Raw genomic sequence first — 72089 nt, forward strand, 5'->3', positions numbered from 1 at the left:
ATCTCTCTACACCTCTAATATTTAGTCTACATTTTCATCAACATTTGTAATAACTAAAAATTCAGTGTTGGAACATAGTCCTACTCACAGTTACAGTGTGTTGTGTGTTTCATTCAATTTTTAGTCACAGTTTATTATTATCCAATATCCAACGCTGTCCAAACTGCTCCAAACCCCAAGTTCATTGTTTACCCTGGAAGCCAAGAGTGAAGTAGGTGAAGTGTGTGAGAAGGACACACACACACTCTCTCTCACACACACACACACACACACACACACACACACACACACACACACACAGACATACACACACACACACAGACATACACACACACACACACACACACACACACACACACACACACACACAGACATACACACACACTCACACACACACACACACACACACACACACACACACACACACACACACACACACACACACACACACACACACACACACACACACACACACACACACATAGTGCGTGGCACTATCTTTGTGGGGACCCGTCATTGACATAATGCATTCCCTAGCCCCTGACCCTAACCCTAACCATCACAACTAAATGCCTAACCTTAACCCTTACCCTCACCCTAACCATAACCTAATTCTAACCCTAATCCTAAAACCAAGTCTTAACCCTCAAACAGACCTTTAACCTTGTGGGGTCCAGCATTTTGGCCCCACAAAGCTGTCGGGACCCCACAAGTATACTGTATTCCCGGTTTGTGGATCCCACGAATATAGTTAAACAAGAACACACATACACACACACACACACACACACACACACACACACACACACACACACACACACACACACACACACACACACACACACACACACACACACACACACACACACACACTCACTCACTCACTCACTCACTCACTCACTCACTCTTTGTTGGTGATAATTCTTGATGATATTTTTCTCTCTTTTATATAAATCTATAATAATAATAATAATGTAATGAAGTGTGTTATCAGATAGCATCAATGGTATATGAGTTTGACTGTTGAAGGAATCACTCAAACTATTTCAAATGGCTGGTTTTCAACAACAACAACGTTTTATAATGTATTGAAATATTTGGCTTGTGAAGCACTTTGTGGTAAGTGCTATATAGATACACTTTACTTACTTAAGAGCTCAATGCTGTGTGTCTGTGTGTGTGTGTGTGTGTGTGTGTGTGTGTGTGTGTGTGTGTGTGTGTGTGTGTGTGTTACTGAGAAGGTGTGACTTTCCACAGAACAAAACACTTCTGATGTTGGGAACATGCGTGTACAGCAGCAAAATTCCCAGTTAGTGACCGGAGAGAACATGGTGTGTGTGTGTATGTGTCTGTGTGTGTGTGTGTGTGTGTGTGTGTGTGTGTGTGTGTGTGTGTGTGTGTGTGTGTGTGTGTGTGTGTGTGTGTGTGTGTGTGTTTAGTAGGAAAGTAATTAAAATAAAATTCTTCAGAATATGACTCCTCTCAGGTGATTGCACAATGCCAGACCTGCTGGAAGAGAAACATCAGGTACAAGGATGGGGAGTGTAAGAGCCAATTAGTGCCCAGGAAAGAGAGAGAGACAGGTACACAGAGCTAAACACCACAGTCAGTAGGAGACAGACAGGTAGAGAGAGAGACAGGTACACTGAGCGGTGTGTGTCTGTGTGTGTGTCTTTGTACGTATATGTGTGTTTGTGTGTGTGTGTGTGTGTGTGTGTGTGTGTGTGTGTGTGTGTGTGTGTGTGTGTGTGTGTGTGTGTGTAAACTTGCATGTCTTCCCTTTGCTGATCACTCTGTGTCTCACTCATTCCTCAAGAACTCTGCACTCAGTGAGGACATTCTCACATTCACAGTGAAAGCCAGATTATAAGTCCTCCCTACCAGACTCAACCTCTCTATCTGGTTTCCCACATTTCCTGCATCACACCTCAGAACAGATCGCTGAAACACTGTCACACATCCTAAATGGCTGCCATGCCTACAAAGGAATGTACATAGCACGTCATGACAGAATAGAAGACCCTCATAGTGGAAGACATATCAAACCATTTCCCTCTCTCAGTAAGAATGTACAAACATTGTCAGGTAAAATCATCCATGTTCCAGCCCTGCAGTAGTACCTCTAGTACTCTCTTACACCAGATGTTGTTATTATCAATGAGGAGTCCAGTGAGGTGGACATTTTGGAGGTAGGCTGCAGCTTTGATTCCAGCATGGAGGAGTCTTTCTCCACCAAGGTAGTTAAATACCAACCACTCCTAAACACCATCTCAGAGCTGGGCTATAGGTGCACGCTACTAGTTTTCATATTTGGCAGCCTAGGAAACACACACAGGTTGGTAGTAAGAGGGCTGCAACAACTTGGGATGGCCAAAAAAGGGGGCGCGGCACGGCTGCTGACCCTGTGCTTCTCTGTTCGTTTGTTTGCTGTTGTGAATTTTCGACGATTAATCGTGTTGTCAACTTATGTTCTGTTTACGTCTTTGAGTCAAGCAACATGGAAATGGATTACCTGCGGGCAGTGGTGATTTTATTCACTTTATATGCTGTCATAAGAGAAAACTTTGCCCTAGTCGGGAATAATGAGGGAAGTGAACACCAGATGCGAACGACGCCAGTGATTACATACTCGAGGGATTTTCTTCTTGCCCTACGGAATAAAGCTGTGCCTGTGGACTTAAATCATGTATCATCAACCCCACATGGAAAAGCCCAAGGTAGGAAAAGTAAGAAAAGAGGCTCGAGGGGGGGGTGTTCGTAACAGGTTGAGACGGCGAGGAAACAGACACCCGCTTCCCATCATAACTCTGTCAAACGTCAGATCTGTAAATAATAAACTGGATGAGATTACAACACGCCTTCGATTTGAGGAGGACTTTAGAAGGAGCAACTTGCTCTGCTTCACAGAGACATGGCTCCATGAGGACAGCACATGCATTGACATGGAGGGATTTACAGTTATAAGAGCGGATCGTGATAAGGTGTCGTCTCAAAAATCCATCGGGGGAGGACTCTGCATGTTTATTGACAGCGCTTGGGCCTCACAATTCAAAGTGCTCAAGAGAGTGTGCACTAGAGACTATGAGCTGCTGTCTGTATCTATCAGGCCGTTTTACCTTCCGCGAGAGTTTGGGCAAATCACCATTACTCTTGTCTATGTCCCAGGGCCAAATAATAAAGAAGCTGCGGAAATAATAACTGACAGCTTCGATGCTGCACTCTCCCGATCGGCTGACCAGCCGGTTTTTATCTTGGGGGATTTCAATACATGCCAGCTATCACCTTATCTACCCACTGTGCAGCAGTACGTCACCACGCCCACTCGCTCCACTCGTATACTGGACCAATGCTTCGGTAACATCCCAGACGCATATAAGTCAGTAAGGTCTGATCATAATGTCTGGGAAGGTCCGATCATAATGTCATTCATCTCCTTCCAACATATAGACAGAAAGTCAGGAGAGAAAAACCACTCCTGAAAACTGTACGTCAATGGACTGAGGATGGGGTGGAGGAGCTTAGAGATTGTTTTGACTCTACGGAGTGGCGTATGTTTTTTGATGCATGCTCTGATCATCATGAATTGAGAAATCCACAATAATTCCGGTGCCCAAGGTCTCGAAGGCTGTAGCCCTTGGAGACTTTAGACCCGTGGCACTCACTCCACTCTTAGCTAAGTGTATGGAGAGGGTGGTCAGCACCCATTTAATGTTTTTTGTTGAGAATCAACTTGACCCCCTTCAATTTGCCTATAGGCCACATAGGGGCACAGAGGATGCAATTCTTGCTCTTGTAAATCAAATAGCTAAACATTTGCAAAAACCAAAATCACTTGCTCGGGTTCTTTTTATTGATTTTACTTCTGCTTTTAATACTATGCAAATTGATATTCTTTTAGAACAACTTTATAGGATGAATGTGAATGGCGGGCTCATTCACTGGATTAGAAGTTTCTTAACTGACCGCCCTCAGAGAGTGTTAATGAATGGGGTTTACTCAGATGAGCTTATTATAAATACTGGAGCACCACAAGGCTGTGTGTTGTCACCTTTGTTGTTCTCTATTTATATAAATGAAATGACTGTGCATAGCACCAATGTTAGTTTACCTAAATATGCTGATGACATGGCCTTGGTAGGACTTCTCACAGAAAATAATGCAGCACATGAGGAAGCTTACTTTAGCCAAGTCACTTTACTGCAGGACTGGTGTCAGACTGTTAAATTGGAAATTAACGTGAGTAAAACAAAAGAACTTATAACACAAACGAAACTGAGAGGGGCCAGTAACTTTAACCCTGTTGTACTTAACAGCCGGCCTGTGGAAGTAGTCGAAAATTTCAAGTATTTGGGTACAATCATTGATCGCACTTTAAGTTTTAATGTTAACTCAGAGAGTATTTTTAAGAGAGCTAACCAACGGTTGTTTTTAATTAGAAAATTGAGGAGTTTCGGGGTCAGTCAATACATTCTTGAGATGGCATATAGGGGCCTAGTAGAAAGTATTTTACAGTTTAATATAACTGCCTGGTACGGTAACCTGAATGTGAAAGATAAAAACAAGCTTTCTAAAATTGTTAATACTGCAGGGAAGGTGATTGGCAAGTCACAAAGGCAGCTTGGGGATGTATTTGATAATGCGGTACTCAGGAAGGCCAGACAGATATCAGCAGACACTCTACACCCACTAAACTTAGAGTTTGAGCTGCTTCCATCTGGCCGTAGAGTCAGGGTCCCAAGGGCGAGTCGGAACATTTATAAGAGATCTTTTATTCCCAATGCCATACATGAACTCAACTTAAAATTTGAAATGTGTTAGTTGTAGATCGAAACCTACCTTAACCTAATCGTCTGCATTGTTTTCCATTTCTGTTGTTGCATGTTGATGGTATTAGTGTTGTACTGTTAACTGTGTGTATTTTAATGTAATTTTAAATTGGTGTCATTGATGTATATCTGTCGGAGAAGTCAAAGGGTAAAAAAATAAAAATCATAAATAAAATCATAAAAAACGCCTACTGTTTACATGAGTTTTGTGGTGTAGTAGTAGTTCTAATTTATGACTGTTGGCTTACAATTTACTTTTTCCCTGTTCATTTGATATGTGGACAACATAACAAATGGATGGAGGGTGGTAAATCTGCTGAAATAAGTTCAACTCTCTTTCAAAATATCAGGTATTTCATGGAAATTACATAATCTAATATGGGCGCCACCATATGATGTCATAATATGCAAATTAGATGGGAAAATGTACTCCCTAGATAAACTTTAGGTCATTCTCAATAGTTTTCTCATTTACACTTTGTCTCTATCTCAAACCACTTTCAAGCCAGAGCCTTCTGAAATGTAGGTGTCAAAATCTAGTATGTTTAACAATAAAACCTGGCGCCTAAAGGGTTAAGGTGAAAAGTTGATCTGTCATCTGTTTATTCATGTTTCACTTCTACAGAATCACAACACTTAATGGGAATGGGTGTGTGTGTGTGTGTGTGTTTGTGTGTGTGTGTCTCTGTGCGTGTGTCACAACACTTCATGGGAATGTGTGTGTGTGTGTGTGGTGTGCAGTGTTGGGAATAACGATTGAGTAACAATTACAGTAATGTATTCCTTTTTGCTGTAATGCAGTAATATAACGCATTACTAATTCAATTTTGGTAATATTATACTCGTTACAATCTCAGTAATGCGAGTTACAACGCATTTTAACACAACATTTAGTTGTGTATTGTTTTTCTAAGAATTCACCAACACATTTCTTAACAGGAAAACAAAAAGAGTTATTTCCTGTTGCTGTATTCGATGGTTGAGATGACTGCAGAGACTGATACATTTGCGAGATGGACATTATTTTCAGGAGTTATTACGCTGCGTTGAAGTGAGCTGTCCTGTTTCTGTTCCCGTGGTCAGAACCAGAACCAGAGACGGTACGGACAACATCTGTGTCCCAACAGGTGACGGTACGTCAGCGCAGACAGCAGTGTGTCTGAGCTGCTGACAGATATAAACATGTGGGGAATTAATGTTGAGGCTTGCTACATGTAAATATCATTGCATTTTATCAGCCGTGGAGAGTAACTCTGCCTGTAGTGGAATGGCTTCGAATGACGACCAAAAGCGCTCGTCTTTTACTGTGACCATTTACTGTTCAATATGTTGCAGTTTTACAAACAAGAAAGTGAGTAACTTTAAGCTTGACGGACATGTTGCATCTCAGTAAGCTAGCAAGAGTACACAACAGACAACTTCTGTGTAGCCTACTTCAAAATAAAAGCACTTCCTGTGACGGTTCGCAGTAAAACTAAATTACTGTTAAATAAGGTTGTGCAGGCTACCTTTTCACATATCAGCTGTAAATCACGTACTGTAAATAATGTAAATAGTGAGTTTTAATCACACTATAATTGACCATTTCCTTTAGACTGTTTTAAACTAAACAACATGAATTTCTTATTCAAGTGCTTTAAACAAACATTATACAACAATGTCGTACTTCAATACAATGTAAGGTACTTTTAATTGAGTATTTTCATTTTCTCCTACTTGCCTATTGTACGTTTTACTTATCTATTTTTTTTTAGCTTTAGTTACTTTGCATATTCATATTAATTATACAAAATATTATGAATAATCTATGATGTATTAAAGTGGATAAAGAAGAGACTTTATTGATCCGGTGGTGAAATTCACAAGCTAGCTGCCAAATCAAACTTCTGCTGTTATTTTGGTGAAAGTAACTCAAAAGTAATGCAAAAGTAGTGTAACGCATTACAATTCAGAGACAGTAATATTGTAATTAGGGATGAGCGAGTATTATCTGTATCTGTATCTGTATCTGTTAACCATTATGAATTATCTGTATCTAATTCAATTTCAATTCAATTCAATTTTATTTATAGTATCAAATCATAACAAGAGTTATCTCGAGACACTTTACAGATAGAGTAGGTGTAGACCACACTCTATAATTTACAAAGCCCCAACAATTCCAATAGTTCCCCCAAGAGCAAGCATTAGCAGTGGCTATTGCGACAGTGGCGAGGAAAAACTCCCTTTTAGGAAGAAACCTCGGCAGACCCCGACTCTTGGTGGGCGGTGTCTGACGGTTGGGGTTATGACGGTACGGGATGTAGCGTGGCACAGCAGAGCATGGGTGGACGCGGTGGACGCGGCAGGACGTAGCCGGACATAGCAGGGAATCGCAGAGCGTAGCAGGGTGTAGCAGGTCCATAGCCACAGCTGCACCCAAGACCCAGGTCTTGGTGTCACCCTAATCCGAGGCGATGTTCTGGGCGAAGAAGAAACATAAGGACTCCGGGGAGTAAACTCCCCAGAGCTAGGTGAGTAACAAGCACTTCTGAGACATGATGTGCATAAAAGGAAACAAAAGAAAAGAGCGTGTCATAAGAAGGAACTTCCTCGGCAGTCTAGAATTATAATAGCATAACTAGGAGAGGCACTATATTATTGATTATACGATAGGTAAATCTGATGATTTACCTATATGTATCTGTATCTGTACTCGGACTGGGCGGGGCCTAACCCGGAAGTGGACAGGATTTAACCCGGAAGTGGGTCAGGTTGTCTTGAAATGGGCGGGGCTTTAACCGGTATGTTATTTTAAGCATGCAATTGATATGGGTTGATCAGAAATTGTTATATTTATTGCTGATTAGAAAACTATTTACATGACAGCATCAGCATTGAGCTTCAGATCACAATAACAAACAAACTATATACAGAACAAGAACAATGAATACAACACATGAGGTTGACATTATGAAGTAAAATGTAATGAACAAGAGTTTTCATACTCAACATAACTTTCTTTTTTTAACTTTTAATTTTTTTATGATCAGTGTGATTTTTTTTTTTTTTGGTTCTTTTTTATTTTTTTTATTTCCACACCAGGTATGTGTGTGTGTGTGTGTATGTGTGTGTGTGTGTGTGTGTGTGTGTGTGTGTGTGTGTGAGTGTGTGTGAGTGAGTAAGAGAGAGAGAGAGAGAGAGAGCGAGAGAGAGAGAAAGAGAGACACAGAATGCAGACACAGTCAACTACCCAATGAAGATTTTTATTCAATCGGAGCACAGATATTGACTCGTATTACTCGTGTAATACTCGTACTCGCCAAAAGTGCTTCATCCGTACCGGATACTCGTTTCAGCCGAGTATCCGGCTCAACTCTAATTGTAATATAACTAATTACTCTCAAATGACAGTAACTAGTAATCTATAATGTATTACATTTTGGAAGTAACTTGCCCAACACTGGTGGTGTGTGTGTGTGTGTGTGTGTGTGTGTGTGTGTGTGTGTTTAGTAGGAAAGTAATTAAAATAAAATTCTTCAGAATATGACTCCTCTCAGGTGATTGCACAATGGCCGACCTGCTGGAAGAGAAACATCAGGTACAAGGATAGAATAGAATACACATTATTGTCCCCGAGGGGAAATTTGTCTTGGACATAGTGCTACAATCTGTTGCTTCACAACATAAACATGTAACATCCAAGAGACCATTAGGATAATTTGCAACATGAATTATGTATGTATGTATTTTTGAAATGTGAAAACGAGTGGAGAAACTAATCTCTGAAAATTAAAGATTGTTTGTTTGCATTAGGCTATTTACATGAATACATGTAGCAAATCTCTTGGATGTTCATGACAAATGTAAAAAATAAGCAACTGGTTAGCCTTGGCATACACAGCATATTCCTAAGTCCCGTTGATTTTAATAGACTTTTCACTTGAATGGTTTCAGGAAAGTCAATTACATGAACTTGGCTTTGCAAAGTCGTATTGAACCTATTACGTATTATTCTATGTTAACTTTGAGGGTGTACTTTTAACCTTTTTAACAATTTTCCTGTCAAGTTTACATCTGTCCCATTCAGCGAACTATTCCTCATGCCAATGCAGTTTTATCAGTGCTGAACTCTTTATTATGAACTGAACTAAAATTAACTGTTTTGATGATTTCTCGTCATGAGATCCCGTTATAAATTGAATGATTCAATAGTTCTTACTGTTCCACCTGTCATTTAGGCATTGTTTTTACCCCTTCAGAACTTTGTCAGCTGACCTATTTTACAGGGTAAAATAAATTCTTGACAGTATTGATGTATTATTCTATTTGTTCCTGTATGTGTAGATGATGTACCTTAAGGTAGCAGACAACAACCGATCTGATACCCACCTGGCATTCTTCAATGAAGCTGTGAATGAGCATGGGTTTCCTCTGAGGTAGTGATGTTATTTAATTGTAATTGCGTACATTTGAGGCTTCCCTCAAACGGCTCCATCAGATAAAAAAAACACTCAAACTTATTATTGCAGATCTAGTAGTGCTTTGCAGTTGGTTCAAAGTAGCATAGTCTGAACACATGCTTGGACCTACAAGTGGACATAATCAGCATCACAAACCCCTCCAGGTCACTAAATTGCATCTGAAACTTGTATAAGCTCATTAGCACATCTATGTACAATTGTTAAAGATGACATTACAGAATTCTCAATGGTCTTACTCTGTCACATGACATGGGCTACTTTTAAATTGTTGTCTCTAACATGAATCAACTACAGTATGTTGTAACCTCACACATGACAGTATTTTTCTTTCTTAAATCAGTTATCAGAAAAGCTACAACAATTGGCAATTGTTCCATTATCTAACTTGTACAATGGAAATAGAAAAAGTTGAGAATCGAAAACATAAATCAGCTGACCTTCAAAGTTGAGTGTTTTTAACTATTTTGAAATGTTTGCTCCATTGGACAATTTAAGGAAAGCTACACTAAATAATAAACATAATTCATAACATTCATTCAAAATTCTCCCCTTTAAAACTACTGGTTTAAGAAATAAAAATGACAGTTACAATTTTCATTTGTATTTGTTAATATAAAGAGTAACAAACCAAAGCCCTTTAGTGAAAACTCAGAGTAAGTTAAGCCCGAGATGAGGGAAACTCTGGCTTTTCAGTTTCAGAGACCGAGATCGGATAAACCCTAGGAGTTTCTCTCTGACTCCTCTCCTCCTGCAGAGCCTGAAGCAGTTGTCTGACATTTCCTAATACAGGATTGAGCGCCTCTGGCGTGATTTGTTCATGAGCGTTACAGGAATGTATATCCTGCACTCTCTTGAGGACGAACAGCAATGTCCTACACATATTCTGCTGCCAAGCCTAGATGTCTTCAGTGATGCGTGGGACAACCATCCCATCAGGACTGAGCAGAACCTGACACCAAATCAGTTGTGGCAGGTGGGCCAGGCCCTTAACCCCGTTGCAGATCCTGATTCTGAGGTAAATAATGCATTAGTAATGTTGATCCTAAATCAATTAAAAAGCCAAATGCCAAAAAATGAAGGTTGTTCTGACTCTTGACCCTTATTAATTGAAGTCCCTTTCTTGGGATTCAAAAAGCCATGGCTTGGTGCGAGCAAGAATAGGATTGTTTGTGTGCACCTCTAGTGAAGTGACAAGAATCTGAGCATAGCCAGGGCCCTGTTTCAGAAAGCAGGCTTAACAAACTGAGCTTATCCCTGAGCTCTGAGTTCATTTCGTGTTTAATGAAATTATGTAAAACACATTCAGACTATCAGCAGATAATAATGGAAAAACTCACTTTTAAACTACATGTCTTTGTTTCAGCTGCACCACAGTCATCCTCACTCAGAAATATTCACATCATAGCCTATCCAACATAACTACCATATAGATGTTCCAATCAGTGCAACTACCATATGAAAGATTTGTTCATTGATTGGTTTTATACAGATTAGTTTAGTGATTAGGCTACTACAGTAGGCCTAATGTAGCTCACAGTAAGTGTTTCAGTGCAACTGTTGCCAACCTGACAGCTGCCTTAATGTCCACATAGTCACAGTGTTATAAAGGACAGTGTAGCCTATAAGATTCTCTCCGTCATCGATGACAGATTAATCATAAAGCGGTCATGTTCAAGATCATGTTTGGGTAAAAAAAAAAAAAAAAACCTATCTAACCGGGATTTCAATGTTTCTAAAGACGTAAATGCGTTCAGATATGTGCTTTGATAGCGACATTATGAATGAGGAAAACTCAGCGTTTGTTCACAGCGTAAGTTGCGAGGGTTACTGATCTAGAGTTTATCTGATATCGCTCTCTGAAACTGAAAACCCAGAGTTTCCCCTCAACTCAGGCTGAACATACTCAGAGTTTTCACTAAACCTGCTTTCTGAAACAGGGCCCAGGTCTTTTCTTGGTCTTGAATATGTAATTACCTTCACATTTTAACACAATCAATGATTCATTTATTTACATAAAATAGAATCCATTTTTCTATATTGTCTGAAATGATTACTTGTTTTGTAATAAGTAGTGATATGGGCACAGTGCACAAGTGTAAATTTGTTCAATATCATTTAATATGCATCATTTTTATACACACATGTCTTTGTCAGGGAATACCCATTGCAGAGATTCAATGGGAGGAGAGTGGCTACACAAATGAGCAGGGGCAGACTGGGACAAAAATTCAGCCCTGGCACTGTAGCCACACCAGCTCACATCACCACGCCCATGCAGCCCCACCCACGGACACGTGCATTCACTTATTACATTTGTGTACAGATGGTGAAATAATAATAGGCAGTACCTTATGTAACATATGTTTAAACATGTAGTGTAAGTAACTGGCAAACAATGCTTACTACTTTTTAAAGAGCACACGTTTATAACAAATTTACACATACTGCCTGATTATGCCATTTGTATACTGTCATTCTCTACAATATGTTGTTCTTTGTTGTCGCTGTCTGTTCGATTGTTTGTGTTTCTCTCGTGTTTCTGCATATTGTCTGTCTGGTTCTCCATCTTTTCATCTCTTTTAACTCTCTAATTCTGTCATGGTTTTGGTTTTGAGTTTCTGTTCTTGTTTCTGTTTTGTTGTGTATTTGTTCTGTTTTCTGTTGTAGCCCATGTTTCCTCTCTTGTCTTGTCTTATTGTAGTTCCTGTCTTGTTTTCCCGTGTGTGCCTGTATGTTCTGTTTCCTGTTTTATTTTGATAGTCTGGTTTTCTGTCTTGTCTTGTCTACCTTACTTCCTGTGTTTCCCTCCCTGGTGATTACCCTTATGTGTTTCACCTGTTTGCCTAGCCTAGTGTCACCTGTCCCTTGTTAGTCCTCGTTACCTGGTTTATTTAGTCTCTGTGTTTTCTTTGTCTGTTGTCGGATCATTGTTTTTCTGTTGCTGTGTGTTCGTCTCTGATTTCCAGTTTTGCTATCCCGTTCTGCGTTCCTGGAATTTGTTTTTGCCTGTTGTTTTCTGGATTTTTGGTATGTACTTTATTTAATTTAATAAACCTTCTAAACTGCACTTGGGTCCAAACCTTTCCTGACAAACCGTGACAAATTCTGCAATTTAAATATGTTTTTATGGCTGTGATTATACTTCAGGGTTGTTCCTTGCTCAGAATTGGACTTTGGGGGAACACAAAGTTTTGAGAGTAAAAGACTTCAATTCCTGCATTCTGATACATTTTTAGGCACCAATTTATGGTAAAAATGTCTATATTTATGGCAAGGAAATCACAAAATTCTGGTGGCAGGTAACAATTCAAAATACAAAATATAATGGAATATTATTATATTCAGTAGTCCAGTAAGAGGGCTTTCACATCTGGGACATGGGCCGGATACGACAACGCTTGACCCCAAGGTCCAGTTATTTAAAATAGCATGAACAGGGCTTTATGGTCACTTTTTCCCCCCAAGGAGCACGTTTTGCTCCCAAGTTGAAAAATGTAGGATTGACTTACAGAGGCTACTGCTTTTACTGCTAAATTGTACAATAACACAATCATGTTATGGATACAAAACGTTGTGAAGTGTAATGTTTTCTACATTATGTTGATCAAAAATTATCAGTGACGTTGAATATAGCCTACAGTGTAACGTACCACCACAGTTCATTTATACATGTGAACCGCGGATTAATTGCAGAGTTTAACCTACATAGTGTAAAACGTGACACTACGTGAATGGGGCACAGCAGAAAGACGGAGCAGAACGACGCTGCTTGTTCAGGGTTTTCATGTGTACTCCTATAGGCCTACACTTCACATCAGGCGTTAAAACCAGCTGTACCAAAACACCGAATTAGACTACTATTTAACGTGACAACGAGACGTTTTAACCGGTAATGAAACTGTCTCAATTTAAGACTGATGCCGTCAGATGGCCGCGCGGACAGACAGCAGTTGGAGCTCCGGCGAAGCTCTGCGCCCGTCAGCAGCGGCTTCTCGCTGCTGCAGCCGGTCCCCCAGAGCAGCATGATCACCAGGAGGGTCCGGTACAGCCTGAACCCTGCAAACGGAGATCCCGTTTGAAGGTGACGTGCTTGATTTTGACTGAACGTCCCAGGACGGCCGCTGCCGACTGGCCAAATGCCTAATTATTATTATTATTATTATTATTATTATTATTATTAGAACCATAGTGAAATCGTGCAAGCGATAAAAACCCGTCCTATTTATTTTATCTGGAAATGATGATCTGGAAATGATAGCATTGTGAGACAACATGGATCCATTGCAGCAATCGGACTGTTTCGGGGCGGATATATACCTCAACACTGTCCAATACGTTGAGAACTTAATTGAGGCAAGATAAAAGAGCATGTGGCTCTCTTGCCACTTTCCAGTGGCTTCCTGTGACTTGGACCAAAAATTTAACAGAAACTACTTTAGAACATTTCAAATGATATTTTGATTGTGCCTTATGCTGGGAGCCCAGGATCCTCCATACTAATTAATACTACAAATGAATACAGTAAGTTAGGATGAATTTTATAAATAAGAAGTTTGTGTCTGGGCATTTTATTTTGAAAAGGAAAAAAATCCACCCCTAGTTTCCTCTCTACAGTGGCCATTGGATGTTTTGGAAAAGCAAGCCTCGTCCTTAGCTAGGGTGACTGAAAGCTAAGTCACATTTGGTGCTGCATCCTGGGAAAGAATGTGGTCCACAAAGACTTTGTCCTCCATAGACCGTGTGGACCATCGCAGAGGATTTCCAGGACTTAACAGCTGCAGCTCAGTCAGCAGAAAATTCCATAGGAAAAGCCTTTTCAGACAAATGATTATTGGAATTAGAGTTTAATAGATACCTTTCAGCAACAACATTAAAACCAACCTGCCATATATTATTTCGGTCCCCCTTGTGCTGCCAAAACAGCCCTGACACAGGCATGGATTCAGGACCTTTGAGGTGGAACTGGAATGTGGTCCTTTGGGTCTTGTTTGTTGCTGGGTTATTTTCAACATTCATGGAGTGTTGACTTAATAGTATGAAATGTATTTTTTTACTTGTGCTTTGCATGCTATTTGTAAATAAGACATTTTAATAAAGAACTGATTTATTGCTTTAAAGAAATTCCTGTATTTTTTAAACCTTGTCCCTGTAACGGTGGTGAAAACATTTTTGGAATTGGCCCAATATTGAGTGAGAAGGCCATTTCAAATGGCTACATAAACCAGGGCAATTGTGCTACATAAAGAATAGCACCATAAAAATGCTTGTTTAACACCTTTAATGTTCCCATTCTGGGAAGTCTTGTGTAAATTTATCAAATGTAGCAGTACAGTTGTATTTACAACACATCACTGTAAAGGGGTAACAAATTTAGACAAATCGGCTTTACAAAACCAACATTGTTAGGTGTACACACTGTCATTTAGAACATTACTGTAAAAGGGCAACAGTAATATTGGAGAAGCTGGTATCTACCTAAACATCTGAATGTATTAAACATGTACTAGCTGTATAAACTGTTCAATAATTACAACTAAATGTCTATGGAAGTCTGAGCTTAATGAACTAGAGAGGCCAAGAAAGCTGCCACAGCTCTCAAAGAGATGATCTTTATATGATCCAAGCTCATTGCATTGCAGAGGACATCACAAAAGTACACTAGCAGCTAGATTAAGAATATGAAAATCACTAAAGAACTAGTGCAAATTAAAAAAACACAGGCTAAAGACAACCACCAAACCAACTCCAAAGTATTTATTGACAGGTGAAGGTGGTGCCTGACAATCAAGTAGAATAATCAAACTTTATAACGTTAATGGTGCATAAATTAGCAGGAATTGCTCTTTTAAGTGATTCCATTTCAAAAGAGGGGCTGAGTGCAAGAAGTTGATGACATTTGCACCTACACAAGTCCAAAGCCAGAACTTACGGAACTGAGGGCCATTATCAAGTCCTGGTGAAAAATCTTGTAGGTCTGGTAGTGGCTGGGGAGTTTCAACTTGAAGAAGCAGGTGAGAGCCACTGGATAAGTTGAGCTTACAACCTCAACATTGAGTTTTGTTGTTGGCAGTTCCCACCCCACCCAAAACTTCATCAGGTCACGCAGAACATCTGATGACGCTATGGAAGAGAAAATTGTACTTGTGACCCCTCAAAACTTTACATTGGAGTAGATCTTTCAAAAAACATGAAGTAACGATTCTCTCATAAGATTCTAATCTGTTCAACAAATCCAGTTATGGCACTCTTAGATACTCAAGTAAAGATAACACATCAGCAATGCTTGCTGTTTAGACAGGCTTTAAAACAGATGACAAATAATAATGTGCTACACTTGAAAATATCACAGTGCTGAACTTAAACAGTACAAACTTTACAAAAGTAAAATCCCTGTAGTCTCTTTTCCTCTCCTAGTTTAGAACGTCAAAAGGATGACTTTAAATGCTGCTGTAAATACTGTGGAATGTAAACAAAGTATGACGTTTAATTTACCAATTGTATGTGCATTTGTGTTTCATTTCATCTCAGTGTGAGCTGGGCTTTACTGTTTCTGTCAAACATTCACATGTATGTCTTCTCCTTTCCCTGTGCTGTTGTAAAGCACCCAGCAGAGGACAGAAAGGAGGAGGGAGAGAAACATGACCATTTGACAAGAAAACAGTAAACCAGCTCACACTGAGATGAAATGAAACACAAATGCACATAAAACGTGGTCAATATGAAGAACCACTTTATTATTGTAGCAACTGGGATTGTTATGAGGAAACAATTATGTGTGAATTAAGATGAGAATGAAAAATAAGGAAATAAAGACCATTTACAGTATTACCTTCCTCTATGAATTTTCTCAAAAATCCAGTGACAAGACTGATTTTCTCCAATGGAACAGTGTCGTCCTCATCCTCGTCGCTGTCAAAGTCGGGTTGTGGCCAGGTAATGCTCTGGGCCACTGTCTACAAGGGATCAAATATAAACATATTTCATTTCAGGATTGAAACGTTTATTAAATGTTGCAAAGTGATCTCAAAATTGTAGTGATCTTTTTATGAATGAACAATCTATTTCTGTCACATAAGTAACACAACTTTAACATATGACTAAAATAAACCATTCATTTTAGATGTACACACCCCTGTGACACCAAACAACACTACACACAGTCTTTGCAAAAATAAAATCATAACCCCCCCCCAAACAGGGAGTCTTGAAGTCGTTGTGGCGTTCACAATACCTGACTGATCGGTGACAGGGGGTCACACACTACACGAGCTGACAGCAGCTGTGTCACCCGACGCAGGTCTCCAAACCACATTTTGTCAAGAAAACACATGTGAAATGTGAAACGGGAAATGATGCAAACCTACGCACAAAACAGCTGTTGTTTGTTATTATAAAGATAGCAATTATAAAGACAAATAATCTGGGTGAAAGAATGGATTAGCACACGCAGGTAGCAGGGATTGTCTAAGCTACAGAGAGCTGGAGGTGAGTAAAAAGTGTTTTGCAGTGAAAAAGTAGCTGCCTACTCAGCCAGCTGCCTGCTCTCATTGGCTGGATGTGGATGTGGATGTCGAGTCGGCCAACTTCTCCAGATATTTCTCATGCTAGATATCTGGCTGGCGTCGGCGATGTGTCGGGGCGCCGATTTGATGAGTCGTTGAGTAGTTCACACATAAAGACTGGCGACCGCCGATCAATCACTGATTTACTCCCGATCACAGCCTGACGGTCGCCGAGCGGCAAATCGGGCTAAAAATCATGTAGTGTGAACTAGGCTTTACCTGTGGGTTAAGCTCCTCACTTGACTCCCTTGGGAAAATTAAGGGGTGGACATCTGGCCTATCTGAAAGAAGTGGCCAGATTCCTGTTTGTTTAAGGCCTTTCCGTATTTGTTTAATTGGCTGTTTAACACGGTGAAGTACCTGCAGACAGAATTGACAGGACAGAAGGTAACATTTACACAGAGGCACTATTTTATAGGAAAGAGACCGTAGGCACAGATGTAACAGGAGTTACACGGCCAACCTCCAATATAAATACTAACAAGGTAATTTATAAAATAATTACTGCATGTGAAAGCAGTTCCTGGAACAGCCAGACACGATTGGTGGAGGTTGGAAATGGAAGATCCCAGGACAGGCAAAGATCAGTCACTTTGGTGTTTTCTTCTGCAGTAAGTTCAGCATTCTTCAGCTAAAGCAGGTACACATTCACAAAAGGTAAAAGAATTTAATAATTACATGAAAACGTGAACGTCACCGGAAGTTAACGCAGTGTGAGCGTGTGGAGGGGAGACAAGACAGACGGAGGAAAACAGTGTTATTTCAAGATAAATGTTGTACTATTTGCTTAGTTTTTTGTTTCTTTCTTAGCCCCCTGGTAGCCTTTAGTCTCTAGAAAGAGCCAGCATCTACGCAAATCTACGTACCCTTGCGTGGAGAACCGCACTTTTTCTACGAGTAGTAGCTAGCAAAACATTAGCTTCAACGCCAGCCCTATGACTACCTCCACACCTGGCGAGTCCCCACCTCCCCACAGGATTTCCTCGTTGCTTGAAAATGCAAACAAAGACATTGCTGACCTTAGGGAAGAAGTTCGTCGGCTCTCCGAGGACTTAAAAACCAAAGATGCCTTGTTAATCTCCTACCTGGACGTTGCTCAAAATCAGTCGCTCCAAATCACAACTCTATCGGCGGCACTCCAGGATACTGTAGTTTGGGACCCATCCGCCTGTCCACACCCATCTTCTAGTTCGACACCGACCACCAGGCCATCCTGGACCGAAGTGATTTGTGGCCGAAAGAGAGCCTCGGGTAGGGCTCCATCGCCTCCTGCCCTCAGCCTCTCCAGTCGCTTTGATGCCCTGTCGAAGCTGAATGTTCCCCCGGTAACCTGCGGTCGTCAACGGGGAGTACCGCTGCCTCGCGGCGAAAACTTCTGAGGGATGCGGTAGTCAGACGGTCCGGTGGCCTCCCTTGCCTGAACCAGCCAAATGACAACGTTCCTCAAAAACAATCTTCCCCACCGAATGGTAAGCAATATTCCTCTTCTTTTCCTTGTCCATCTGAAACCGATTTTGGCTGTTCTGTTCCTGCCACCGGCCATTCACGCCCCCCCACTCCTCGTCCGCTCTTCCCCCCAACCACAATAATTATTGGTGACTCCATCACCCGGGATATACGGTTTTTTAATGCTGTCACACACTGCTTTCCTGGAGCCAAAGTTGCAGACATCCTGGCTAAAGCTGTGGACCTGATACCTTCACTCCCAACCTCTATTAACCGCATCGTGGTCCATTGTGGACATAACGACATGTCCTATCAGCAGAGTGAGCGCACAAAGAAAGACTTTGGCACCCTCATTGAAGCTTTAAAAAGCACTGGGAAGTCGATTTTTATTTCGGGCCCACTTCCATCTCGAGGCCGCGGAGTATGCCTTTTTAGTAGACTACTCACCCTCAACACCTGGCTCCAGCATGCATGCAACATCCACAAGATAGGTTTTATTGACAATTTTAATCTGTTTTGGGAACGTGGCTCCCTGTTCAGCAGGGACGGGATTCATCCCAGTAGACACGGCAGCCAGATGCTATGCGAGAATTTGCGACACGCCGTGCAGACCCTAACCTGGGTGCAGACCCAGACCTTAGATTGACTGTTTGCACCCTGTAAACACACGCACAAGCGCACCTCCCAGTCACACTCTCCCATAAGCTCTCACTGCTTTACAAATAACTCTGCTAACCCACCGACCAGTTATATCATTCCAGCAAGAATCAATAATATCAGTAATCAAAGGTACAGCGCTACACGCTCTTCTGTGCACCAACGAGGTGCTATACTTAACAACCTAATTAATATTAAAACAACCACTACAACGATAGAACAGAATAGGAGAATCAAACGTGGACTGTTAAATATTAGATCTATGTCTTCTAAAGCACTATTGGTAAACGATTTGATATCAGATAATCAAATTGATTTATTCTGTCTTAGTGAAACCTGGCTGGGCCATGAAGAGTATGTCAGTCTAAATGAAGCCACTCCTCCCAGTCATAACAATACTCAAATTCCCAGAGGCTCAGGCCGAGGAGGGGGAGTTGCAGCCATATTTGACTCAAGCCTGTTAATTACTCCTAAACCTAAACTAAATTATAACTCTTTTGAAAGTCTCGTTCTTAATCTTCAGCATCCAACATGGAAAACAGTACAGCCAATTATATTTGTTGTTGTCTACCGAGCACCAGGTCCATATTCTGAATTTCTATCAGAATTCTCAGACTTTTTATCATGTTTAGTCCTAAAATCAGACAAAGTACTTATTGTAGGTGATTTTAATATCCATGTGGACGTTGACAGTAATAGCCTTAGTACTGCTTTCAACTCACTACTAGATTCAATTGGTTTCAGTCAGAGTGTGCACGAGGCCACGCACTGTTTTAACCACACCCTCGACCTTGTGCTGGCATATGGCATCAAAATTGAAGATTTAATAGTATTTCCACAGAATTCTTTATTATCAGACCACTTTTTAATAACTTTCAAATTCCTACTACCAGACTATACGAAATTAAATAAAAGCTTCTACACTAGATGCCTATCTGACAATACTATAGCTAAATTTAAGGAAGAAATTCCAACAGCATTTAACTCAATGTCATGCCTTAATATAAGAGGACCTTTATGTTAATTTTAGTCCCTCCCAAATTGATAATTTCGTAGACGGTGCTACGGCCTGCCTACGGACTACTTTAGACTCTGTTGCTCCTCTCAAAAAGCAGACGATGAAGCAAAGGAAACTAGCACCTTGGTATAACTCCCAAACTCGCAAATTAAAACAAATTTCACGAAAACTTGAAATTAAATGGCGTTCCACCAAATTGGAACAGTCTGAAAACCTATAGGAAGACCCTAAGAAAGGCCAGATCAAACTATTACTCATCATTAATAGAAGAAAATAAGAACAACCCAAGGTTTCTTTTCAGCACTGTAGCCAGGCTGACAGATAGCCACAGCTCTATTGAGCCATCTATTCCTATAGCTCTGAGTAGTGACGACTTCATGAGTTTCTTTAACGATAAAATTATAACAATTAGGGATGGAATTCATCACTCTTTGCCCTCAACTTCTAACGGCTCATCTTTGAATGCAGGAGTGCTAGAAAGAACGTCAGGACCTGACATATACTTAGACTGCTTTTATCCTATAAACCCTCAACAATTAATGCTAAAGGTCTCCTCAACTAAGCCATCTACCTGTCTCTTAGACCCCATCCCAACGAGGCTACTTAAAGAAGTGTTACCCGTGGCTAACACTTCATTACTACATATGATCAACATGTCTTTATTAACAGGTTATGTACCGCAGTCATTTAAAGTAGCTGTGATAAAACCTCTTCTGAAAAAACCCACCCTCGATCCTGAGGTCCTAGCCAACTATAGACCTATATCTAACCTTCCCTTTCTCTCCAAGATCCTTGAGAAAGTAGTCGCTAATCAGTTATGTCACTTTCTACATAGGAATAGTCTATTTGAGGACTTCCAGTCAGGATTTAGAAAGCATCATAGCACAGAGACGGCACTGGTGAAAATCACTAACAACCTTCTAATGGCTGCTGACAAAGGACTTGTCTCCATACTTGTCTTATTAGATCTTAGTGCTGCTTTCGATACTATTGACCATACCATCCTCTTACAGAGACTGGAACATTTAGTCGGCATTAAAGGAATCGCACTAAGCTGGTTTAAGTCCTACTTCTCTGATCGCAATTTGTCAATATCAACGGTAAATCCTCCAATTACGATAGAGTTAGCCATGGCGTTCCTCAAGGCTCAGTGCTTGGACCAATTCTTTTCTCCTTGTATATGCTTCCTCTAGGCAATATTATTAGGAAACACTCAATTAATTTTCACTGCTATGCAGATGATACCCAATTATATCTGTCAATTAAGCCAGACGAAAGCGGTCAGTTAGCTAAACTTCATATGTGCATTAAAGATATAAAATCCTGGATGACCTACAATTTTCTGATGTTAAACTCAAACAAAACTGAAGTGATTGTGTTGGGCTCCAAACACCTCCGAACTTCATTATCTAAAGATATAGCTACCCTGGATGGCACTGCCCTGGCCTCCAGCACTACTGTCAGAAATCTAGGAGTTATTTTTGATCAGGATCTAACCTTCAATGCCCACCTAAAACAAACCTCAAGAACAGCCTTTTTTCATCTTCGTAACATTGCCAAAATTAGAAATATCCTGTCGCAAAACGATGCTGAAAAACTAGTCCATGCATTCGTTACTTCTAGGCTGGACTACTGTAATTCCTTACTATTAGGATGCTCAAATAAGTTCCTTAGGACTCTCCAGCTGATCCAGCAGAATGCTGCAGCACGTGTTCTGACAAGAACTAAGAAAAGAGATCATATTTCTCCTGTATTAGCTTCTCTGCATTGGCTTCCTGTAAAATCCAGGATTGAATTTAAAATCCTTCTCCTGACTTACAAAGCTCTAAACGGTCAAGCACCTACATATCTTGGAGAGCCCTTAGTACCTTATTGTCCCACTAGAGCACTACGCTCCCAGAATTCAGAGTTTCTCGTGGTTCCTAGAGTCTCTAAAAGTAGAAAGGGAGCCAGAGCCTTCAGCTATCAAGCTCCTCTCCTGTGGAACCAGCTCCCAGTCTGGGTTCGGGGGGCAGACACCGTCACCATATTTAAGAATAAACTGAAAACACTCCTCTTTGATAAAGCTTATAATTAGGGAGTGAATAGAGTAGAGTAGAGGGAGGCAGGCTGTTACAGCCCGGTCCGGTTGGGGAGAGTTCTAGCCCGACAAGGCACCTCTCTTTAACCTGTCTCTCTTAGTTATGCTATTATAGTTCTAGACTACGGGGGAAGTTCCTTCCTTCCTGTGACACAATGAGCTGCTCTCTCCTCTCTCTTTCCATTTGTTTCCATTTGTGTGCATCCGTGCAACCAGAAATGCTTGTTACTAACCTATCTCTGGGGAGTTTACTCCCCGGAGTCCTTGTATTTCTTTTCCTGCCCAGAATATTCCCTTGGATTCGGGTGGCACCACCGTCTTGGTTGGAGCTGTCAGTGGGGTCCAACGCTCTGCAATGCCCTCCAGTGTCCGGTGATACCCTACAGTGTTCAGCTGCGCCCTGCCAAGCGTCTGCATCTTGCTACGCCCAACCACACTGTGCTGTGCCATGCTACATCCTTACAATGCCCTCAGTGCCCTGTTATGACATGAACTACTACAACTACCACTTGTAGTCACTGTTCCACTATCCCTGTGACTTTTACTGCCACTGTTCATCACTCCCCCAACCGGCACCGTCATCACTACCAAGAGCCTGGGTCTGTCCCAGGTTTCTTCCTAAAAAAGGGAGTTTTTCCTCGCCACTGTCACATTAGCCATTAACAATGATTGCTCTTGGGGGAATTACTGGAATTGTTGGGTTTTCGTAAATCATAGAGTGTGGTCTAGACCTACTCTATCTGTAAAGTGTCTCGAGATAACTCTTGTTATGATTTGATACTATAAATAAATTGAAATTGAAATTGAAATTGAAAAGTTGTCACCAGGCAATCCACAAAAAGGCAAAAGGTACAATAAAAATAACTAACATTTGGAGTAAATAACAGACACCAAAAGCTTTGGAAATCACAATTACAAAATGTCTCGGCACAGACACGTGTGTGACATGAACAAAAATGTAGTAATTTGTACAAATGTGCAAGGTGTAACCAAGTTACTCACCAAACCAATTGTTTCACGATGGTCGATATCAGGACAGTCCTCCAGTGTCAGAGCTGATGCTGCAGTGTCGATGCTCTCACCAGTCAATAGGGTCACCACAGGCAAACTGAGTCCAGAGAAGCTGAACCCACCATGCAGGAAAGAATGACCGATCATACCACCTGCCATCTCAAATAGGTTGCTTTCCTGCAGAGGGAACCCAATGTTCTTTTTCCCCCTCAAAAAGGGTTGTAGGAGCAGCAGAGCCTTAATAAAAAAAAAAAAAAAAAGGTCCAGAAACATTGAGCATTATGTTTAAAAACATGCTAGATCACAGTTAGACCCAAATCTGTCTTTGGAGGTTCATTTAGATTAAGTTAGAACATATCATTTATTTAAAGCAGAGTTTACATGTCAATACTATTCCCTCATTTGATGACATTAGTGTCCAATGAATAGGCTACAAAAAGTACTGCAATTAAAAAAGTTTTAACATGAAAACATAGATGACACACACACTCATATATACAAACCTAAATTTATTCTGAAGCCAGTTTTCAATTTCTGCATGGCCATTGACAAAACATGCCTGTTGACACCATCACCCACTGCTGCAGCTCCTTGGGGGAAAATAATATTTGAGATGAAAAGGACAATCGACCAGATTATGTCAAGTAAACAGAGCATGGCTATTGTGCTAAAATTTTGAGTTTCTACAACAATAAATACAGGGGGGTTAAGGGACATTGTAGTATATGACCATTCTATAACTTTCTATAAACTTTGCTTAAAGGTTTGTTATAAGGGAGTCCTATGAACTTTACTCTACACTTACTGAGAACATCTGGAAATTGTTAACATGAGTAGGGGTCCCCCCAAGACAGAAGAGACCTTTTTTGGAGTTGTGCCAGATAACAGGCATCGATTGGCCAGTTCATATACTCACACATACACCCTCCCACTTTAGGTCATACAATGCATAGGATATATATGTTGCTCACACAAAGGAAAGTCGGAGCGACAGAATTTGAAGATTGGGTTGGTCGTCTCTCCAGATATCCATGGGTCTGTAAATTGATGCTGAATCTTTGCTTGTAATAAACCTTTTTATAATCAAGATCAGTGTCGGCGGATTCCTCTTCATACAGCATCACAGCATTACTATTTAAGACACCACAATTTTGGCGACGAGGATGGGATCGGTTGCATCTCCCAGGTCATCGTTTCATCATGGGCACTCAGGGACTGACTCCCGCTTCATTGGTCGACTATGAGGTGAGCTTTCTCACTATTTGGGCGCTGGTCAGTTCATGTGTGGCTCTGTGTGTGCGATGAGGGATTGCACCGTGTCGAATCTGTGTGTATTTTGTGTAGTGATTGCTGTGTGATGAGGATCTGTTTTAAATTATTTGTGTTAAAATCAAGCAGATAAAAATCATAAAAACAAAACACCTGAGAAAATATATAAATAAATATATATATATATATATAAAAAAAACAAGTGTGTGCAGCGTGCCTGTTGTTTAGTTTCCGGTCTAGCTAGACGCCGTTAAAATGGGTTTGCATTAACACCGTTAACGCGTTTAACTGACAGCACTACTAGTAACGTAGAAAAACTACAACACCACACCGGACTAGCTAGACTGGAAACTCAACAACAGGCACGCCGCACACACTTGTTTTGGGCTTGCGAGCCGGCCAAAAAGTAGTAGGCTAACGTTACGTTTTGAGTGGATAGTGAACGCGAGACGCCAAAATGGATGCCAATAAGATTCTGAATGGAAACTTTTACTTTTAAAAAATGGTTCCATTGACAAGACCAAAGTGATCTGTGTGTTTTGTCGTCGTGATCTGAGCTATCATCGCAGCACGTCCAGTCTGAAATACCACTTGATGACCAAGCACACAGATGATGTGAATTCTCCGCCCCCTTGTCAAAGCCAGGCGACAAAAGCACAAAGCAAGCCGATCCACTTTTCCATGTTGATAAGAGCATTAAAATGAGAAAAAATAAATAAATAAATAAATGGACAAAAATAAATCAAGGGACATTTAGAATAGATAAAAATGTGCGATTAATTGCGAGTTAACTATGACATTAATGCGATTAAAATATTTTAATCGTTAGCAGCACACACACACACACAGAGTTGTGTTCAAAATAATAGCAGTCCAACATCACTAACCTCATAAATCAAATGTTTTGGTAGAAGTGATATTTCTACATGGCAAATAATTTACTAGTAAGTGTAGTAAGTAATTGAAAGGGGCATGTTCAAAATAATAGCAGTGTTGTGTTCAGTTAGTGAGGTGATTGATTCTGTGAAGAAACAGGTGTCAATTATGGCCCATATTTAAGGTAGTAAGGAAGCAAATGTTGTGCATGCTGGTTATAGTGCATTTCACACTGAAATACTCAAGCAAAATGGGTCGTTCCAGACATTGCTCTGAGGAACAGCGGACTTTGATTAAAAAGTTGACTGGAGAGGGGAATCATATAAAGAAGTGCAGAAAATTATAGGCTGCTCAGCCAAAATGATTTCAAATGCCTTGAAATGGCATCCAAAGCCTGAACGAGTTGGGAAATAACGGTCTACTACCATTCGAATGGATTGAAGAATAGCCAAAATGGCAAAGGCTCAACCAATGATCAGCTCCAGGAAAATCAAAGAAGACTTAAAGTTGCCTGTGAGTACTGTTACAATCAGAAGAAGGCTATGTGAAGCAAAGCTATCAGCTAGAAGCCCCCGCAAAGTCTCATTGCTGAAAAAAAGACTAGGACTGTACTGAATAGGTTGAAATTTGTGAAAATGTTTCTCATACTGTGGTGTTGGGCCTATTTATCACATACCAGGGATCATGGATCAGTTTCTGCAGTGTTCCCAATGCATTGATATTATGGAATTAAAAGCTATTCTAAGGATTTTGAGCATTATTCACTTTTTTTAAACACACTGCTATTATTCTGAACATACATACATACATACATACATGTTATATGTTTTATTATGTTCTAAGAGCTGTATACTACTTTCCCTGTATGGATGTGATTTCTATCTTTGTTGTTAAACTCTAAACATGAACAAACACAAACAATGAATGTCATAGAACTTTCTTTTATCATCTGCTTTGATAGTCATAACGGAAAAAGAACATAAATAAACTACTTTAAAAGTCGATTTTCGATTTTTTTCTAAAGTACTTGATATAGGATCGGTGCATAAACTCCAGTACTTGCCAATACTGCTACCAGCATTTTAGGCGGTATCGGAGGCTTTTCCGATACTGGTATCGGTACATTTCTAATTTCAAAGTGATCATTACAGTTTTAAAATCAATACCAAAAATGACGGGCAGCCAGTGTAAGTTGGCTTGCATGGGTTAGAATTAGTGTTAATATTTCGTCAACATGAAAAAGTGTTTTTAGATAAGAAAAGCTCACATATTGGAATTTAACTGTTATACCTTTATTGTTTGTTTTTTAATTTTCACATATTTCTGTAGGTTTTAATTATTTTAATACACTTTAATTATACAAGTGTTATTTTGTATGTCTCATTTTCCATAAGGTGGTGGTGGGAGGACGGGTGCATATTCATTCATGTGAGAATATACACCCAGAGCATCTGTGTACTTCACTATATGCATTTGTTTTTTTGCTCACATATTCTTTAATATTTTTGTCTATATGTTTAGCCTTGAATCAAACATTTAGCCGTTTGTAATTACTATTTCGTACTTCTGTTTATTAGATGTATTGTTTCTTTACCTTCCATCGGTTGCCGCAGCTGTTACACAACACAAAGGTGGTCATAGGCTCATCAGCGCTGCGGATCTGCACCTAGAACACACACAGGGCAGCGTTTTCATTACAACTGTGTCCAAACTCAGTTCTGTGTGTGTGTTTGTGTGTTCATACCTGTGTGTATGAGCAGCTCTTTCCGTGACACTTGTTGCAGATGAACATATCCGTCTCAGTTCCACCGACCTTCGACAGCTGATGCTCTCTGATCGACTCTTTAGTCAGAGTCTCTCTCATCTGCTTCAACTCTGCGCTCGCCATCTCCTACACACACACACACGCGCGCGCGCACGCACACATGCACTGTTTTAGTTAGGGCTGCAACTAACGTGTTTTTTTTCATAGTCTGTTAATCTGTCCATTATTTTCTAAAATGTCAGAAAATGGTGAAAAATGTTGATCAGCCAAAAATGACATCAAATGTCTCAAAGATATTCAGTTTACTGTCACAGAGGAGTGAAGAACCTAGAAAATATTCCCATTTAAGGAGCTGGAATCAGATCATTTTTACTCTTTTCATAAAAAAAAATGACTCAAACCGAATAATCCATTATCAAAATAGTTGGTGATTAATTTAATAGTTGACAACTAGTTGATTAATCGATTATTCTTTGCAGCTCTAGTATAAGCCATCATTGATGCAGTACCTTCCCTTGCCCTTCACACTAAACTAGCTTTAACGCTAAGGCGTACTTGAAAAGGTGAGCCAGGGCACGGATTACTTGGACTCTGGTCTGCTACCTACTAAGTGTGATTTCGGAGCGATCACACTAGTCAAACAAACCGGACTTTGGGGTAAAATGTGCTCGGGCACGGTTTAACTGGGCCAAGTGTGAGTATACCCTTAGTCTAACCCAAACCCTAATGCTCAAACAGCCCTGTGAGAGGCGAGGAGGAGACTAAATGTCTGACCTCGGCGGTCATCGAGGCGATGCGTTGGGCCGAGATGCTTCCACATAGGACGTTACGCCGCAGGTCGGGATTCTTCTGATCCTTAAGGTTGGAGATTCGGCTTCGTAGACGAGTTTTATATTTAATATCTGTTGACTTAAACTCCTGGAAGATCTGTGGGCACGAAGAGCAGTCAAGGACTAAAACAGCACAGTATGTATCAAAAAAATATATATATATACACTGTATAATATAAAATATATATAGAACACTGATAACTGGCTTAATGAAATCCGGGAATTGAGAGAATTAAAATGTTCAACTGTGTGACCATTTTGGAGGATGCAGTTTGTGGTGCTGTTGAACTGTATTGCATTACACAGTAAGGTTCGACTTAATTTCGGTCGATTTCGATTTAAAATCTTTGCAACGTAAGAAAGCTTTTTTGCACATCTCTTTTGTTGGGCAGGTGCATAGGATATGATCAAAAGTAGCAGATCAAAAGCTTTTTTTTTTTACCTGATGAAGGTCTGAGACCAAAACGTTGTATTTTTCTAAATAAATTATTGCTTGGTCAGTGTGCGGGACTCTTCTCTAAGATTTAAAATCTTTAAAATCGAAATCGACCGAAATTAAGTTACAATCTTGAATTTCAAATTTAAAAATGGAATCGTCGATACTGCCACGCCCCCATGTCATGTCCGGTCGGCTTGCCAAACGAAAAAAAAACACGTGTTGAAGTGCTGCGAGTCAGTCAACCTCCAATAACTTCAGATGCTACAACCAGTCGAAAGATAGCATGGCAACTGCAGATGCAGGAGAGCCATCGACAGAACTTGAGCCCCCTCCTCTTTCACTGAAGTCGCTGTGGTGGAAGTATTTTGGATTTCCAGTGAGTTATGTTGACAACGTTCGCATTGTTGACAAAAAAAAAAAACACAGTTTGCAAGCTCTGCTCTGTGTGTGTACCATATTCTGTGTGTTTACCATTGCACATTAGCCTAGCAGCTAGCAGAGATTCCTTCTGTTTATAGCTTAATCCCAACAAAACCGCACGGTTGAATTTCAGCCTGCATGAACGTTTTGTAGCCTAAACAGAGCAGCTTACAGTATATTGGTTATATTAGAGAGAGCAACAAGTTAGGGGACTGCCGAGTCTTCCGCTCTGCTCTCTGACTACTCAGCCGCTGTGAGGCGAAGCGTCTGCCCTCGGCATTGTCGGCAAACTTTTTTTTTTAACTTTGATAAATTGTTAAGTTTCCAATTGACAGAAGATAGGTTATTGTTACATTATGTTGTTAATAAATGTCTTAAATTTGACAATGTAGTGTGGTACATTGCAAACAAAGGTCAGATATATTGCATAAAAGTCTAGTCTAAAAATAAATAATGTAAAAATCGAGAATTGAATCGTGACACCCCTATTACACAGAGAGATGTTTCAGTTCCTTAGCCTGTCCTCACTGATGTAAATGGGGGGGGACAAAATGTTGAGGAGAGTGAGTCACACAGCTCAAGTGTTTCTCTCACAAAGTGAAACATACCCTCTCAGTACACTCAGATAAAGATGTGAAACGCTGTTCTCTTTGTAGATGACATGAAAGGATATCCTCTTCAATTTGTGCCGCAAGGTGCTCACAGTCCGCTCCAATGGTCTTGTGGTCATCTGGAAAACACACACACACACACACACACACACACTTTTTCTCTTGTCATTTTAAATTGGTGCATGGTACTGCTCCACCCACTTTTTTGGTACCTTTTCTTTTCTCTTGTCGTTTTCCGCTGCGGATTGTACCCTCTCAGTGTAGGCGGGATTCTTAGCTGATCTCCATAGCAACACCGCGGAAACTGCCATGACATCATTAGTGCTGCCGCGATTAAGTCGACTTAGTCGACCATTAAAATAAGTCAACGGCAATTTTTTTAGTCGACGTCATCATTTTACTATTGACCACCTATTTATTTTTGGTCTCCTGTCTCAAACGGCTCGCTGTAATTCACCTCCACACCAGGCTGTGTGCACCCTGCTGGTTAATCTGCTCTCCTCTTTCTTCCCCCTCCACCCCGCCTTCACTGCTTTGATTTGAAAAATGGCGGAGGCTGGTAAAAGAGTGGTCTGTAACTTCGCCGTACGAGTTGAGCAGAGGCTGCACAGTTTGACCAGCGGGCAGCGGCGCGGCCGCGGCACACCAGGCCGCCGGATGGTGTTGCTAAGAACTTGCAATGTATAACTATTATCAGACTGGCCCTCGCGGCCTCGAAACACTACCGGCCCACCGGGAAAAGTCCCGACTCCGCCTCTGAACGTAAGTATATGATTATTAATGAAACAGCGAGCAAGTCTGTACTGTTTACAATGACTGTCTTTGGATATTAAACAGGCTACTTAGACTTTGGCAGTAATGTTTTAAACCCCGCCATGCACGCAAGTGTAAACGCGAGCAGCTACACACTGCCTGCGTGGTGTGAGCGTGTGTTTCTGTTGTGTGTCAGCTGCGCGGCTGCTGCGTGGATTTTTCTATGTCTTTACACACCAGAAACGTGTCTGACGTGGCGCTGCTGCTGCTAGCCTTGTCTGTACACATGTATGTTTTGTGATTTACTACACTCAAGCAGTAGTATACTTCATGTTAAACATAAATATATTTACTGATTTGATTACAGCAAAGACAACGTCGGCAGTATTGACGGCAAAATAGGCTACAGAATATTTTGTTCTGTATTGACAGGTGCAATATTTGAAAATCAATAATTATTTAGTATTTTTTTAAATTACATTTATATCTGCATTTATGTAATTTGTTTTATTTGGTAACATTTAAGTTATTTATATTGTTTATGGCACAAGTGACATTTTATGTTTTGGCCCTTCAGTTGAGTTCAGAATAAAATGGACGAATAACAAACACTTGATTTTTTTTTTTTATTTGATTTTTTTTTTAATTCGTCGTTAAGATTAGTCGACTAATCGAAAAATTAGTCGAAAGATTAATCGTTAGAAAATTAGCCGTTAGTGGCAGCACTAGACATCATCAACGCCACACTAGTTGATCTTTTCATTGGCAGCGGCGACCAAACAGATTAATGTCTGCACTTGTTCAATTGAACGAGCGTAGTGTACAGCGTAGTTTTGCAGTTTGTGCAGGATGTCCCATGTCGCGCTAGTGACCAATTCGTGGTCTGTCGTTATACTGTCCAAAACTTTTGCAAATGGAAAACCAAAACAGAGTGACTTGAGTCGAGCATGCAGCGGGAAATGCGGCATAAAAGCATCACACGGAATTGTTCAGCAAATGGAACCACTTTTTAAATGAGACAAGTTCTATACTTAGGTGCCATGCTGCCACCGGAGTAAATTCTATTTCCTGAAGAAGGCCGCAGAATACCCTTGAAAGCGCTGCAAAAAAGGTTAGTAAGTGAACCTTGACTTTAAAAAAAACGTGACAAATACTGCCCAAGTTAAAGGAACATGCCGACTTATTGGGACTTTGTCTTATTCCCCGTTTCCCCCAGAGTTAGATAAGTCCATACATACCCTTCTCATCTCCATGTGTGTCGTAACTCTGTTTGGCGCACCCACCGCTAGCCTAGTTTAGCACAGATCCTGGAGGTAACCGGTTCCAACTAGCCTACTGCTAGAAGACGACGTTATTGAGAACTTATTGAGAAATACGTTAGTATAATAATTTACATGTTGTGATTTGTATAGTCACAGTGTGTACAAATAACAAGGTCACATAAGACACAGCCATCTTCTAACCGTATACATACTGGGAACTATTCTCAGAAGGCAAGGCACTGCTACTTGGGCAGAGTGATTAGCGCAACACCTGAAAAGCACCGTTGTTACTCTCTGCTCCTCACCACGGGGCTTCTCAGGTGCTGCGAGCAAATCACTCCGCCTAAGTAGCAGAAGTTGCAGTGCTTCGCCTTCTGAGAATATAGTTCCCAGTATGTATACAGTTAGGAGATGGCTGTGTCTCATGTGACCTTGTTATTTGCACACGCTGTGACTATACAAATTACAACATGTAAATAGGAAAATGTTGGCGTTATTTTGGTGCGCCAGACAGAGTTACGACACGCACGGAGATAAGAAGGGTATGTACGGACTTATCTAACTCTGGGGGATACGGTGAATAAGCTAAAGTCCCAATAAGTCGGCGTGTTCCTTTAAGTTTCAAAGTTAATTCTTGACCTTGGAAAGAACCAACCAACTTTCAAGGTCTATTTAGTAACTGCTATGCAACTTTCTATCAAGTCACATGATATTCATCGGCTCATGAAATCATGGAAATGTAGATTTAAATCAAATCTTTATTTTGTGCTCACGAAGGCCATGTGATATGACTTAAATCTCCAGAACAGCTACTAAATGGACGTTGAGATGAGATGATGCACAGTGAATTACTTAACATTTGTAGGGGGCATTTTTGGATTGTGAAAACACTAAAAAGTATTTCCTCACCATCAGTCTGCAGCGCTGCAACCAGAAGCTCTCGACACTTGTTCCGCACGTTGTCGGTGGTGACGGGGGCCGGGGGGAAGGAGGTGACCCGCGGGGGAAGGGTCGGAGTAGTGGGGGAGGTGGGTGTGGTGGGTGTGGGGGGCGACTCCCCGGACTTCTTGCTGCTGAGTAAGAGGAGAAATGATGGAGAGAGAAGTGTGGTTGGGTGTGGAGTGAGAGAAACAGGACATGACTCAAGTTAAAGGAAAGTTCACTTTAAATCCGACAGAGACAATGAAATGGAAAATATACTTTCACTTTTGTGACTCTGACGTCTCCTCATCCAACCGTAGGTGTAACCAAAAGTGACATCACTGTGCGACAGACCTTTTCTCAGTGCTGCCGGAGTCCTTGGAGGTGGACGATGACCTCACAGGAGAGCCTTCCTTCTTCTTCTCCTTCTCCTCAGACTTCCCCTCTGCACCGTCTGCAGGACGACACGCAAAACAAATTGAGGACACACCTGTGGCATACCTGCACCAAAGCCCACACACATGCACCAACGCTCTGCTTTGTATTCTGTATACACCGTATTGACCCGAATATAAGACAAGTTTGTTTTTTTTGTTGTTTGTTTTTTTTATATATGAATATATCTGGAAAAAGTGAGGTCTTCCTATATTCAGGTTCTAGACTTTTAAAGACCAATGTACATCCACAACAACAGGTGGCAACAAATAGCAGTAGCCTGAATGTGCGCTTCATGAGAGGAGCAGTCAAGCCAAACTCCAAGAGAAAGATGCAGAAACACGGTGAGCGTCCCCAACAAAGCGGCTCCAAAGTAGCAAGTTAGCAAACAAATGAACTAGACATGTTATTTCTTGTTTGTTTTTGTTTACTTCAGACCACACACACACAAAAACAAATATATTCCTAATCACCTACACATAGATGACTATAGACACATATAGCCATTGGTACATACCAAACCGTGTACCCTATTGTGCTTTGCTTTGCTGTGCTAATCCTTCAACACCTCAAGTAAAGTTCTGGATTGAATTGCATCGACTCCTTTGTGTTCTGATCGACACCCCAGTGAGACACCCATCTTAAATACGTACATCATTCCTAATACAGTCATACCATATCTACCAACCCAACACCCATTTAACAAGAAGTGTGGATGGTAACTTTAAGACGATGGTGATAATTGCAGCGATGTTGTCAAACAACCGCCTGAGAGAAAGCGAAGGAAAGCATTCCGTGGTCCCCAAACTGGCCGCTTCCGTAAGATTGACCGGCGGATGTGTAAATATGTGATTGAAAAACCAAAATGAGGGACTCATTTCAAATAAAAACATTTTTTTTTTGTTAAAACAAGATTTGGTCGTTATAAAGTATTTTTCCAAAAGAAGAATTTTGAAAAGGGAGGGGTCGTCCTATTATCGAGGTTGTCTTATATTCGGTCAATTCAGTAATTACCTTTCTCATCCATAGGCCAAAGAATGCTTGACTGCAGGTTCACCTGTATCATGATATCATGTTACTGTATTTAGCATGCCATCATGTCACTGTGTGGGGGGAGTGGTGGAGGGTGTAGCCATTGACAAAACTGATCAACAATATTGTTGAGGAGTCCATTGTTTACATCATTGATCAAGAAAAATGCCAAACGTTCTCTGGTTCCAGCTTCTAAAATGTGAGGATTTGCTACTTTTTAATGTGTGATATCACCGTAAATTGAATCTCTTTGGGATTTGGGCGGTTGGTCTCGCAATTCAAGACATTTGAGAATGTCTTCTTGGACTCTCGGGAACTTGTGATAGACATCATCACTATTTTACCATTTTATAGAACAAACAATTAACATTAATAAAAATAATAATTCAACCCCTAATTCACACACGTGTACGTCTGTACTTGTCATTGACATAATGACCACCAAAATCCTAACCTTGTCCTCACTCTTGTGGGCTAAAACTCTGGGTCCTCACAAAGATAGAAGTACCAGAGCACACATCACACACCCTCCCTTACCCAGCAGTTTCTTCCAGGACTTGATGAGAGCTTTGGCCAGAGTCTGAACTTCTTCCTCTGAACTGTGTTTCCTCACCGCGTTCACCGACATCCCAACTCTGGTGGACTACAGAGATAGATAGATAAGATTAGATAGATAGATAAGATTAGACAGACAGACAAGATTAGACAGACAGACAAGATTAGACAAACAGAGAGAGAGAGAGAGAGAGAGAGAGAGAGAGAGAGAGAGAGAGAGAGAGAGAGAGAGAGAGAGAAGCCCAGTTTTTTTTTTTAAGAAATCAGTAAATACATCCTTAGTGTTTGTTTTGACGAATTTGGTCAAAGTTGTAATTACCAAAAAAGAAAAAATGAAAGTTATTCTTCTGCCGCGATACTACCCCCCACAGTAGTGTTCTCCAGTAGCGTTCATTTTAGGTTCCAACTGAGGGGGGGCCCCCCTATAGCTGTTATAGCCCCTTCTGTGATTTGAGTACTCTCTACACTAATCCATGACTCTGTCTGGACTCCACAGGTTAGCTACTCTGAGTTCTGAGAATACAGGACAATTGCTGTGAAAGAGAGACAGCTGATGCTAATTCTTTCCTGAATGCTGGATGAACACAGCACTGAGCATGTGCGAGCTGCCGGTGACTCAGCAGGTGCTGAAATAAAAATGAAGCTAAAGTAATTGAGTCAACGAAGTCCTTGAGAATATCCTGCACAGACTCATACTTCTCCAGTAGAAATCATTACTAACGTGACTTACTTTCTCAGAGTAAGATACAAACTCAATAGCTCAATGGGTCCTCCCATGTGTAAAGGGACAGATGTCTTAATGGTAACCAGAATTATGTGGGCTTGCTCAAAAAGGTTGTATGAACATCTGTAGGCTATAGAGAGGTATATACGTTCTCGTCGCGTTTTTTTTCTGTCCCCCGCCACGTGCCATGCCACACCGGGAGCGTCTCAGAAGCGTACTGTCCGACTCACTGAAAGGCTCTCTACAAGTACACAATCATGTGTTTATTAGCTAGTATCAACATTCCACTCTAATCACTCTTGCAGTTAAACTCCATGAATTCTCTTTTCTGCCGTTGTCCTTCTAAAAAGGATCTGTGGTGTTGTACAACGTTAATATCTTGTGTTTTTCCACCTCCAAGACAAATCTCTCGTCGTCCATCGTGCTGTAGAGAAGACATATACGATATTGTAAGAGGTCTTTTGGTAAATTGTTCTCGCACGCTTCTGGGACGCTCTGCATGATGGAGTAACAAGCAGTGTCTCCAATGGCCCCAATTTCTGGCAGAGGCAGCACTGGAACGCAGCACAGATGCGCCTGGTGGAATTTGGCCGAAGCACGATTCAACAAATATGTCCAAAATGGTTTCATCCTCCTTTGAAACATGGACAATTATTCACAATAGCTGCAGAATCATTTTAGTTTGGATTTTCTTTCACAAAAAATGTGGTGAATTCAAAATTCAGTTTGACTTTAACCAGTTATCTTTCCGTAGACTGCACAAGCTCTGTAGGGGAAAGTTAGGCATCTACCCTGTTAAAAAACCAGGTGTCGTAATGTAGACAATTCAGAGACTCTAAGTGCTGTTGCACAGAAGAGTGCATGCAGCTGCATGCCTTGTGCAATACATTCTGTTTTCACAGACATGTAGACACAAGGATACACAAACATGGAAGGTAGAAAATGAAACCGGAACAAAGCTGATCCTGTAGACAGATGTATAACTCGATGTGAACTAGTATCTGGTGTATTAAACAATTTCGATGTTTATATTGTTACAGTCCTACCTAAAGAGTAACTTAATACCAGTCTGACAAGATGATGTTTCACTGTATGCGCTGTTGCACCTGTAACCCCACACAGCAGGGATGTCACACTGTATGGATACAGCCTGGAGTACACTTCTACATCACCGCAGCCAGAGGAGGAATTAACCCATTACACCTGTTAGAGAGGAGACACACCAAGCCGATAATCGGCCGTTGGACCGTCTGGCGAGGTCGGTGACTCGAGTCTGTTCGGTGTGTCCCATGCCGTCATCCGGAGGAGCTGTCGGCCTTCATTTCGGCCGACCCGACATGTTCAGTCGGGAGACAGGGCAGCCGGGACTCACCCGTAAATGGCGAGAGGATGAGCCTCTAAAAATCTGACGAAAATCTTTTAAACGGACCTTTGTCAATCTGAAACGAAGACAGATTCAGCAACTGCATGGCCTATTTCTCGCTTAAAATTTTCAGAAACACGTTTTGGTGAATTATTTTAGTACAATATGAGATCGTATTCTGAACACGCCGCCATGACAGTCTGGCTGTGAATTTCTGGAGGAAAAAGAACCACGTGACGCGTTCGTCTAATCAGCTGCCGGTTTTCATTTTCATGACTGATCAGTCCGACTGGCTTTTCTGCCGACGGTCGGCCGTCTTTTTGGTGTGTCACCACCTTTAAGTTGCTATTTTTTAACAATTCTGGAAAATTCTTTAGCATTTAAGAAAGCCTGTTTAAACCAATGTCTAAGGAACCTGCACTTTACATTGGAATCTTGACATGCCAGGCGTGGTGGATGTCCAAGCCTCACTTTAACAGACTGTGTAGTGCAGTGATAACTAATCTTGTGTCTGACTGTAGGAGCACTTAGCGGTGGCGGTAACATGGCGGAGCGGTGGAGGTAATTACCTGCAGGGTCTCCAGAGACATCTTGATGTTCTTTAGTTCCCTCAAAAGGTCGAGAGCTCCATCCTGTAGACAGAACAATAAATGGAAACTATCACATCGAGGTTGACTCCCCACATTTAGGATGGAGGAGGAGGAATCTGGCAATAATAGTAATGTGCGTCTGTTGAACAGGAATGACAATGCATCTGTCTCCGCCAAATTTGTGTCCATTAAATGGAGTTTTCAAAGTGACAGATTTGCTTCAGTGGGCATCAGTCATTTAACCAATAAAGTCAAGGTGGCTTTTTGCATTTCACATGAAGATTTATGGTTTCTTCCCAAGACGGCCACCTACAGCTGAGCAGCTGTCACCCAGATGCCCTGAGACAATTGTTCAATGTATACTTAAGGTTACCACGACAATGATGGAACCACAAGAATGAATTTTAGTGAGTGGAGCTTTCTCTGGGTGGAGTTCTTGCTCACTGTTAAGACTGGACATTCTCATTAATATATCACTTAGTGAGGACAAAGAAGTGTCCATACCACAGACTGTAAAAAAAAAAAAAAAAAAGAGTGGAAGTGCCTTAACCCTGCATTCTAACTAATTTCCAGCAGGGGGCGACTCCACTGGCTCCAAAAACAAGTCTGTTTCTATAGAGGTCTATGAGAAAATGAGCCTAATTCTCACTTGATTTATTACCTCAGTCATCTTCACATATTCTCCACAGAGATATTTGAACTTCACGTACTACCTGGTGACCTCTAGTCACTTGTAATAATTACAGAGGTCTGTGATCTTAATCCCGTGCGGATCGGACCTGTCTGTAATTTGTCGAGTAAAAATACCCCCGCAAATGACCTGCCATATTTTGCCGAACAACGAGGTCCTGTGATAATATAATTCCCGTGCAAATCAACATGTCTGTGATTTGGCGGGGTCGTCTATAATTTTTTTCCAGGTTTATGTTTCCTGTGCGCCTTTTTATCCCTCTCGCGAAGACGGATATGGGGGCCAAAGGGGGCTGCGGCGTTCCAGACACAATTTTTAGCCCGTAAGTTACGACTTCCAAGTCACGACACGACTTGGTAGCGTTCCAGGCAAAGTCACGACAAGCTAGCGGCTACCTAACATTGACGTTAGCTAGCGCTAGCTGATACTAGCAATTTCTAGTCGGCGACATAGTTTGGCCTTCATTTTAATAAACATAACCTGTAGTAGTACACAATCGTATGTGTATTATTTTGATTACAATTACTTTACGTTGCCTATTTATGTCTATTTATTTCTATTTCTCACCGTTAATCACCAGCGTCTGTACAGCATCAACAGGGGTCGCCATTGTTGTTTATGTGTGTGTGACGTTAAAAACTGTAACTGGGAGTACAACGATCTGGTACGAGTTCACGGGTGGTAAGTTAGGGTTTGAATGCCGTTCCAGGGCACTTTCATGGGTAGAAGGTTGTGAAAACATGAGTTACAGGTTGCCTGGAACACGCCATAAGACCTGCATGATTTTGTGACATCCCAACTACATGTACAGTGGCACTCATAAGTTTATGAACCCATGCTAAAGTTGACTAAAAAGAGGAATAAAAAAACAATCTTTTGGAAATTGATCTTAATGCCTTAATTTAAAAAAAAAAAAGGAAAAATCCAACCTTAAAATAATTAAAATAGCCCCACATCATCACATACCCTTCATCATACCTAGAGATTGGCATGGGGTACTTTCCATAAAATCATCTCTCAATGCAAATCAAACCAGCTATTAGGTTAACTGAAATAAAACCATGCCAATCTCTAGGTGTGGTGAAGGGTATGTGATGATGTGGGGCTATTTTAATTCCAAAAGGCCAAGAGAACTTTATCAGGATGCATAGTATCCTGGATCCATGAAATAACTGGCCTTTAAAAATACAAATCTGCCTGCCTCTATGGGAATTTAACATAGGGGTGTACTTACTTATGCCCCCTGTATTTTAAGAACATTTATTTATGGTACATTATTCATTCACAAAGAAAATGTGTGTCCTTTAAGATTGGATTTTTCCTCTTTTTTTTTTAATTAAGGCATTAACATCAATTTCCAAAAGATGATTTTTTATTCCTCTTTTTAGTCGACTTTAGCATGGGTTCATAAACTTATGAGTGCCACTGTAGTTTGGAGCCAAACACGGTTCAACATGCAACTAACACAAGCGTGATGAAGACACTTGAAGCCTCCTGTACTGAGAATGTATTCATCAGGGAGACATCTTTTGTCCAATGGCTAAAATTATAATTATAATTCAAAGCAGACGTTTGATGTCGTCAAACATGCCTAGAAGTGACCTTTAAATTATTTAAGTTTTTTAATGTTACCATCTAACAACCTTGCTGGTAATTATTTAATTCAACATAGATGAAGGCTAAATTTATCCGCTTATGAACGGAACTGCCCCAAGCTTTTCTAGTGTTATAAGATACATTTTTAAAATAAAAAAAATCTGTATATGTTCTCTTTTGATTTATTACTCAATCTGCTTTCTCCAGTATAATAAATAGTACAGACTCTAAAGAACCTTCCTGGGCACATGTTGAAGTATCATGCTCCACTGACCAGATGCTAGTATATGTGAAAACTACACTTACAAGTAAATAAAATAAAATAAAATAGCCTATAGAGGTATGACATTCTTTTTAGCTGACTCTGTTTTAGTAGTAGTCAGTGGTGGAATGTTAGTAAGTACATTTACTCCAGTACTGTACTTAAATACAAATATTGAAGTACTAGTACTTCACTTGAGTCTTTTCTTTTCATGCCACTTTCTACTCCGCTACATTTCAGAGAGAAATATTGTACTTTTTACTCCACTACATTCATCTGACAGCTTTAGTTACTAGTTACTTTACAAATTAAAATGTCTGCACACAAAACACATGTAGTTTATAAAACACAATGTTTTATTATAAATTAAACCACCTATCAATCTAAGGGCCTACAAGTCCAGCTGGAATGATTAGACCATTAAACACACAACTGTTTGGATCCTTTCCAGTTTAGAAAATGGGAGAATTTTTCAGCGTACTTTTACCTTTAATACTTTAAGTACATTTTCCTGATGATTCTCACATACCTTTAAGTAACATTTCCAATGCAGGACTTTTACTTGTAATAGTGTATTTTTACAGTGTGGTATTAGTACTTGTACTTAAGTAAAGGATCTGAATACTTCTTCCACTGCTGCTAGTAGTTAATAGGCTACACTCTGCAGTGAGTTGACAAGATAATTGATTCAAGGTGTGTGGGATTTAATTGGCTGCTTTTTGACCAATAGCTGCAGTGATTTATTGCCAAACTTGTCTCTCACACACAGACACCAGCAAAACCAGAAGCAGCCGCCTGGTTATGTGTGACATTATGAGCATAATGTAGAAATGCTCGTCCACAGAGCCCAGTTGAAACCCACCGTGCGTGTTTCCAGAATGTTCCCTCTCTCAGCAGTTAAAGGTAGAGCCCATCACCTGATCGCGTGCTTTGTGCGGATGCAGCAACTGAGCGTGTTTTTGCACTCACCGTGTTCTTCTTGTGCACCATTTTATCCAGCTTTTTCGCGATGCGCTCCACTTCCTGGTTTTTAGCCATGTTCGAGCGGATTTCTCTCCGTCAGTTGTCCGCCTGTGCTGCGGTGGAAACCCCCATGGATGGAAGAAAACCTCTCGCGCCCGGTCTCTTCTCTTTCTGCTTCTCTTTACGCAGACCGTCTGCCCTGTCTCCGTCTCTCCCAGCTGCTGCCTGCCTCTCGTTTGTTGTTGTGTCACTGTGGGACGCTGGGAGTTGTAGTTTTTCTTTTTACAAATTCGGCCAAAACTTTTTTAACCCTTGTCTTGTCTTCCCCGTCGACCATGAACTTGTCCTTTTGGGTCTTTTTTTAAACGTCTTTGTCACTTTTTTCAAAAGAAATTTAATTCATGCTCAACAAACCTAATTTAAATGGCATACCTAATTTTTTGAGTTTGCAAGAAGTATATGTCAAAGTTTAGTCATGATGCTGTTTACCATCTAAACCGATTTTTGAAATGCTATGGAATTGAATAAAACTCAAAAATCAATGGAAGTAGTCATTCATCAAAACAGAGTTTGGGGGTCCTCCGCCAAAAAAAGTTTTCAATTTGAATCCCATTTCCTGCATTTCTACATACATTTAGGGACTACAGTGATACATCCGGGAAATAATTAAGTTGATCATAATGATAAATTCTCCAAGAAAGATAGTAAACTTACATTCTTTATTGTTTAAAATAGGGGCCAATCACTGGGACCAATTTGAATGTGTGTGTTGAAAAGTGGAAATTAGGCCCTAGCATTCATTAATAATGAATTATTAAAAGAGGGCTGGGCAATAAATCACTGAGTGTTAGATTAGACTCATATACATCACAATACTGCACCACGTACAACTTGCACAAACATTGGTTATACTTACATCTTTATAAATACTATTTAAGTAGGTTGTACAGTTTTATTCGCCACTTGGATATACGTTTGTACATTCTTTGCTTTGTATTTGTTTTCTTTATTTTTGATTAGTAGTTATTGTATTCTGTTCTATTTATTTGTTCTCGTATATTCTCTGTGTGCTGTGTGTCTAATATTTTGCTGCTGTAGCCAATTTAGGATCAATAAAGTCTATCTAATCTAATATCTGTATGTCAGCCACCTGTGGGTGAGGGTGCTGCAGCAGCATCTCTCCTTTCCTTCCCACCGCTGTGTCTGTCTGCTGTAGACTCTCCTCAGGACCAACGTTTTAACTTTTCTAAACTTATTTTGGGAGGTTGGGGGGTCGTGCATTTGAACATGTAGAAACAGCTCAATCAAATCATAATAAAATCTGTCTCCAAATATTTATCATACTGGGGGTGTTTCCTCCTGTGACTTCTTCAGCTTCACCATGTACACATATTGCATTTGTGCTCTCAGAAATTTTTTTTTTCCAAGGTGAAAGTTTGTGTGAAGACATTTTGACTGGTTGAAACATTATCACAAAGTATTGAAACAATATCACAATACGTTATGCTCTTAAAGGTTTTGCGTACACTGATTTGATTAGCCTTAATGAGTACTAAGCGTTCACATTTAAATATCTACGGCTCTGAATGAAAACAGATATACATGAAGCAATTGGGAACAAACAGTGAGAAGTATTTCGATAGAAAAGTATTTCAATTGAAAAGCATTTTATGTATTAAACACTGCGCAAAAGAGGGTGCGATTGCTTATGTTTAGATGGCGAAACATCTTTACCAAAGCAAACATGAGCAAGCGAATCAGATGAAAAGTGTTACTCTGCTAAATTCACTGGATTTGAACATGGTCATTGACATTGTTTAATTTTTAACTGCATATTCTTAGAGTTGGAATGACAAATGAACGTTTTACTGTATTTGGGCCCTATCTTGCACCTGGTGCAGCGCAGTGCACTAGTTTAAGACCGACGCAGTTGTCAATTTCCTGTCCAGCGCCCGCGTCATTTAAATAGCAAATGCACCCGCGCCCATCTGTGCGCTCATGGGCGTGCTGGTCTTACCGGGAGGCAAAATTACGAATCCCACTATGGCCACGCCAAGACCCGCCCTACGAAGCAGATCGATTGGTTGGGGTTAGGCATTTGACCTCGAGTGGTTAAGGTTAGGGTTAGGGGATTGGTCAGGGGATAGGACCTGTACATGTAAGCATGGACGCCTGGCCAATAGTAGTGTGTGAATGCTATTGAAGGGCGGGTCTTGGCGTGGCCATAGTGGGATTCGTAATATCGCTACCGGGAGGTGCGTTCAGGTGAATTCTTGGCGTATTGCTAGTATCTTGAGGCAGCGGAAAGTAAACGCGCAATTGACCAACAAAAACCTGGTCTAAAGTCAATAACGCAGCACTTCATTGTTATTTTAACGCCTGCTTTACCTCTTGGAGTATTGGTGGCATAGTGTTTGCGCCATATATGATCTGCTCGCGCACTTTCACGAGCAGATCAGTTTCTTCTCCTGAAAATCTCTCCTTCCTGCTTAGAAAATCCACCATCATAATAGCAATATGCCAAGGTACAAATGCGCCTGGCTTTTAAAGGGAATGGGAGATGACACTCTGATTGGTTTATTGCATGTTAAGACACTAAGTACAACCCTTTTGAACCTGCGCCTGGCGCACGGACCCTTTTTTTCCACCGTTAAACTAGCAAAAGTGGATTCGTACACGCCCTAAACGCACCTGCGCCAGGCGCTTCACACCGTGGGCTTAAAATAGGGCCCCTTAGTCTATCCACATCTCACACTGAACTTGAACATGCTAATAACTCGGCCTTATGACGGCGACATAGAGATACGTCCATGTGATTCCAGAGGAAAGAAATGTTGTTTCTGATAAAGGCGAAATACACACTTTATTGGTAAATGAACACAAGCCAGATGATCAGAAACAACTGAAAACTATTTACTAACGGCCTTTACTGCAGTTCAGTGACCAGCCTGCATGCACTTACTGTGTCCATCCTCTAGATGTCAGTGTTGTAAAGTTATTTTGTACTTGGTGTCTGTCCAGCAGGAATGTTAATAATGGCATACAGTGAATCAGTGGTGGAAGAAGTATTCAGGTCCTTTGCTTAAGTAAAAGTACTAATACCACACTGTAAAAATACTCTGTTACAAATAAAAGTCCTGTATTGGACTTGTAGGCCATTATATTGTTGACTAGTTTCATTTATAATAAAAACATCAGATTTTATAAACTAAATGTGTTTTGTGTGCAAAAATCTTAATATGTACAGTAACTAGTAACTAAAGCTGTCAGATGAATATAGAGGAGTAAAACGTACAATATTTATCTCTGAAATGTAGAGGAGAAGTAGAAAGTGGCATGAAAAGAAAAGACTCAAGTAAAGCACAAGTACCTCAAATTCGTACTTAAGTACAGGACTTGAGAAAATGTACTTAGTTACATTCCACCGCTGCAATGAATTGATACTGTGTGTGTGCTTCTGTAAAAGACTGAATTCTGTAAAATACACCGTTTATTTGAAAACTATTTGACTAATTGGTGTCTCCACGTTGATTTAATTGCAGTTTAGGTCAGTTAATGAAAAGAAGGCCTGACTCTGTCACTGAATATTTACAATGGACCAAAGTGTAATATACTCCTCTATATTAGATTTATTTTGTCTCTCCGCCACTTTTTTTTTTTTTAGAATTTTACACAAATATAAACACTACTTTTATTTATTGAGCACTTACCAACCAAGTTTTAAAAAGTGCTTAAAAAATTTTAAATCAACAAATGCTAAAGCCTAATATAAAATCTGATCAATTGTATTAGATTTTTAAATAACATACGTAGATAAAAAAAAAAATCAGCTATAGCGATGTAAACAAAATCAAGAATCAGTTATAGTAGCCTATAATAAACTCAAGTCAAATCAGGATAAGCTCTTCAAAAAATATATATGTTTAAGAGATTAAAAGTTGATGTGGACTCTTTTCTTAAGTTTCATTCAGCATGTGTCCCTGTGTTAGGAGATTTAATAAGGTGTATACATAGTTCCATGACCCCCATGACCCACAACTAGTGTCTTGTGAGTTTGAGTAATGACTACAAGACTCTGAACAGACTTTAAAAAGACTGACACCATCTCACATCTAACGTCAAAGACGCAAGGGGATCTTGCAGGGTCACGCATTGCAAGACTACAACTAGATTTATTTTTTTAGAAAATGTAACTAAACTAGCTAGCTACCGCTAGCGGGTAACTTAAGGGAAAGTTTGCTGATTTTTTCTTCTGCCGTACATGCAGATGAATGTCTCCAGTACCCGGAGGTCTGTGTTTATCCGCCGGTAAAACTCCCGTTGGATGACATGCTTCAGAAGGGTTGAAAATCAGAAACTTTGCCACTTTAGCGTTTAGCTTAGCGCGGCACCATAGCAACCATAAACAATACCGGCTCTAGCCGTTTGCTGCTTCCTGTTTGGTGCTGGAGGGAGCATGCCCATTGGTTGTTGACAATGTTCACGTGATTTAACTTCACTACCAAGACTTAAAACTTAGGATGATATCAAACACGTTTGATTTTGTCTGAACGTCCAGATGGGAAAAAGACTGACTGGGACTGAGTTTTATGACCACCTTACACTAAACGATTGAGACGACGGGAGAGCGCCCCGACTCTAGCAAGACTCTCAGGATTTCATTCAGATATTGGACATTAGTCAGCGACAGTGGAATCGCGTGAAAAGTCCTTTGGTGTAAGGTCGGCATAGGGCAAATGCCAGTTTTATTCTTTCACTTTCAAGAGCATAGAAGCATTTCATGAAAAGACATTCAATAAATATAATAATGCTACATATCCAAGGGAGGGAAAGTCTCCTTACTCTTCTGACAATGTTCATGCTATTCCAACATTAGGTTCATCTGGCACTTTGCTAACAAATGGAACCTCTAATACAGTGGTTCCCAAGCTGAGGTTGGGTTGGATAAGTAAGAAAAGAAAAAAAAAAGTATTTTTCTTGCTTTTTTTTCCGTATGAAATACTGGATATTTTCACCTCTTTGGGGCCTCTAAAATACTTCACATGAAACAGTCTGAGAAGAACAAATCTCTATTTCATTGACTTCATGTACACTTTAAAGGGGGGGACACACCAAAAGTCAGTTTCCACGTCTTGGGGAGTATAATGCCAACCCATTCTCACTTCCAACTCGTCAAATATTGACGCTTGGTCAGTGGTTCTCAGCGTCAGATAGCAATGCAAAAATCCCCCTTTTAGCATCTGTATGGAACGCACCGATGTTGTCTTCCCATTGACCATGAATTTATTGTCTTTCTGGGTCAAAATTGAATTTTTGGCGCTTTTTCCGAAGTTTTTGGAGCTTTTTTCGATGCCTTTGTAGCTTTTAAAAAAAATTATGATGGTCAATAAACCTAATTTATATATTATACCTAATTTTTGAGTTAAAACAAAGCAGAAATTGTGAATTATTTTTTTAATAGTTAAGATCAGAGGATGTTGACTAGATAATCGCAGACTGGTATGTCAAAGTTTAGTCAGAATACTTTTTCGAAACCATTAAAAAAAAAAATTCAAATGCTATAAAATTGAACAGCCAAATGCAATGAAAGTAATCATTCATGTTACCTGTGGAGAATGTTGTATGGGTTCCATACAACGTACATCCATGCATCCTCGTTATTTTGGCGCAATTTGGCAAGAGAGACAATGGCAGCAAGTAGTAATCTGGATTAAAAAGGTTGGTTGGGGTGGTGGATGGGTCAAACAACCCAGGACTTTCACCCAGGAGACCGAGGTTCGTGTCCTGTTCTTGTCCCGCGTGTCACTGAAATGTACATTTTGTAACTCCACCTACCATCTTTTCCTAAACCTAACTGTCCTGTTCTACCCCAAAGTGACGCCAAGAGTCCCGACCAAGCATGTCTAAATATGTCGCTAAAGGAGGCTTTTTGTGTCAGTAACAAGCACCAAAGGCCCCTAACCAAGGGTCGCTTTTTAACGTGATAGGAGTGAGAATTTGTTGATACTGCACATGTTAAAAACGGAGTTGACCGACGGTTGGGTCTGACGACAAGTTTAAAATGTGAGTACATCTGGAGGTGTGGAGTTAGAAAGATGTTAGTCTTTATGCACAATGTTTCACTTCTGGGATTGCTCCGGTGCCGCCAGAAATTCCGCCGGATGTCCTTCTTTTCAGCCGGGTTTCCGTCACCTTCCTCTTTCTTTGTGTTTATGTTCTAAACTAAGGTGGATTTCTGAGGACTATGGTTAACTGCTCCTCAGATCTCTGCAGGGTAAATCCAGACAGCTAGCTAGACTATCTGTCCAGAGTTTTCCGTTGCACGACTAAAACAACTTTTGAACGTACACGTTCCACGAAAACAAATTCCTTCCTGAGGCTATTTTGCAGCGGCACCGTTGCTCCGTCTGGCGCTTAGCGCTGCCCAAGATGATTGTGATTGGTTTAAGCATGGGTCTCAAACTTGCGGCCCGGGGGCCAATTGAGGCCAGCGGGATGATATTTTGTGGCTCCTACTTGACATCAAAGTTTAGTGTTAGTGGGGCCCTCATGTTGATCTGAAACGCACATTTTTGTCGTTGCTTTTGTCACTTATGGGCTACCATAGCTAGTCTCCTGACATCAGCGTTTGTTGTCAACAGTTGTCAAACTAGCCACCCTTGAAGTACCTGGGGAAGTATCAACGTTAGTCACTTGGTTGAAACGTGTTCCGTGGTGACGGAAAATATATGCCATCACCCAGTTCCAGTCATGTCTCTCTCAAAACGTGCCGTGAAGAGAAAGGTTTGCGACAAGCAGAGGCAATTTCAGGGAAAGTGGGAGACGGAATATTTTTTTGTTGAGCACAGGGGCATCCTTATATGTCTCATATGCACAGAGAAAGTTGTGGTGTACAAGGAATATAACATCAGACGTCATTACTCAACTAGACATGCTGAGGAGTATACACAATACCAGAGAGATGAGAGAAAGAACCGGGTCGCCAATCTTAAAAAATGTCTATTGAGGCAACAAGATTTATTCAAGAAAGCAAACAAAGAGAATGAAGCAGCAGTCGACGCTAGCTACGTGGTGAGTGAGATGATTGCTAAGACCGGAAAGCCGTTCAAGGAAGGCGAGTTCATCAAAAAGTGCATGTTACTAGTAGGGCTGTCAATCGATTAAAAAAATGTAATCTAATTAATTATGTACTCTGTGATTAATTAATCTAAATTAATCGCATACATAATTTTTGCCCGGTGCCTTAACGGTGCCTGAACTGATACTTTTTAAGAAAGTTAAGAAAAAAAAAAAAAAAAAAAGGGTACTAAACAACAGTCGGCGACATTAAATTAAATCAAAATTAAATGATTTAATAATAATGTAATAACTATAATAATAACTTATTTCACTAGTAAATTGCTGTTGAACGACAAAAACAACCACCAGATGGGAAAAGGGCATTTAACAATAACTTTGAATGCACCATGAGGCTGTAGGTTACCAGTTTCAGTGAACGCACCGTCTGTGTTTTTCTGACAACGGCAGCTGCAGACTGTTACATCCCAGTGAAATACAGTCACACTTTACACCGTTTAGCGTTAGCTGTCAGCATTTTAACCGTGTTTAATCCAGCTACTAGCTAGCGGTAGGCTAACGTTAGCTGCTGTCGAGTATAGTGTTAACTAGAGTCACGTGCAGCAATGTTTCTGTTGCCTGTAACATCCGTTTTCAGAGCATCCGAGAGAAGCGCAGCCATATCAGTGGCACCGAAATGAGGCGCCGAAATCTGCGTTGCTATTTGGTCTGGTAGATACCGGTCGTTAAGGCACAGGTGCCGTATTAGCACCGGATTTTGGTACCTAACCCTATTCAGAAAGAAAATTTGTATAAGTAAATCAATTCCAATCAATGATCCAGGCAGCACATTCTTGTCTCCCTCCTTCATTTTACAGTCGAATGGTGGCTAGAACGGCTCCGGGTCAAACTTCAATATGGAATGGATTAATCGGCGTTATTTGTTTTAACGTGTTATTTTTTCTCAGATTAATTAATCGAAATTAACGCTTTTATTTTGACAGCCCTAGTTACTAGCTGCAAGTAAAGTCTGTCTGGAAAATAAGGGTCATTTTAGCATCATCAGCCTTTCAGCTAACACAGTGGCAGAGCGCATTTCTGATCTGTCAGAAAACATATATGATCAACTGCGTGAGATAGCAAAACGTTTTTGTGCATATTCAGTCTCTCTTGACAATTGTTGACGACAATTTTGAAGTGATCGAGGAGTTGCTCGCTGTGATTCCAATGCATGGTCAGACCACCTCTCAGGAGATATTCTGCCAGCTGTGTGGTGCTATTGAGGATGCCGGTTTGCTATGGAAGAGGTTTGCTTGAATAACTGACGGAGCACCATCAATGACAGGAAGGAAAAATGGACTGGTGGCACTTGTTCAAAGAAAACTTGAAGAGTAGAATGTGGAGGAGGCCATTGCTCTGCACTGCATTATCCATCAGCAGGCCCTTTGCGGCAAATGCCTGAGGTTTGACAATGTGATGTCTGTTGTTGTGAAATGCATCAAACATATCAGATCTAGGGGCTTAAAGCACCGGCAGTTCCACGCCTTTTTGGAGGAAATAGAGTCAGAATATGAGGATGTGCTCTACTTCACCGAGGTACGTTGGCTCAGTAGGGGAAATGTCTTGAAGAGATTTTTTGAGTTGAGAGCAGAAGTGAAAGCCTTCATGGAGAAGGATGGGATGTTCAGAAAGGAATGTTCAAATTCAGAGGAACAGTTCATATTCAGAAGAAATATTCATGTTGAAGAAGTGTTAATAAAGAAGATTGGATCAGTTGTGCTCCTTTTTTTGGAATACTTGAAACACTTTTTTTGTGTAATACTTGATGCGGCCCAACCTGACCCAGACTCTACCTCCAGCGGCCCCCAGGTAAGTTGAGTTTGAGACCCCTGGTTTAAAGAAATGCCAATAAACCAGAGAATGTTTTTCTCCCATCCCAGAATGCTGTGTGGATTAGCCAGACCTTCCTCCGCAGCGCTGTGGAGGAAGGTCTGGCAAAGCAAGACTAGAAAGATGTGAGTTTAACACATCTGTAGCTCCTCATCTCTGATTGAGGCTAGCACCTCGAAGCCAAAAAACAACACACCCCGATCTCCAATCAAATTGTCGCCAGTCAAATTGCATTGTGGGTAATAGGCGTTGAGTTGTAGGGAAGAATGTATCGAATAAAAAAGACAGCATTTCTGGTTCTGTTGCATCGATTTTGATCCTTTTTATTAAAACTGTCCTTTGTGAGTCTGACAATGCTCCAGGAGTGCAGTGCCAAAATGGATTACTCTTTCAACTGTAAGTACTCCGTTACAAGTAGACCGTGCTTCATTTTAAGGGGTCACGACCAAATATCAGCAAAAGATGCATCCTGGCAGACAGAAGGTATTATTTTACAGTAATGAAGAGCAAATTTTTAATGGTAATATCCCGTGTTTGTCATGTAATCTAGAACAGATTACATTCTTCAACAAACCCAAGCAGCGTCTGCCAGCTACAACTCAACAGAGTCTGCCATAGTGGTCCTCTCTCTCATTCTCTAAATTTAAATCAGACTCTCCTCTCCGCATTCCAGACGAGTAAATAATTCTTGCTGCTTGAAGTCTGCAGCCAAGAATCACCTCCTTGTGTGTGTGTGTGTGTGTGTGTGGCTGATTAAAAGGAAACAAAAGCATCTTCTTCTTCTTCCTCTTTTTCTCCTTCTACCTCCAATCCTCTGTCCATCTGCTCTTCAATGAGGTCTTCTTTCATTCTCCTCCTGTCATCTTCTCCCTCTTTCTCTTTCCTTCCCTTCACCTTCTCCTTTCGTCTCCTCACATTGGTCTCTTCCTCTTTCCTTATTTGTCTCCTTTCTCTTACTGTCCCCTTTCTTCTCCTTCCCTCATTCCTCTGTATTCCTCTATATCCTCACTTGTCCATCTTTCTCTCTCCCTCTGTCTTTATCCTCACCTCTCCATCTTTCTTCCTCCCTACTCTCTTACCTCTGCCCTTATTCTAATCTCTCTCACCTCCTGGCCTTCTTGTTTCTCCCCTCTTTCATTGATTCCGTCTCTTATCATTCCTTTTGTTCACCCTCTGTTCTCATCTTCCCCTATCCCCCATCTTCCTTTCCTATGTCTTCCTCATCCCTTCTTTCCCTCCTTCTCATCCATTTTTCTTGTTCCTCTCTTCCTTTCTTCCCTCACTTGTCATCTTCTCTTTTCCTTTCCTCTTCTCCTCTTCACCTCTTACGTTTCCCCTTCTCTTTCTTATATCACCTCTATTTCCTCCTTGTCTTTTTCATCTTACTTTTTCTACTTCTTTTAGTCTTCATCTTTTCTCGCCATTGTTCCTGCTGTCCATATTGTCTCCTTCTTCCTCTTGTTTTCCTTCCATCTTTTCCCCCTACTGTCCTTTCTTTTTCCATCCATCCTCTCCATCCTGTTCACTCTACTCTTTCCCTTTTTTTATTTCTACCCTCCCTTTCTTTTCCTTTTATCTTCCCTTTTCTGCTTCCCCGTCTTAACATCTCTTCCTCTCCTCCCTTCTCCCATCGATCCTTACCTTGCAGCCCTTCATCGCCTCAACTTTTCAGTTTTTCCGTTTCTTTCTTCATCTTTTCCCTACGGAAGAGGTTTAGGGTTAGTGTAAAAAAGGTATTTGAATTCTGAGATTAAAGCAGAATTACTTAAACAGATTAACTTTAATCTCAGAACTCAAATACAATTTTCACATGTGGCCATGGGCGTAGCTGTAATTTCAGAAGTGAGGGGGTACAGATTGTTCAGGAGGAGGTCTAAAACTAAAAAGATCCTCTCCCATTTGTCTCTCCAAAGATTCCAATTTGCATACATTTCATTTATGATTGATGAAATGAATGTAGTGTAGGGCGGTAATTGATAAAATAAATTACCATATAGGGAACCAAAATTATTAATAATAAATTAAACACTCTTCAGATACCCCAGAGCTATGGAATATTTGTATTTTCTGTCCAATTATATCATAGGGAACAATCTTGAACTTCGATATTTGAATAAAGGACAATAATTTGAATCATTATTCCTTTAACTGCCAAAAGCAAAAACGTCTAAGGTCTATGGTCTTTTTGTTAATCTGAAACCATCAAATATTATTGGACTACATTTAAAATGACACAGTTCAATTTATCAAGAGACACTTAGGCTGTAATAGCCCAAATTTGGTTGCCTGTGGCCCATTCTAATGCCACTATTCCATCATGTACACTGATCTTAATTATTTCCTCCCCATATTCTTTTCTATACTATATTTTTATTATATATGATTTTATTATTGCCTATATCTATATGAGTCTATCAATGAACTGATGCAACCGGAAAATGAACTGATGGTGCGTTCAAATCGACTCAGGCGTGTTGTAAGTTTGGGGGACAGAAGGCACCGACATGGAAAGTGTGGGGGACATGTCCCTCTGCGTACCCCATGTCCGCTACGGCCTTGCACGTGGTCCTAATCCTCCTCCTTCTTTCTCCTTCTGTCCTCTTGACATCATCCCCTCTTCTTTTCTTCTATTGTCTTATTTGTAGTCTCTTCTCCTCTTTCTCGTGTTTCCCCCAGCTTTTGTCCTCCCAACTCGTTTCTCAGCAGAGTTCTAATCTTGACCGTGAACCGTATTTCTAACACATGTAAAGGGACACGTTAAAAAATTGTTTTCAAAGTGTCTGCTCACGTGTACCAAAATTCTTGTTTACGATGATGATGTTGGCGATGTTTTTTACCGTGCACACCCTCCACTTCTACCGAAGTTCAGAGAGTATTTGATTTCCCAGTCAACGGGTCATGGCCACAGGAAGGCCGTCAGTGAGGTGATTCATGATGGGAATGTAATGAGGAAAACATGGATCCAAAGAAATTATTTCAACAAATGAGTAACACATCTATGGCATCTGTGATTTCACAATCATTTCCTTAGAAAATAATCGATAGGCAGCTTTCCTGGAGCCTCATTTATCAACCGTGCATATGCACAGATGTGTGCATAGATAATGCGTAAGAACTTTGCTCATCCATGTAGTTGCTGGTGCAGGCTGTAAATATAAGCACAAGTCTGGCCAAGATTACGAACAGAATCTAGTGGTAGAAGAGCGATACTACAGATAAAAAGCATTTAAGAGTGTCACAGTATGCATTAAGCAATTCACATCCACATACTGTATGTCCTGTGTTTCCTGTAATTAGAAAACACTCATTGAGTCATTTGTCTCGTTTTAAACAGACAAGTTGCCTTATTGGTGTCAAACCCTTTAATAGACATATGTGACAAATGTTTGAAATACACTGCAATGGCTTATCTTGCGTTATTGGAACACTTGAACATTTATGTGGTTGATAAAGGGATGTGTTGTTACCATATATGGTTAATGGAGACGTTTCTGAATGCAAATGGCCTAATTGTGAACGAGCATGGTGGTTAAGAACAGGTGGGATTTATCAAGATTGATTACTGATGGGCATACTATTGGCTTGGGCATGTTTGATAAATACAGATTTTTTTTTGTTGTACTTCAGCACATAAGTTTCCTTCGTAAGACAGCGTTTAGAACCGTTTCCACGCACTGTTGATAAATGAGGCCCCTGGAAACTCCCTGAAAAATGTAACATTCAGTTCAGGAAAGCATCAGGTGTGAGCTAATCCATCTTACTACTGTGCCGGTTTTCAGAATGCTTTTTTCTGCTTCTTTTGAACAACCCATTTTCAAGATTTGATCCAATCAAATATCTGATCAGATTATGGCCTACTTCTTGGCAACTCGGCCCTTGTCTCACATCCAGCCGCTTCCTCCTGCCCTGCACTAACCCCTTTCTGCCATTCCCATCACTTGCTGTGTGTCTCAATTCAGATACTTATGTGATTACAGTTACATGTACAATGTGTACTCTTGTACGGTGCGTACATTTCGACAGGCTAGTGTTGGCTCGAATCGCGCCCTGCCGTTATGCCGTGCCAGGTGGGTGTGTTGTCCTTTTGGTCTAAAGTGCTTTCAGTGGTCGCTAAGACCAGAAAAGCGCTATATAAATGCAGTCCATTTACATGCCAGCAAGCTTATGCATGTTCACCAATACAACAGCACCACTTAAGGCCAATTTATGCTTCTGCGTTAAATCGATGCTGTCGGTACATAAGTAGGTATGTGGAGACACAGACCCTGTAGCCTGACGTGCACCTCTCAAGACATGTAACTACACGTTGCGGCGACGCACATTGCTCGGCCGTGGCTTGGCAGCGTTGCATTTCCCCCTACTCATTTCCTGGTTCTCCTTCTCCATAAACAACATGAAATCAAGGAGAGGGTTAACTTTTCCTGCTACAGATTTCCCATCTTGGTCTGAATGCACAGGGACACTTTGTTTCTCCCACTTTGACTCTAGAGTCGGTACTAGCTCAGAAGCTAATCCCCATCGCTCTCTCTCTCGCTCTACCACACACTCCCCACACGCACACACACACATGCCGGCCCTGCTATTCTCTTAAAGAGATTGAGGCACACAGAAACGCACAAGTATAAACTTTAGGCCACTTACTGTGGCTACGTAGGAGCCTCCATAGAACCATGAATCAGCCTTAACTTGGAGGCTGAAATCAAGCTGTCCGTTATAATAATAACTGGTGATAATAACCATAGTATTTTGATTTTTTGATTAAATTCATTAAAATGGCTGTATTAATAAAGCAAGTGCCCTCTGGCATTGGTCTATGGAGTCTTTTGGATGTACTTGACAGCAGGAACTGTCTGTTCTAGCTGGAGGAGATCTATGTATCCAGGAAGTGTTTGTTCAGTGTGTGTTGGATCAATGAAACCTACTAGCAGGGCTGAATTTAGGAAGTGCCCACTTCTGGTGACCTATGGACTCATTCAAAGTCACCTCTGACGCCAGGAAGTGTTTCTCTTTCTTAAATGGATCTTTGGAGTCTCAGTTATTGACCATCAGAAACAGGAAGTGCCCACTCTCCTTGATCCATAGCTGTTCATTTTGACCCTCGGCACCAGGAAGCGTCCTTTCTACTTACACGAGATCTATGGAGTCCCTGCTAGTTATGACCTCAGACAGGAAGTGTCCTCTCTGTTGGATGGATGGAGCCATTCTTATTTCTTCAGAGAGCGGGCCAAGTATTGTGTGGAGTTGGCTTCTTCTTCCTCTCTGATGGTAAATGAGTCTGCTGAGGCTTCGTCAGAACAGAGAGTTTTTTTCAATAATTTTTGGACGGGAGTAATATGCGTATTCAGATGTGGTTATTGTACACGCACAGAGGTGTCAAAAGTATTCACATTCATTACTCAAGTAGAAGTATAGATACTAGGGTTTGAAAAGACTTCTGTAGAAGTTGAAGTATCAGCTCAACTTTTTACTCAAGTAAAAGTGTAAAAGTACTGGTTTCAAAACTACTTAAAGTATAAAAGTAAAAGTAATGTAAGGGGAAAAAAATGCCATTAAGGACAAAAGCTTAGCCCGCCCCACAGAGGCCTATAGTGCACTACCCCAACTCCACAAAAAATATTTTTCTAAAGGCCATAATGACTATAATGTTATGTTAAAATCATACGTGCAAACTCAGAAGGGCTGAAAAAGGTGACACATCTCTTCCGTGTAGGCAGCTACAGTCTGGTGTTACAATCCTCTACAGTGAAATACAGACACACTTTTACACTGTTTAGCTGTCAGCATTTTAACCGTGTTTACTCCAGCTGCTAGCTAATGGTAGGCTAACGTTACCTGCTATCGAGTGTAGTGTTAACTAGCGTCCCGTGTGGCAATGTTTCAGTTCCCTCTAACGTCCGTTTTCGGAGCATCAGAGAGAAGCGCAGTAATTTAAGTAAAAGCTGTTTCCTTTGCTGTAAACATGTTTAATTTATTTATTTTACATTTCTATAATTTGCTCAAAACAATGCAGATAAGAATACCGTTAAAGTACCGTATCGATAAGCAGTATCGGTAAGAGTAATTATACCGTTAAAATCCTAACGATACCCATCCCTACAAGTTAGATATCAGGTTTTTGAAAAATTTTGTAATGAGTGCAAAATTAAATCTGTCACCAGAAAGTGGGATGGTTTAATCAGGAAAAAGAAAGACACCACAAGACAAGTGTACCATCTTCAGTGATTACTGTAACACTTATCAAAGTGTGATAAGCTTGTTGACATGTGGAGTGTAGAGTCTTCTCTGCCAACAGCATGTGATGATTGAAATGGTGAATAAGAACGAGGCTTTGGCTAATTCGTTGTGGATCTGTGACTCTGTAGATGAAATGATCATAAATATCAACAGTTTATTCTGCATGAAAATGTCTTTGGTCCAATATTAACCACATTTTGTCCATTTCCCAGAAGGCCACCACCAATGTTGCATTGCATTCTGGTCAATTAAAAGAGTTGGATCCACAACTGATTTCTCCCTCTATGATTCTTGTACTTTGATGCTCATCTGCTGTGACTCAGTGATTTTATGATTTTACTGTTCATGTTTTAGATTGCTGAACCATTTTATCCTACCAAATGCAACATTATTCACCAAACAACTGTATAAAAACGTTGTAAAACTTATGAAAACTTGCGAGCAAGTACTTTGAAAATGTTTCTACAGCTACAGCTTGTATTGGAGTGATCGGAGCAGGACAATGGTGTCATTATATTAAGGAAGTTCACGTTTGTGCTGTAATAGACCCATATTTAAAAAAAAAAAAAAAAAAAAAATCAAAGAAACAGGGAGAGGAAACACCAAACGGACCGTTCAATCTGCAGCCTGACACCTGACATGACTGAATTGTATGAGCTCACAGTGTAAATAAAATATTGACATTATTTTTCCTTCACCTTAATACATTCATTCTTCTAGTGGCCATTAAAGGAACTGCAGGTTACAATTTCTTCCACAGCTTTGGTATTCATTGCTGCCAGAACATGAAAATGAATTTCGTCAAACACATTATAGGTAACTTTTTCATCATATTTATCCCTTAATGTATCTGATGATATTTCTCCATATCTGTATATCTGTATCTGGGTTGCTGTATATCTGTAAATCTGAATCTGTGTTGCTGTATATCTGTTAGGGATGAGCGAGTACAGCATTATCTGTATCTGTATCTGTATCTGTTAACCATATGAATTATCTGTATCTGTATCTGTACTCGGACTGGGTGGGGCCTAACCCGGAAGTGGGCAGTGTGTGGGCAAGTATGTTATTTTAAACATGCAATTGATATGGGTTGATCAGAAATTTTTATATTTATTGCTGATTAGAAAACTATTTACATGACAGCATCAGCATTGAGCTTCAGATCAATGGTTTTGATCACGATAACAAACAAACAATATACAGAACAAGTTTTGCAACAATGAATACAACATATGCGGTTGCAATTATGAAGTAAAATGTAATGAACAAGAGTTTTCATACTCAATATAACTTTCTTTTTTGAACTTTTAATTTTTTTATGATCAGTGTGATTTTTTTTTTTTTTGGTTCTTTTTTATTTTTTTTATTTCCACACCAGGTATGTGTGTGTGTGTGTGTGTGTGTGTGTGTGTGTGTGTGTGTGTGTGTGTGTGTGTGAGTAAGAGAGAGACAGAGAGAGAGAGAGAGAGAGAGAGAGAGAGAGAGAGAGAGAGAGAAAGAGAGAGGGGGGCGGGGGGACTGTGTTCTACGGATCAAATAGTCCGACGTTGTTTTTCAGATCTGTTTAGAGCCAGCTGACGGTTTAAAAAAGAAAAAAAATCTCCGACAGGCAGAGACGCAACGCGAGTCGCATTCTACCAAGCACCACGTCTGAACAAACCCCACGTTTACCAGAACTCTACAGGTTAATAAGTAAGTACTACAAACCGAAGTAAAAAACAAACCTGAAGCTGAAGAAACCCTCAACGTTAACGGAAAAGACCCGCGAACCTGAGTGACTGAGGGAGAGACAGAGACAGAGAGAGTTGTTCTGTGTGAGTGAGCAGAGCTGTATGTGTGTAGGGGAGGGGCGCTGTCACGACTAGCCTATCACAGAACGCAGACACAGTCAACTACCCAATGAAGATTTTTATTCAACCCGAGCACAGATATTGACTCGTATTACTCGTATAATACTCGTACTCGGCAAAAGTGCTTTATCCGTACCGGATACTCGTTTCAGCCGAGTATCCGGCTCAACTCTAATATCTGTTTATCTGTATCTGTGTCGCTGTCTATCTGTATATTGTATCTATGTTGCTGTATATCTGTATATCTATATCTGTGTATCTGTGTTGCTATATATCTGTATCTGTGTTGCTGTATATCTGTATATCTGTATATCTGTATCTGTGTTGCTGTATATCTGTATATCTGTATTTATGTTGCTGTATATCTGTATATCTGTATCAGTGTCTCCGGCAGCGGCAGATGGCCGCCCACCAAGAGTCAGGGTCTGTCCGAGGTTTCTGCCTGTTAAAAGAAGTTTTTTTTCTGACCACTGTTGCACCAAATGCTTGCTCGTGGGAAATTATTGGGTCTTCGTAAATTATAGAGTGTGGTCTAGACCTACTCTATCTGTAAAGTGTCCTGAGATAACTCCTGTTGTGAATTGACACTAAATTGAATTGAATTTATTTCAACATTTTACCTTGTCAGTGTTGTATCTGAGTGTGTATGTACGTATATACACATGTGTTTGTTTATTTCCTGGCTGGGTCCCAACATTCCAGTCCACACCAGGAGACAGGAAGTCAGGAACAAGTTGATGATGATGAAGTCATTGTCCCGGGACAGAGAATGAGGCCATCGGTTGGTCTTGTGTGGCACAGGTTGGGCACACGTCCAATCATTTCCAGCCTGCAGGGGCCCCAACGCTCAACTATAACACACACACACACACACACACACACACACACACACACACACACACACACACGTACCCCCACCAGACATGCCACCAGAGGTCTTTACACAGTTCTTAAATCCAGAACACAAGTAAAGCAACGTACAGTATTGTATCGAGGCATGGTTGCATGGAACTCACATCCAGCTCAGAATTGCTAAAACACACAATAAGTGGTAAGTGAAGCAACATCTAATGGCCCTACGCCTGTAACCATATTTTGTAACTACACTTTGTACTTTTATTTATAGGAATGTTTACATATAAAACACAATAAAATAATCAAACCTGTGGTGAGCCAGAGGACAAGAATCATCCTGGGGTAAAGCCTGTACATCTCCTCACACGCAGGATGTCAGGCCCCCTCTCCTCAATCTACACTAGGATTTTTCAAGGGCACCATCGCTGCATCCAGGCCATCGCTCCGCCCAAGACGATGTGTGAAATTCAAACAACCCAGAGCAATATCAGAATGTTAAGCAGTGTGCAGTAGCCATGCAATACTTCAGTGCTGACACAGCTCGGTGGAGATAGGTCTGGCTCTACTAGCATACAAGTAAAACCATGACTAATTGCTACTGATGACAAAAGGATATTGATATTATTCAATGTATGTCAACCCCTTTGTCAAAAAATTAGTTTTGCCACCAAGTCCTCCAAACCATACGATGATATAGGTTGTTTGTTCCTACCCTCTAATATGACCCACAGGAGCGTTAAATAAATTAGGCGCCCCTAGCCGTGGCAGGAAATTTCAGTTTTTCATCCTCATATCTCATAACCAAATTATGTAATGTTGGCGTTTTTAAACATGTTAATTAGGGTTGCACGATATTGACAAAATGTGATATTGCTATATCGATTATGAATATTGCGATATCGATATTAATTTCAATATTTTTAAACATATGTAAAATTACAAAAGTTATGGGAAAACGCATCAAAATAGATTCATAACAAATTAAACAAGTTTTCTTACCACACAAGGTTTATTTCAACTGACAGTCATATTGGACTGGTACAACATGAATAAAGAAATAACGACCATGTCTACAGAACAGGACATGTTTTACTGGTTGTGTAGTATAAAATATATAAATAAAGAGGACACAACTTTTCTTTCTCTGATTCATTCCGTTTTATTGTCGCTATCTCTTCACTTACACTGTCACTCTGTTGAAATATGAACACACGTCACATGGTACACTCCATAGGATTTGTCACGTAGTGGACCCGTGCGCTGACGTGCACTAACATGTGCAAGTGGCACGGTAACTGGCCAATGAAACATGATTATAGCATTTCAAGCAAGCTCTAAATCAAATACAACTAAGCCACACAGCCAACAGACGGGACGCAGCGCTCCACAAAATAAAAAAACATATTGTATATTTATTGCGACACTTTCGATATATTGCGATAACGACACTGAGTCGATATATCTTGCACCCCTCGATATAATATTGCGCAACGTGATATTGCGATAACGATATTGAGTCAATATATCTTGCACCCCTAATGTTAATGCTGTAATGATCGCCGTTTTTAAAGGTTTAGGCAATAAAACTACTTCAGTTTAGAAAAAGATTTTGGTTTGGGTTCAAATCGGTACATTTGTTCAATTACTTTCCTTCCAGTTACACACCCGACACAGAACGTGATGTAGTTCTGTTTGTTTCGTAAAGTAAAAAGAAAAAAAAAACTTGCTGTTTGCTTGACCCATCCACCACCCCAACCTACCTCCTTACACTGAGTTTGGCGCTCTTATACTTCCTGCTTTGCTCCTGTCATAACTACTTTGGCTGCTAGAGTTTGGCACCGCCTGACAATAAAACCTAAATATGGGTCGAAATTGCTGCTTGTACAAACGGCTTATGAAGTCGTTTTTCGTGAGAAGACCATCTCTGTTTTGCTTATCGTTAAGGCAGTTTTATAGTCGTGCATAGAATCGATGGCGTACCCCCGCAGACCCCTGCAGACCCATCTGCGTCTACGCCGGACCTACGCTGTAGCCTGACGTGCACCTCTCGAAAAATGTAACTACAACTCGCGGCCACGCACGTTGCTCGGCCGTGGCTTGGTAGCATTGCATTTCTTGGTTCTCCTTCTCCATAAACAACATGAAATCAAGGAGCTACAGATTTCCCACCGTGGTCAGAAAGCACAGGGGAGACACATTGTTTCTCTCACTATGCCTCTAGAGTCACAACTTGCTCCGAAGACAATTGTCGTCACTCTCTCACTGTCCCTTGTTCTATCACCCACTCCCCCCACACACACACACACACACACACACACATGCTCGAGGCACACACCAACGCACAAGTAAACAAAGAGTTTCGCGAGAATTCCGAAAGGGTCACGATGGCGTAGGAGCGACGCCGTAGCTACAGCGTGGAGTTTGCGCACAACTGTAAAAACGGCCTTTAGGCCTACTACTTTTCAGTAGTAGTCTAGAGTTCCAGAATCACAATGTAAACATACTACATTACAAGTACTAGTCCTGCATTTAAAATGAAATATACTGTAAGTAAAGAACTATTATCGGCAAAATGTGATCACAGTATCAAAAGTAAAATTACTCATTCTGTAGATAAATGGCCCCTGTGACTTATCTGTTATAATATATGAAAGTATTCCTGTATTCATTTATATATTAAATTTGTTATTATTGCCAATGTGTACAGTAAGCAGCATTTAACTGTTATTGGTCAAGGTGAAGCTAGTTTTAAATACTTTATTTACAGTTCAGTAGTTCAGTATTTAAGTCGGGTGAATCCCAAGCTAGGGGTCGAGCCCCTCCAAGGGGTCACAATCTAAATCTGAAGGGTTGTGAGATGATAATGGGAGAGGAAGAAAAAAAACACATTTGTATTTATTTATTTTTTTTTACTTTTCTCTAATCTTTGCTATTTATTAAAAATATTGGAGAGTCTTACTTCTTTTATTGTGGAAGGATTTGTCCTTATGAATGAAGACAGAGCTGTGTACAGTGTTTGCGTGAGTGTGTGATTCCCTCTTGGCCAGGTCACAGCAGGACTGAAGTCTGGTCTGCTGTGTGTGTCCCGCCTGATGTTTGTGTGTGTGTTTTAAGAGTGTTTTAAGATGTGTATGTGTGTGGGAAGACATTAGCAGCCCCACTCCCACACACACTTCCCTCTAACACCCGCTACTGCTCATATACGTCGTCCACACGCACGCACGCACGCACGCACGCACGCACGCACGCACGCACGCACACACACACACACACACACACACACACACACACACACACACACACACACACGTAATGCTTATAAAGACATACCAATTTTCACTCCTATTTTCTTGCATTTATTGTAAATTTTCTGTTTCGTATTTTCTCACTTTAAAAAGATACTAGTGTAGTGTCTGTTTGGAGCACATGTTCAGAACCGGCCGACTGCTTGGTTCCCAGTATTATTTTTTTATTGTGTAAATTGTCACAAACGTGACACAAAATGCAGTTATATATTTGGTTCCCAGTATTGCTGCTTGCAGTGTTATAGGGTGCCGTGCCTGTTTCGAAGCGTTCTCGAGAACCACTCATCATCCGCTTTACAATTCAACCACTGACACACACACACACACACACACACCGACGGTGTGCCTTTTTCTCTCTTATCTCTTCGCCAGTAGGCTCGCTGCTGCTCTTCAGTCAGAAGTGACGAGCGAGAGGTGATAGTGGCGGCCGTAAGAGAGAATGCGTTCGCTGGACAATACTGGCGACTCCTTCTACAGAAAGTCACTAGATGGTATTTCTTAATTCGCTAAGGGAGTCTGAGGAAGGCAGGTGAGGAAGGCGGGGAGGAAGTAGAAGGATGCCGGTTGGGGCTGCTAGCCCGGCTAAGGCAACTAACACACAGTTCACCACTGCCGAGACTCCTATTCACCAACACCAGATGGATCGCACACAAAATGGATATATATGCTACAAATCCACAGGGGACTGCTGCTTGATGATTATTACCAAAGCGTGGCTGAACACACTCACTCATCCCAGACAGCAGCTAGCAGCTAACAGGGTGGGTGAATTTAAATAATGTCTGAGTTGAAAACGCATCTTGTTGTCATATAAGGGCCTTGTTCATGTTGCACAGACATTGCATTTTGTGTCTGTTAAAGAGGCACAAAGGCACTCTTTATCTTATGCCCCAAAAACTGCTGTTTTAGCTAAGTGGGAGCTCTCGGCATTAGCTGCAGCAGCTCCGTGTTGCTACCACTGATTCGGCTTGTTTTTTTTGCTATCGACAGTACTCACATACGTATAGCGATCAAGATTAACGTAAAAATTGCCCAGAGTTCTCCTTTAAGTATCCTAGATGGCATTGAAAATTATGAATACGTTATTGTGAAGACACTGAGTTGGATATTTGCAGAAGGGCTCCATGGCATTAGTATTTTCCTTCCAAAAAGGGACAATTATGATGTACAACGGTATTAAAAATAAACTGGCAACAATGAGTAAAAACAAATAATCTAAAAAGTCTTAGTTATGTCAACATTTGGAAGAAAATTGCAAGTGAAAAGGAAATTGCTACTGTAAAAGAAAGTGTTAAATATTTATGTTTATTAAACGTAAGAAAATCAGAAATGTATTTATTTCTTTATTTACTGCTGTATTTAGTTGAGGCGTCATTCCTGCTGTGCGTGTGTCTTCATGTGTCATGTATTGTTTTACCGTGCCATGTGTGTGTGTGTGTGTGTGTGTGTGTGTGTGTGTGTGTGTGTGTGTGTGTTGTTGCTCCTCTGGGATTAAAGACAGAAGAATAGCAGTAGCTCTGCAGTGGTGTGAAACTGAGAAAGTGTTGGCTCCCTGCTTCTTCTTCCTGTTCCTGTGTCCCCCACACATCCACCCCCACATCCTCTCAAAAGGACTGATGAGAGTTTGAAATGCCTGTCTGCCACTCAGTCAGTCAGCCTGTCTCTGTTTTTTTCTTTTTCAAACATAGGATTATCATTTTGGGAAATACTCAGATGTACTTAGATGAGAATATTGATCACACTGTTACTCTGTTACTGTGAGGTTGCAAGGCAACCAGTGGACACGTCAATAGTGAACTTTAAATCTCAAAGCCTAAGTTCTATTCAACCGTAGTTTTACTTTAATGCATACACTTCTGCTACGGTTAAATGAATCATACAGTGCAACAGGCTGACATCCAGCAGGTCCAAAGAGTAAATTAAATGAGTGTCTGTCACTTTCCATCAACATAGTCATGATGTCACAGGCTTTGTCCTTCTTTCAGCATGCCTGCCCTCATTATTCTGTGTTTGTGTGTGTGTGTGTGTGTGTGTGTGTGTGTGTGTGTGTGTGTGTGTGTGTGTAAAGTTGGATATAGGTCAGACTAGGGTGTATGCATGGCTTTGTGTCTGTGTGTGTGATTTTGAGTGTTGAAAAGACCCTCTAATCTTTATCAATGTAACAAGTGAAAACACACACACACACACACACACACACACACACACACACACACACACACACACACACACACACACATATACATACATATACACACAACCTCTCCACCCTCCTGCTGCTCTCAGCATCTCCCCACTGGCAGCAGCACAATTCCCAGAAACTGCCCTCCATCCAGAACACACACACACACACACACACACACACACACACACACACACACACACACACACACACACACACCACACACACACACACACACTCACACACACACTATAGATTCCTATCTGTTGTGTGTATAAGTGAGCACAGCACGTTTTACACGTGTGTCGACTTGTTTACATTGTGTATGGACTAAGTGCAGCTGGACAATGGTGGGACGCAGTGGACATTGTTGATGACCACACACACACACACACACACACACACACACACACACACACACACACACACATACACGCACGCACACACACAGGGGATGTATGTTTGTTTTTCTGTGAACCTGTGTGCCTTTTGTTTGTCTCTGTTTGTTTTCCTCTGCACACAGAATGCACCGTCAGCTGTTTTCTGATTGCTTGTCTGTCTCTCTGCGCTGCTGATGAACATCTGACCTTACATAATATATGTATGTGTGTGCGGGATAAACAAACGACAGGGCCCAGTGCATGATCATGTCCACACTGATGAACGTCCTTGGCAATAAAGCTTTTCTGATTCTGATTCTGATTCTGATGAATATATAATTTTCTCTCTGTTACAGCCTTCTGTCCACACTGTTCTCCAGCCTCTGAAACGTTCTGAAAATCAGTCTGCTGACTAGACATATCTTCACCATTACACATCTCTCGTTGTGGACCTGTTCATTTGCCAGAAAAAGTCAAAAAGCCAGGTTTCTGTCAGCTCTGACTCCCTTTGTGATCACTTATGAAAAAAAGGAACTCTTGATTCTTATGGCGTTATATATGTGCCTCATTCCTGAGCGAGTAATTGTATGTTTTGAGCACAGATAACTATAATTTGTAAGTACATTTTGAACAGAAATGAACACTCGCAAAAAAGAATTTCTTTTGAGCAAACAAAAACATATTCTGTGCTCAATAAATGTATTTGCATGTTTGCTATTATGCATATGAACGTGCAATAATAACCCCTCTCCCGCAGTTTACTCATGGGCCCTCTCATAAATTCTTTCTCTGCGCGGAGGTAGACGCTGCTGCTGCATCTCCCTCACTCTCAACCTCTGCACTCTGTGTGCGCTCAACTGTTGACACACTCGCTCAAATTTTCACAGTGTTACAAGTGTGCCACAAAACTAACCAAAGGTTAAAGGTCTATTCTGATTGGCTGTTTGTCTCCAGTCAGATCGCAAGTAGCAGGAAACGCATATCTAAGGGGGAACAGTGTTTTTAACACCTACAGTGATTCCCCAGCCAGGGGTATTTCTGCTGTTGCCAGAGGCTACTTGGAAAGATTGTGGAGCAGCTTAACTAATCAAAATAATAATTGAAATTATGATTTATTTAAAACAATATATCAGCTAAAACAGCTCAACATAGATGTTTAAACATGTAGCTAAGTAATGAATGGTAGAAATAAATAGCTAAAAGTACTGACTAAACAGTTCAAATGATTAGCTAAAAGTAATGGATGACTGTTGAAACATTAAGCCGCACTTCAAGTAGTAGGCCTAGCTAGTAGTAGAATTTCTGACCAAACCAACCTAAATGTTTACAGTTCAATTGAATGAAAAAGTAATAATATCCACTTTAATATAATAAATAGTGTTATACATTTGGAACACATTGGGAATTGATAGGGTGGGGAATGTGAGTTAATATGACAGGGCTGTGGGGGGAACCTCAGACCAGAAAGGTTGGAAAGCACTGATCTACAGTATTTTATATTATTGACCTACCGGTATATTACAGACATGCCTTAACAATTGTGTTAATCATAATACCGTTGTGTTGTTTGAATTACAATAACATATCTCCTTGTGTGACTAAGTCATCCTTTACAAGCTATCTAACGTTAGCCCAGCATGAATAAAGTCTATGCATCCAACATGTCATCCGAACACAACTAAAATGTCACAATACGGCCACATGCAAGAAGTTTAATACTGGTTACATAACGTTAGTTATCATGTTTTTTAACCTTCATTTTGTTTGCAGAGGCTATATATTGTTGGCTTGCAAAGTAGCTATCCGTTGCTAACGCTAACATTAGCTAATTTATGTCAAAAAGCAGTAGCTGACTAACGTTACTGCCAAGATATGGTTTCATTTTAAATTCCTTTAACAATAAATAAGGATATACTAACGTTACCATGCACAGTGCAAACACATGACAATACTTCACGAGTCTTCCAATACCTCTCTGGTCTCAAGTGAAACCATATCTTGGCAGTAACATTAGTTAGCTAACGTTTCTGCTTTTTGAGATAAATTAGCGTTAGCAATGGATAGCTCCTTCGCAAGCTAATATATCAACAAAATAAAGGTTAATAAAACACGGTAACTATGTAACGAAAGTATTCAAAACTGCTTACATGTGGCTATAGTGTGACATGTAGCTAGGTATTCCTGTTCAGTCTCGCATTGTGAGACCTAATTTACAGCGCTGCGAGGCCTCTTCAGATGACATGTCGGCTGCATAGACCGTATGTTATGCTCCGCTGCTGTGTGCTTAAGTTAGATTGGTTGTGATGGATGAGTCAAACTAACATTAGTCACACAAGGAGATATGAGTCAAACAAAACAACAGCATTATAATACACAAAAATCGTAAGATATTTCTGTGATATAAGTCAATAATACAAAATACTGACCAAAATGTGTTTTAATCCAGTAACGTTAGTTGACTGAAAAAGACTGTTCCCCCGTAGTTTCCTGCTACTTGCGATCTGATTAGAGACGAACAGCTAATCAGAATAGAACTTTCATTCTCCGATTGGTTGGTTTTGTGGCACACTTGTAACGCTGTGAAAATTTTAGCAAGTGTGTCAGAGTTGAGCGCGCATAGAGTGCAGAGGTTGAGAGCGAGGGTCTACCTCCGCGCGAGTTTTTGAGAGGGCACAAGTAAACTGTGTGAGAGTAGTTATTATTGCACTTTAATATGGATAACAGCAAACATGCAAATACATTTAATGAGCACGGAATAGGTTTCTGTTTGCTCAAACAAAATTATTTTTTGTGAGTGTTGATTTCTGTTCAAAATGAAATGTAATGTGCTCGCAAAATATAGTTCTCTGTGCTCAAAACATACAATTACTCGCTCAGGAATGAGGATGTCCTTTGTGTTCTTAAATCCCCCAACAAAGGACAAGTATACTTTATATTTCACAATTACTGTTTTCCATCAGAACGTTTATAGATCTCGACCGCACTTGAACGCAGCTTTATTTCACAGAAGAGAGAGAAAGAAAATAGATAAGCGAGACATAGCGAGTGCTTTGTTGTTGCAGGAAACATTCAGTTATTACACAAACTCCCGGGCAGTTCAGAGCTTATGTTTCGTTTTTTACCCTCATAGTGTTTTAAAACTTTCTTGTGGCAGCGATAGAGGCAGTGATGTTTCCTGTTTCCTGTACGCGATTCTCACACCGCCTTAAACCACAGCTCAAAACATACCGACAAGTCTGATCTCTGTTACATGATTGGCCACCGCAGCGTGACGTAGGGTTGTGTTTCTCCAAAAGTTGAGTCGGTCTCAACTTTTCGCCACAGTCCCGCTGTTTTTTTTTTTGAGTATCCCCCCCTGCGACAACCCCCGCCGCAGCCTACCCAGGACGACTGAAGCAGGCAGTCTGAACACAGTCTATGTGTATAAGAAAATTTTTTGGAAATGATCCAATCCACATGCCAAATGACCTCTTTACAGCCATTGGCAGGAGCACAGCTTATTTACTGTAGTTTGATTGACTTTTTTTCCAATCCACATTCTGCGAAGACCCGCTCTAGTCTGCCTGTGATTGGCTATCTATCTATAGGCATGAAGGAAAAAAAATTACACTGCCTGAGGCTACATGTACATCGCTACGTTTTGGTTTTCAAGCAAAGTTTTGAGCCAAAAGCAAACTCCGTGCACACAAGTGTTGTAAGCTCCAGTAGAAGAACTAATCTCCATTTAAACTGACACACCCAAACCGCACATCTCATCTCAATCATTCTGGTATACTGGGCATTCACAGGAGGCAGCAGGTATACTTCGCCTGTTGCTGGTAGTTGCCATGGTAACGGTAGTAGCTTAGTCTCAGAGAACGAGCCGTCGTGACCCAATTAAGGCGGCGTTGTATAACACATTGTATACTTGTACAGATCACCTAACTGTGCATGGTCTTACATTCACACAGAGAATTGAGCATGTACTTAAATGACACACACACACGCACGCACGCACGCACGCACGCACGCACGCACGCACGCACGCACGCACGCACGCACACACACACACACACACACACACACACACACACACACACACACACACACACACACACACACACACACTCTCTGCAGTCAGTGATCCCTCCCCTCTGTCTTTAACATTTTCTGAATAGTTGCAGCGACCACAGAATACTTTCCCAACTTCTGTGGCTGACTAAACTGGAGGCTCTGAGTTTATTCACTGTCACTCTTCCTTTTTCACCCTCTCATCCCTTCCTCTTTCTCTCCATCCATCACTTCCATACTGTATGTATATATATATATATATATATATATATATATATATATATATATATATATATATATACATATATATTTCTCTCCATCTGTCCCAAGTCGACTCCTCTTTCTTCCTTTCCTTTTTTTCTGTTTTCTCTTCAACATTCTCATCTTATTCTCCCTTCAGTTTGTCTCTCCTTTTAGGAATCTGTAGTTTTTATGTACAGTACAACGACTGTACAATGCAATTTTTTTTTACCTTGGGTACAGTATTGCATTGTACTGTCTACTGTTACAAACTGATTCATTGATTTGTGTCTGTCTGTTGTCAGCACTTTTTGCCCAAGACAAATTTCCTTCGGGACAATAAAATGTATGCTATCTTATCTTATCCAGTATGTGTTTTTTAAACACATTCAAACTCCCATTACGTCAAAAAGTGACGCTTGGTCAGGTGCCTTTGGCATTTGTTATTGACGTAAAATGTCTCCTTAAGCGTCATATTTAGATGCGCTTGGTTGGGACTCTTGGCGTCACTTTTTGACGCTCTTGGTCAGGACGTACGTTTAACAGTTATGCGGCACAAAAACGGGACAGGTTTAGGAAAAGATGGTGGGTAGGGTAATAAAATGTACGTTTCAGTGACACGCGGGACACTGAACCCCAATCTCCTGGGTGAAAGTCCTGTGGTGTTTAACCCATCCACCCCCACAACACTCCCTATACGGCATTTCGGTCTTTCATACTACTCGCTACTGTTGTCTCTCTTAATACTACGTCATCTTAAAGCGCCGCGGTCGAGATGCTGGCCATGCATATAGGCCAGAGCAGCAGCCAGTCCTTTGGAAGATCTCCTCCCCACCACTTTGTTAGTACACCTGTGTTGCTCCCGTTTTTTTGTCCCAGTCTAAGAGCCGGGCTGTTACAATATCACAAAGGACACACAGAGACACCTTGAAAATTGACGGACTAAGACGTAACAAGTCCAATGAGATCGCTGACCCATGACAGTAAACACTTTGTTGACTGTTTTCACCAAAGATATATTATCATCAATATGTGCTGCACGCACAGACAGAAAGAGTGGTTTGTAAAGGTTTTAATGAACAAACAGTTATACTCAATTGAAGAGTGAGGATAATGTAGGAGCGAGGAGATTCCTGGCTGTCTGAGTTGCGGAAACGAGCTGAGAGAGGAGGATCCAGGGAGGCTGAGTATCGAGGCGGACAGGCTGAGTTGGGTTGGAGTGGCTTCCACAGGCGGAGAATAAGGCTGGTGGTGAGACTGGAGGTTGTAGGTACAGCAGAAGCAGCAGCTGGTCGGAGCGGCACAACAAAACACAAGGTAAGTATCAACTCTAGGAAGTCAGGACTTGAGCTGGAGAGCACAACAAAACTAACTTGGATACAACAGCAAGATACACAGAGCCAAGTTACCACTTGAATGTTGATAACGAACTGGCACCGACAGGGAGATCAGCCAGATCTTAAGTATTGCTGGGTGATTGTAGTAGATGAGCTGCAGCTGTGAAGAAAATGGCTGTGCAGGTGAATCGGCCACTCCCCTTGACCTACTTCCTCCAGGACACGCCTCCAGCACTCCAGGTGGAAACACACGGCCACACACACAGAGACACACAGACAAACAGAGACAAAAAAAAACCCAACACAGGTTGGAGAGGGAGCTACCCATAACACAATGTAGTTGAAAGACATATTGCTCTTGAATGTTGTTCAGTTGGTGCATTCATTCATTCATTCATTTATGTATTGGTGGGAAGCACTGACATCTGATGTCCAAAAGTCGGCTGTTAAACAAATTTGCATTGCTATACTTATAAATTGCTATAAGCAGATTATAAACTCATTATAAATGTGTTTATAATGCATTATAGACAAGGTGACCAGCAATTATAGAGTATTATGATACTTGACCTAAGTCATTAAAATAAAAATGCTTCATAATGTGTCATGATTATACTTTTTATAAGTGCTTATAACTATACTTATAGAGCGTTAGGAGCAGATTATAACACATTATAACTGTGTTTATAACGCATTATAGAGACAGGCCTCATAGAAAGTGTTACCTTTGCATTTCAAACTATTGTGGGGGAAACATGGACATTTCCTACATACCTTATATGATGGAGCTTCCTGTCAGCATCAGAAAACAACCGTCAGAAAAGACTGTAACTAAAAAAAAGAAGAAAAATACATGCTGACTGTGAATGATTAGCTGTCTGCAGAAAGCTTTGAGTCTCTACAAATTGATTTTTATAGAAATGAACTGAAACCGCAGGCTGCCTGGAAGGGAGGAAATACAAATAAAAACTTACTGTATGCTTTGGAAAATGGCAGGCAGTAATTCAAAGCACACATAATTTGTATTAAATTAGGTCAAGCATGCAAAGACACCTCTATAATCCTTTGAGGTCCTTTAAGGCGACCTACCACACTGTGGAAACTATGGGATACACTTCACTGACTTAATCCACCAAACATAACTGAACAATTAAATGAAAAACAAAAAGTGTCTGCCAAGAGAAGTGGGATTCACTGCATTCCTGCCATCACTGCTGGAGGCTCTGCTGAATTACAGTTTTAAAACCACACCGCTGAGGATTCAGTAACGTAGCAGCGGCTCTGCCTCCTGCTCCCTCCCGTCCAGAATACTATCCCACTTCACGTCTAAATCATATCCAAGCGACAGGCGACTCAAAACAACTGAGCTGCAACCCAGAACCCTGGACAGTTCAATAGACAAAGGACTTTCTGAGGCAGATTCACAAAACCCTGGAACGTGCACACTTGTTTTGCTCAAGTAACATTTTCAACCCACTCGACACATATTTTAAATGTCATTTAAAGACCCACTTACTTTGAGCTATAAGCTGGTTTTAACCGCTTGACCAGCGGTGGAAAAAGTATTCAGATCCTTTACTTCAGTAAAAGTACTAACACCACACTGTAAAAAAAAGTCCTGCATTGAAAATGTTACTTGAGTAAAAGTATGTGTGTATCATCCGGAAAATGTACTAAAGTATTAAAAGTAAAAGAAACAAATCCTCCCATTTTCTAAACTGTAAAGGATCCAAACAGTTGTGTGTTTAATGGTCTAATCAGCTGGACTTGTAGGCCGTTATATTGTTGGCTAGTTTAATTTATAATAAAACATCAGATTTTATAAACTACATGTGTTTTGTGTGCAAAGATCTTAATGTGTAAAGTAACTAAAGCTGTCAGATGAATGTAGTGGAGTAAAAAGTACAATATTTCTCTCTGAAATGTAGAGGAGTAGAAGTAGAAAGTGGCATGAAAAGGATAGACTCAAGTACTTACTTTCCACCACTGCACATGACTTATCTTTTATTTCCTCATACTGCTTTTTAATCTATTGTTGATTTAATTCCCTCTCCTGACTCCCTTCTCTACTTGACTTTGGTGCCTTTATGTTAGCTGTTTGGTATTACATTTTGTGTTGTTGTTTTTTATGTACTTTATTATCTATGCAATGTTGTCTATTGAAGCAAATTTCAAACCATCTGCCTTGGTTGTAAAGCAGTTTGTGATAATTATGTTCTTTTAAATGTGCTATATAAATAAAGTTGACTTGTCTTGACACATCTTCGCATCATTTAACGCCATCCCGGGC

The 72089-nt window shown here is 40.7% G+C and overlaps 2 protein-coding genes across 3 annotated transcripts; both read right to left on the reverse strand.

The window, feature by feature from the left end:
- Window positions 1-14586: 14586 nt before the first annotated feature.
- LOC116037200 lies at window positions 14587-23235 on the reverse strand. Its single transcript, XM_031280979.2, has 5 exons — window positions 23055-23235; window positions 17357-17482; window positions 17071-17211; window positions 16119-16242; window positions 14587-15409 (listed from the first exon to the last, which is right to left on the reverse strand). Exons 1-5 carry the CDS (start codon window positions 23220-23222, stop codon window positions 15192-15194), a joined length of 777 nt encoding a protein of 258 aa, XP_031136839.1. The 5' UTR covers window positions 23223-23235; the 3' UTR covers window positions 14587-15191.
- A 3386-nt stretch (window positions 23236-26621) lies between these two features.
- tcea2 (transcription elongation factor A (SII), 2) lies at window positions 26622-40690 on the reverse strand. 2 transcript variants are annotated; one of them, XM_031312125.2, is made up of 9 exons: window positions 40427-40690; window positions 36888-36950; window positions 34214-34319; window positions 32564-32663; window positions 32198-32358; window positions 29336-29392; window positions 27748-27902; window positions 26953-27099; window positions 26622-26874 (listed from the first exon to the last, which is right to left on the reverse strand). In XM_031312125.2, exons 1-9 carry the CDS (start codon window positions 40493-40495, stop codon window positions 26782-26784), a joined length of 951 nt encoding a protein of 316 aa, XP_031167985.2. In that variant the 5' UTR covers window positions 40496-40690; the 3' UTR covers window positions 26622-26781. The 2 variants fall into 2 exon arrangements, with proteins under 2 accessions (XP_031167985.2, XP_031167975.2); XM_031312115.2 differs by having other exon boundaries at window positions 32198-32361.
- Window positions 40691-72089: the final 31399 nt, after the last annotated feature.

Source organism: Sander lucioperca, chromosome 12, assembly GCF_008315115.2.
Source record: "Sander lucioperca isolate FBNREF2018 chromosome 12, SLUC_FBN_1.2, whole genome shotgun sequence".
In the NCBI taxonomy this organism is placed as follows: Eukaryota; Metazoa; Chordata; class Actinopteri; order Perciformes; family Percidae; genus Sander; species Sander lucioperca.

Coding starts and splice junctions, on each gene's coding strand:
- LOC116037200 (XM_031280979.2), bottom strand. CDS start 23,222: ATGGCAGGTGGTATGATCGGTCATTCTTTCCTGCATGGTGGGTTCAGC. Junction 17,483..23,054: donor ATCGTGAAACAATTGGTTTG/GTGAGTAACTTG, acceptor TACCTGCTTTAG/CTGAAGAATGCTGAACTTAC. Junction 17,212..17,356: donor AGGAACTGCTTTCACATGCA/GTAATTATTTTA, acceptor TTCTGTCTGCAG/GTACTTCACCGTGTTAAACA.
- tcea2 (XM_031312115.2), bottom strand. CDS start 40,495: ATGGCTAAAAACCAGGAAGTGGAGCGCATCGCGAAAAAGCTGGATAAA. Junction 34,320..36,887: donor TGTCTCTGGAGACCCTGCAG/GTAATTACCTCC, acceptor CTATCTCTGTAG/TCCACCAGAGTTGGGATGTC. Junction 32,362..32,563: donor TCCGGCAGCACTGAGAAAAG/GTCTGTCGCACA, acceptor CCTCTTACTCAG/CAGCAAGAAGTCCGGGGAGT.